This window comes from Ascaphus truei, chromosome 5, assembly GCF_040206685.1.
Source record: "Ascaphus truei isolate aAscTru1 chromosome 5, aAscTru1.hap1, whole genome shotgun sequence".
In the NCBI taxonomy this organism is placed as follows: domain Eukaryota; kingdom Metazoa; phylum Chordata; class Amphibia; order Anura; family Ascaphidae; genus Ascaphus; species Ascaphus truei.
The window spans coordinates 154915808-154987896 of NC_134487.1; the positions used below are offsets into that span (position 1 = coordinate 154915808).

The 72089-nt window shown below is 45.0% G+C and overlaps 1 protein-coding gene across 1 annotated transcript; it reads left to right on the plus strand.

Annotated features, from left to right (window-relative positions):
* Window positions 1-37388: 37388 nt before the first annotated feature.
* ZCCHC10 (zinc finger CCHC-type containing 10) lies at window positions 37389-51474 on the plus strand. Its single transcript, XM_075601087.1, has 4 exons — window positions 37389-37464; window positions 39399-39560; window positions 44143-44184; window positions 46161-51474. Exons 1-4 carry the CDS (start codon window positions 37424-37426, stop codon window positions 46450-46452), a joined length of 537 nt encoding a protein of 178 aa, XP_075457202.1. The 5' UTR covers window positions 37389-37423; the 3' UTR covers window positions 46453-51474.
* The last annotated feature ends 20615 nt before the right edge of the window (window positions 51475-72089 follow it).

A 72089-nucleotide genomic window follows, 5' to 3' on the forward strand; every position in this document is an offset into this window, starting at 1 on the left:
GCTAGGATTCAAAGTGAGAGAGAAAGGCAGAAGGGGGATGAGTAGAGGTAGGTGGGCGATAGATGACCGCCACATGGACAGGGAGAGGAGAGAAGATCTGGACAGTGTGAACCTCAAAGGAGGGAAAAGCAAGAGAGGGGGGAATAGGAAGAGTTCGGTAACGGCAGAGAGAGGAGAGCAGGAGCCCCACACCTCCACCCCTGCCACCAGGGCGCGGAATTGACCTATCTCCAACTATCCAGGACCACGGTGGGCACTAAATGCTGCCCCTTCCCTAGCTAACCACTATATGCGATCATATGAAACACGTTACATTCTTGCTAAACATCCTTATACACAATATATGTTTTTACTATGAACTGTTAACAATGACGAGCGCAACTCTTTTTTTAATTACTTAAATTCCTTGGATACACCAGTTAGGATTCACATGTAATTCTGATCCAACAAGTATTCACTTTTTGGATATTCTCCTAAAAAAACCTGACAGCTCCCTCCATACAGGTATTTATACTATGCTGCCTGATCGTAACTCACTGCTGACAGAATCTAGCCATCACCCTCCATCCCTAAAAATATTTTCAGTTCCTAAGGCCTGGGTCCCGCTGCATCCGGTGGCGCGCGCGGCTACGTGCGCGTCACTCACCAGGCATATGTTCCTTCCGAGTTGGCCCCAGTCCCTCCTCTCTGCAAGGCTCGCTGCGCACTGTGACGCGTCAGCCAGCAGGGGATACACGAGGATCGTGATCCCAAACGGCGACGGGTCACGTGGTGCGGCAGGGAGCCAATGAGATGGGGAGGAGGGGAGCTGTCTCGCGCTACGGGAGTTTGTGTGGTTCGAAATCTGCACTGTCCTCTGTGCAGCATGGGAACATCCCTCCTCCTCCCTGCCTCACCTCCCCTCTCCCCGGTGCCCGTTTCAGGCTGCGCGAGCTGGGGAGGTTGCGGCCAGCTCCGGCTGCTGAGCTCGTCTCCCGGGGAGGAGACGCAGCAGCAGCAGCATATTGGGGTGGGGGGGGAAGAAGCAACAAGGCAGAGGGGTTTCCATGTGTGTGCCTGTGTGTAATGGTCCCGCCCCCCATGTCATAACACCCCGCCCACCCGACCCGTTTTGGTCACGCTCCCCCGCTCCAGCTCCCTCTCCCTACAGACCGCATATAGCGGTCAAGTGCCTCTCCACGCGCCGCCTCTCTGCAGTGCGGGCGCGTGGGCTGAGGCAGCGGGGCCTTAGCCTAAGGGTAGTGAAACTATTCGTTGACCAGGTAGAAAGACTAGATGAACTGAAACTAATGACCTCTTAATTTTTAGAGAGAGGTTACCCTACTAAGGGCTGGGACCCGCTGCGCCCGGTGGCGTGGGCGGCCGCGTGAGCGTTCCCCACCAGCAGGGGAATCCTTCTGAGCCGGTCCCAGTCCCCCATCGCTGCTGGCTCACTACGCGCTGTGACGCGTCAGCCGCCAGGGGATGCAAGAAAATTGTAATCCCGAGCGGTGACGCGTCACGTGGTGCGCTGATGAGCCTATCAGCGGCGGGGGCAGGAGTGGGAGCTTTCAGACAGCTTCCTACACAAGGTAGGGGGGGTGTGTGTGTGTGTGTGTGTGTGTGTGTGTGTGTGTCAGCGTGTGTCAGCGTGTGTGAGGAGGGTGAGGGAAGAGGGAGGGAGCGGGAGCTGCTTACCTTACAGCAGCCTGCAGCAGCTCCCTCCTGCAGCCCGGGAGACCGAGCCCGAGCCCGTGGAGGGAGGGGGGGGAGTAGCGGGTCCCTCCGCTCAAACCACGCCCCCCCTTCCTACTCCCGCCCCCTCCCACTCCCGCCCCCCCTCCCACTAACGCCCCCCCCCACTAAAGCCTCCCCCCCCCACTCCCACCCACCCGCTCCGGCTCCCGGCTCCCTACAGACCGCATATCGCGGTCTGTGCCTGTCAGCGCGCCGCCTGTCTGCAGTGAGGAGAAACATGACAAAAGCTTTCAACCAGGACACACAGGCCCCTCTTAGCAAACACACCCCTGGGAAATGCCAGAATCAACTACCTTTTTCTACAAAATGTTCTGTAGTTACACAAGACTAATGACATTCAATCAACAAGCATACTATCTCATCTGACAAACTACACAGTAGTTTATTATGGACTATATAACTGTATGTTTTCCCATTGTTCACCTGTCTTTAAGAAATATATGCACGTTAGTTTGCTACAGCGCACACTAAGGTTATTAGCCAAATGTTTCTACGCTGTCTCCTAGCAAACACCAAATTTGGCTCCAGTCCTGGTAATATTTTTTTCTTTTTCTTCTGTTTCACGTTTGGTACACTAGGTAATTGAAAGGAAAAACACTCCAACGCACAGCCAAAAATAGAGTGGGTCCCAGGCAAGGATACTGATAAAATGTAATCTTTATTGGTCCATGTTATGACGCGACCACGGAAGTGACGTACGCGGAAATCAATTGTGAGACGCTACGAAGCTGTGTACTGACGGGGTCCTTCTGCATTCGGCGGTTCTCTCCAATGCCTGTTTTATTTATTGGAACATGTGAGTTTAACTGCTCTTGATACTTTTTATTGAATATATCTGGTCAAATAGTATGCACTATTGTGGCTTTTTCTTTTCCATGTCTACCATATTTACCCATTGAGGGATATCCTGAGACTTATTCATCACAAGGGCTCCAGTCAGAGAGAGAAGAATCTCTGACACGCATAAGATTACGAGAAGTTTTGTGAGTGCTATTACTTTTAGCTAACAGAGTGATATATACCAGTATCCACAATCTGCACTATATTTGCTTTATTTTTTTATTCACATATACTATTGAGCATACCTGCGCTCCTCCTCCCCCACGAGCAAAGAAATCTTACATCCTGGGACCTGGAACAGTCCTTTCTGAGGAAGTCGAGCAGCATTTAACACTTTGTATAATTATTTTGTATCACTGGTTGGTGAAGGAATTTTCTAAGTGTATTCACATCTTGTGGTTTATTTAATCTTAAAACACTGTTTTTCACATTTCACCTTTGGAAGCGCCCAGTCCATTCCCCCCTCCCCCTTTTATTTTTCACATTCTTACAGACTGGCCAATCCTTTGCTCATCCCCATAGTGGTAAATCAATTGGTATCAAGACTGCCATTAACTGTGAGTCGCGGTTCGTTGTCTATTTTATTAAATGTCCTTGCGGGCTTTATTATATAGACAAAACGAGCCGTATGTTCAAAGAACGCATGACTGTCCATAGGTCAACCATCAGAAAGGCACTATTGGATCAAAACACAGAGGATGATCTTAAACTCCTCCCGGTGGCGAGACATTTTAATCAACATCGACATAATCTTTCGTCACTCAAATGTATGCCGATTCTGCAAGCCAACACCTCTGCCCGTGGTGGGGATCGCAATAGGCTGCTGCTGCAATTGGAGGCAAAAACCATCTACGATTTGAAGACCATGGCACCATATGGCTTGGATGAGGACTTCAGACTGGGATGCTTTATCTAACTTTTTTTGCATTTCTACCTAATCCTCTGCTCTCCCCCATGCTCTGGCTCTACCTGATGCCATTTGCATCTGATATGTCACTGTGTCTCACTGTTCTTATCATTTCTCTGTCTGCATCTTTTGTCATTTGCCCTACCCTTCCTGCCCTTGCTGTTCCTGTTGTGTTTTCCTTTGTCTCCTATACCCCTGTATGTTGCTTGCTACCCTCTCCCTTCCCTCCCTTCCCACACTCCTTGCATCCCGTTGTGTTTTCACTGTTGAGATGCACTTTGTTTGGTGATTCACATTATTAGAGCTTTTTTTGCTGCCTGTGATTTGTCCACGCCACCTTCAGTCTGGGTGGAGTTACTGGGGACCACCCGGAGCCATGTCAGGCTCTTAGGCTGCAGCGCGGCTACACTGACAGCGCGACACATGCGCAATGGTTCTTTGTTTACTTGGGTGGTTTCCATGACTACAGGAAATGCTCCTGGTCTGTCGACGGCAGTGGGAGTCAGGGCGCAATTATGACATCATCCTCCCATCCAGACATAATTGCAGTCAGCTGTGCTGGATGGGTGGGGTAGGCTTTCAGCCTATCACACATGGTGGATAGTTTGGGTGTGGGTATATATTGGTGGTTTTGGTCACATTGGTTATGAGCACTCCCTTGAGAAAAGGTCCTGTTGTTAGGACCGAAACTTCGGTTGATTGTGCCTTTTACATACATCGTTTTGGACTTTACCATGAGTGCTGTCTCTTTTCTTGCTGCGTGGTCCTGGATCTCCTGGTCTGCCTGGTAAGGAACTCTGTTACACACACATATACATATATATATATATATATATATATATATATATATATATATATATATATATATATATATATATATATATATATATATATATATATATATATATAACAAACAACAGGGAGATAAGCTGCGCCTCTAAGGAACATATACAATAAAATATATGTGCTATAACGATATGATGTAAATGTCTTAATTACATAAGCAAAACATATATACACATATAATAATAATGTGGACCTATAATGATATCAGGCACACAAAAACATGAACAATAAAATATTATAATATAAAAAGCAAAAAAGGATAAACCAGTCCTCGAATAGTCCAATGAAAAGTATAGGTGCTGGTATGTAGGGTCTCCGGCAGCTCTCAGTATGGACCAACCATGTCCACAGGGTATCTAAAAAGAAAAAAAAAGAGGAGAGAGCGCACGCCCATAGCGTATAAAAGTTTTAATGAAGGGGGGAGGGGGAGAGAGGGGGGTAAAAAACGCACTTACAAAAAATGCATTAAAATCAAGCATATGTGATATACATAATCACCACCATCCGGTTTAGCTGAGACTCTTGGGGCACTCCTAAGCTCCGTTGATAAGGGGCAACGTCACTGCAGGTTCCAGGGCTGGTAGCACCATCCGGTCAAACTGCAGGCTTCAGGGGCCTCCGTTGGTAATGGAACACCGTCCCAGCAGATTCACAAAGCAGGTAAGCTATGAAAATGTCCAAGAAAGAGGTCCCGTGTAATGCTGCCTCTAGCACTCGTGCCTGGATCAATACGCTCCAGCGCTTGGTGTGGACTCCAATGTCTCTGCGTCTGACGTCACGACGCTCCCTGACGCGTTTCGTCAGTCACGGCTAACTTTCTCAAAGGGATGTCATAAGAAGGGGAGGTCCGGTATTATATATACAACCTCAGAGTGGTAATTAAAGAAAATCTCCTCCCCTACTCAGCTGCATTCGTTTTTCGTGCTGCTACACACATATATATGCACACTTATATTTACATAAAATACAGGTAATTAACCCTAAAAGGATCGGAGGAGAAAGCAAAATGTAACTCTAAATACCAGTCTACATCGTATTGCATATTGAATAGATGACACATAGTATACAAAACATATACATACAAGCTCATTAATAAAAGAAATCATTATATAAAAAAATATCATTATATAAAAAAAACCCATAAATGTATATTAGATTTATATTTCACATAGACTGGCATAACATAGTTCATCAATGCCAAATTCATCATGACAAAAGTCCTAAAGGGATAAAACCAGAGGGAAACATTCAGCCTACATGTAAATCACAACCTCTCAAATGAATATATATTAATGTGTGTATGGATTCTATTATGATATTCCATAAGGTGCATCAGTAAATAATACTTAACTTCACCTAATATATAGAGAGGGATGACCCACATATAGGCTAATACTACATAAAGTTACTGTAAAACAAAGGATCACAAGATATCATGCCATAAAATAGAAAGTGCAATAATATATATATATTCCCAATCACACATAGTCAAGTTCAAATTTTTTCCTCTAATGAGTGTGTGAATGACTTGAATATTGACAATAAGTCATATGATCCCGATAGGAGAATACTAATCATTTTAAAACCATCAGTCTGGAGTCTGTATGCCACAAACAAGGCCAGGTCCCGGGGAACTATTATGTGAGTGCTTGTTAGAATTAATTATATATTTTTAATTTTTTGAAATTTTTAATTTTTAATTTTTTAGTTTTTAAGGTAATAGGGACAGAAATGTATAAGTATCGTTCCCCATTATTTACTATCCAGGCCCTAAATGGCCATAATAAGGTGAGTGCCTATTTAAATCAATATTAAATATAATATAAGTGCTATACGATAATTATAAAAGTGTATGTGAAAATTAATATTAAAAATATTACCTATTATCATCTATTCAACCCTATAATGATCCTATTTTTAATTGGACCACCTAAATGTGCAAATGAAAATATTTCATAATTATATCCATTGTCCAGACGGGTGGAAGTGTGGGATAGGGGAGGGGGGGGGGGGGAGAAAGGGAAGGGGGGTGGGGCAAGGAAGGGGGGTGAATCTCAGGAGGAGATGCAGACAAGGGATGGAATGAGAAGCAGAGGAAGAGAACAGGAAGAGACATCCAAGGAATGATCAGACTAGAGTACTAACGTCTAAACACTCATTCAGTCCCCCAGGATTAAGGGTGCCCAATTGGTGAATCCAAAAGGTTTCCCGCCTACAGAGTGTCTTGAATCGGTCGCCCCCTAGAACACAAGGAGAAATGGTCTCTATTCCCATAATCTGCAAGGTCTTGGGATTTTGTTGATGAAATAGTTTAAAGTGTCGAGAGACACTATGGTTAGTGAGACCCTTAATGACATTTCTCCTGTGTTCCAGGAAGCGCGTACCCAATGTTCTCGTGGTGCGTCCAACATATTTTAGACTGCACCCACATTGTATAAGGTACACAACATAAGTGCTAAGACAGGTGATGGAGCTACTGATGGCATATGTGATGCCCCTACTCTGGGAACAGACATGAGTATTATTCAAAAGATGCCTGCATGTAATGCATCGACTGCGGCCACAGGGATGGTTTCCCAATGGTCCCTTATTTTTAGCAGTATCACAAATTGAGGAAGACTTGAGCCTAGTGGGAGCTAATATACTTTTTATACTTCTAGCCTTCCTATATGTAATAGTAGCTCTATCCGGCAGGATAGGTCCTAAATGGGGATCACACTTGAGAATGGACCAATGATCATTCAATATCCTATTAATGGATCTTGATGACTGGTTGTAGGTGGTAATAAACCTCGCATTCGATCTCTCCGTCCCTGTGTGTGTTGCTGGGATGTCATATCCTGAACGTTTTCCTTTTTGTAGTTTATTTTTAGATTTCTCAAGCAAAGTAGTTCTAGCAATGGAACTCACCTTGCTGAGAGAATCTGAGACCACGACAGGATCATATCCCTTAGAAAGAAACTTCTTCCCAAGTGTGACCGACTGGTTTTCAAAATCAACATCCCTTGTGCAGTTCCTCCGTATTCTGTGGAACTGCCCCAAGGGAATATTGTTGAGCCAGTGTTTGTGATGGTTGCTGGACGCATGGACGTAGCGAATAATTCCGACATGTGATGTTTTATCATTATACACCTGCATTGAACATACCAAGGGGTTAGAGGCTATTAAATACTGGTTGGACAAGGATCCACTTTTTCCGGAAAAACACAGGTTATTTATTTTAGAAAGTATCCATTTCATTCTTACGCACAATTATTTTTTATTTGAAGATGATTTTCACTTGCAAATCTGTGGAACGGCCATGGGTACGAGATTCGCTCCTAGCTATGCCAACCTCTTTATGGGGCACTGGGAGGAGTCCCATGTGTGGCAGAACATCTTGCTTGGAGCGGGTCTCGTATACTATGGCCGTTTCATAGATGATATTATTATAATTTGGGATGGAGAGGAGTCGGAATTATTCGACATCCTGAGCTCTTTCAGCAACAACTCGTTTGGACTCAAATTCACTTTTGATATCAATAATTTGTCCACTGTCTTTCTGGATCTGGCCCTGAGCATAGACACAGACTTGAATATTATCACCACCACACATTTCAAGTCTGTGTCTGTGAATAGCTACGTCCATGCGTCCAGCAACCATCACAAACACTGGCTCAACAATATTCCCTTGGGGCAGTTCCACAGAATACGGAGGAACTGCACAAGGGATGTTGATTTTGAAAACCAGTCGGTCACACTTGGGAAGAAGTTTCTTTCTAAGGGATATGATCCTGTCGTGGTCTCAGATTCTCTCAGCAAGGTGAGTTCCATTGCTAGAACTACTTTGCTTGAGAAATCTAAAAATAAACTACAAAAAGGAAAACGTTCAGGATATGACATCCCAGCAACACACACAGGGACGGAGAGATCGAATGCGAGGTTTATTACCACCTACAACCAGTCATCAAGATCCATTAATAGGATATTGAATGATCATTGGTCCATTCTCAAGTGTGATCCCCATTTAGGACCTATCCTGCCGGATAGAGCTACTATTACATATAGGAAGGCTAGAAGTATAAAAAGTATATTAGCTCCCACTAGGCTCAAGTCTTCCTCAATTTGTGATACTGCTAAAAATAAGGGACCATTGGGAAACCATCCCTGTGGCCGCAGTCGATGCATTACATGCAGGCATCTTTTGAATAATACTCATGTCTGTTCCCAGAGTAGGGGCATCACATATGCCATCAGTAGCTCCATCACCTGTCTTAGCACTTATGTTGTGTACCTTATACAATGTGGGTGCAGTCTAAAATATGTTGGACGCACCACGAGAACATTGGGTACGCGCTTCCTGGAACACAGGAGAAATGTCATTAAGGGTCTCACTAACCATAGTGTCTCTCGACACTTTAAACTATTTCATCAACAAAATCCCAAGACCTTGCAGATTATGGGAATAGAGACCATTTCTCCTTGTGTTCTAGGGGGCGACCGATTCAAGACACTCTGTAGGCGGGAAACCTTTTGGATTCACCAATTGGGCACCCTTAATCCTGGGGGACTGAATGAGTGTTTAGACGTTAGTACTCTAGTCTGATCATTCCTTGGATGTCTCTTCCTGTTCTCTTCCTCTGCTTCTCATTCCATCCCTTGTCTGCATCTCCTCCTGAGATTCACCCCCCTTCCTTGCCCCACCCCCCTTCCCTTTCTCCCCCCCCCCCCCTCCCCTATCCCACACTTCCACCCGTCTGGACAATGGATATAATTATGAAATATTTTCATTTGCACATTTAGGTGGTCCAATTAAAAATAGGATCATTATAGGGTTGAATAGATGATAATAGTGTTACGCCGATGCTCGCCACAAACCGGGACCGGACCGCGGGGCTGAGGTGGGGTTATATAATCACCGACCTGAGTCCACGCAGACTGATCCGGAGTGCGCAGTTCATAGTCGTACATCGCAGGGTCAGGATTGGAGAAGGCAGCATCGTCGTTAATGAAGCAGGAGTTCGGCAACAGGAAATCAGGAGTGCCCCGCTTCAGCTTAGGAGCGTGAGCGCGGGGATGGCTTCTGCGCGAGGAGCGGCCTCGGCCCATGACGCCGATCTCAGCAGGAGGAGACAGCAGGCTGGCCGAAGTTCACCGCAGGGCAGCGTCGGGAAGAACCAACGCTTCAGCGCAGAAGTCCAAGGCAGGTCACTGCAAGAGGATCGCAGCAAGCCGCAGGAAAGGAAGGGTAGCCACTGCTAGGAGGGAATGCAGCAGATACCGGTGCTGGCAACACGCTTCAGCACAGACGTCCCGGGTAGGCCACTGCAGGAGAATAGCAGCAGGCCAGTGCTGGCATCAACGCTTCAGCACAGACGTCCAGGGCAGGCCACTGCAAGGAGATAGCAGCAGGCCGCAGGAAAGGAAGGGTAGCCACTGCTAGGAGGGAATGCAGCAGTACCAGTGCTGGCATCAACGCTTCAGCACAGACGTCCGGCGTAGGCCACTACAGGAAAATAGCGGCAGGCCACAGGACAGGAAGGGTAGCTACTGCTAGGAGGGAATGCAGCAGTTACCAGTGCTGGCATCAACGCTTCAGCACAGACGTCCCAGGTAGGCCACTGCAGGAGAATAGCAGCAGGCCGCAGGACAGGAAGGGTAGCCACTGCTAGGAGGGAATGCAGCAGTTACCAGTGCTGGCATCAACGCTTCAGCACAGACGTCCAGGGTAGGCCACTGCAAGGAGATAGCAGCAGGCCAGTGCTGGCAACAACGCTTCAGCACAGACGTCCAGGACCAGACCTCTGGATACTCAGGAACTTGGAAGGTAAGAACGCTAGGAGAGAGGCCTGGGGTGGTTTGTGGCAGAGACAGTAACATAGAGGTAGGAATAGCTATGCTCGGCGCTGGTTCAGAGCCAACGCCTAGAATATAAAGGGCGGAGATCCAATCACAGGAGGAGGGTGTGTGAGAATTCCTCCAATGAAGTAGCACAGGGCAGAAGCTGCAATGAGAGGCAGCACCTGTGCCATATATTGCCAGAGGAAGCCTGCAACTGCACAGGTCTGCAAGGCAAAAGTCAAAGCCAGTAGTGGATTCCTTACAAATAGGTAATATTTTTAATATTAATTTTCACATACACTTTTATAATTATCGTATAGCACTTATATTATATTTAATATTGATTTAAATAGGCACTCACCTTATTATGGCCATTTAGGGCCTGGATAGTAAATAATGGGGAACGATACTTATACATTTCTGTCCCTATTACCTTAAAAACTAAAAAATTAAAAATTAAAAATTTCAAAAAATTAAAAATATATAATTAATTCTAACAAGCACTCACATAATAGTTCCCCGGGACCTGGCCTTGTTTGTGGCATACAGACTCCAGACTGATGGTTTTAAAATGATTAGTATTCTCCTATCGGGATCATATGACTTATTGTCAATATTCAAGTCATTCACACACTCATTAGAGGAAAAAATTTGAACTTGATTATGTGTGATTGGGAATATATATATATTATTGCACTTTCTATTTTATGGCATGATATCTTGTGATCCTTTGTTTTACAGTAACTTTATGTAGTATTAGCCTATATGTGGGTCATCCCTCTCTATATATTAGGTGAAGTTAAGTATTATTTACTGATGCACCTTATGGAATATCATAATAGAATCCATACACACATTAATATATATTCATTTGAGAGGTTGTGATTTACATGTAGGCTGAATGTTTCCCTCTGGTTTTATCCCTTTAGGACTTTTGTCATGATGAATTTGGCATTGATGAACTATGTTATGCCAGTCTATGTGAAATATAAATCTAATATACATTTATGGTTTTTTTTTATATAATGATTTTTTTTATATAATGATTTCTTTTATTAATGAGCTTGTATGTATATGTTTTGTATACTATGTGTCATCTATTCAATATGCAATACGATGTAGACTGGTATTTAGAGTTAAATTTTGCTTTCTCCTCCGATCCTTTTAGGGTTAATTACCTGTATTTTATGTAAATATAAGTGTGCATATATATGTGTGTAGCAGCACGAAAAACGAATGCAGCTGAGTAGGGGAGGAGATTTTCTTTAATTACCACTCTGAGGTTGTATATATAATACCGGACCTCCCCTTCTTATGACATCCCTTTGAGAAAGTTAGCCGTGACTGACGAAACGCGTCAGGGAGCGTCGTGACGTCAGACGCAGAGACATTGGAGTCCACACCAAGCGCTGGAGCGTATTGATCCAGGCACGAGTGCTAGAGGCAGCATTACACGGGACCTCTTTCTTGGACATTTTCATAGCTTACCTGCTTTGTGAATCTGCTGGGACGGTGTTCCATTACCAACGGAGGCCCCTGAAGCCTGCAGTTTGACCGGATGGTGCTACCAGCCCTGGAACCTGCAGTGACGTTGCCCCTTATCAACGGAGCTTAGGAGTGCCCCAAGAGTCTCAGCTAAACCGGATGGTGGTGATTATGTATATCACATATGCTTGATTTTAATGCATTTTTTGTAAGTGTGTTTTTTACCCCCCTCTCTCCCCCTCCCCCCTTCATTAAAACTTTTATACGCTATGGGCGTGCGCTCTCTCCTCTTTTTTTCTTTTTATATATATATATATATATATATATATATATATATATATATATATAATCCAAGGTTTATTCATGTCATGACAATTGTCCTAGATACATCACCAAATTCAATAGGTCTGCGTACAAAATTAAACATATATTGAATAATCATTGGGAGATTCTTAGGAATGATCTTGTCTTGGGACCCACCCTACCTGCATATATTCCGGTTACCTATAAAAAAGCTAAAAATATTAAAAATATGGTGGCCCCTAGTCGTTTGAGAACCATTAAGGATAGAGATTCTGTTTCTTCAGATCGTCTCTCTGGCAATTTTTCATGTGGACGTACTAGGTGTCTAACATGCAAACATCTTGCCACTGGTGAAAAATTCTGCTCTTTTTCCAATAGGGGAGAGTACGGTATAAAAAGCAGGATTAATTGTCTCTCCACCTATATAGTGTACCTTCTTTCATGTTCCTGCGGAACACAATACGTAGGGAGAACCATTCGATCTATGAGTACCAGATTTCTAGAACACAGACGTAACATCATCAATGGCAATCTGGCTCATAGTCTTTCTAAGCACTTTTCCATCTGTCATGATAAGGATCCTGCTTCGCTAACTATTAGGGGTATTGAACACATAACTGTGTCCCTCATTGGGGGTGATAGATTCAGGAGGCTATGTTTGCGGGAGACCTTCTTGATCTATACCCTTGACACTCTGTCAGAAAGGGGTTCAATGAACAGATAGATACTAGTACATTGGTATAATGTTCTGGGTGCCCCTGCTTTGATACGACTACATCAATTTATATCATGTTTCATTTTTTATCATGTTTTCATTTTTATCAACATGTATTTTATACATCATACACCATATATTTCCATATACATATATATTTTTTCCATATACATATATTTTTTATATATATACATTTTTTATTTCCATACTTTTTCACATTTTATTTATACATTATATCGTTTTTACTCACATACACTACATACAAATTATTTTTTTTATATACAATTGCACACATATTTTCATTTTTATGTTTATTTCACATTCATATTTTTGCACATTTAATACATCCCTTCCCACATCCTTTTATTCATTTTTAACATCAACATAGTTTTTATTGAGATCCATTATATATATATATATATATATATATATATATATATATATATATATATATATATATATATATATATATATATATATATATATTATATATATATATATATATATATATGTGAAAGGGAGGAGAGGTGAAACAAAAGGATAACAAAAAACATAATACATAAGACATGGTGAATAAGCCATGGTGCTGACAGACATAATTACATACAAAGTATATTATACAATATAAAATTCCAATGCTAAACACAATATATATATATATATATATATATATTTTGTGTTTAGCATTGGAATTTTATATTGTATCATTTTATATTGTAATATTTATTATACTGAGTTCGCCTATACGAACTTTTATAATTACTTTGTATGTAATTATGTCTGTCAGCACCATGGCTTATTCACCATGTTTTATGTATTATGTTTTTTGTTATCCTTTTGTTTCACCTCTCCTCCCTTTCACTTGCCCTTTAAGAGTTAATGATTATCATCTATATACAGGTGTTTTTAATGTGCTCAGTTATCAAGAGGGTATATATACCCATGGTATCATCATTAGTATAGCTTTATCCCCTGAGGAAGTTGCTTTATGCGAAGAAACACGTAGGGAAGTAGCTGGCACTGTCCTTTACTTATATTTACTTATATTTGTGCATTTGTGAGGAGTCTTGTCCTGCCCTGTTGCCGAGCCGTTTTCGTGTCTCATTCATCTTGGACTTTATCAAGGGAATCTGACCGCTGTGTCTATACCTTGTTACGTTGGAGGAAATATACTCTCGCGGGACTCCCATTCAGGGGGAGAACGGGTGCACGCGCATCCTTCAGGCATCCACGAGGGGAGAGTGTTGGACTCCCCATACAGCAGACATTCACGGAGGCTCGACCGGGTGATTGTCAAGACTTTATTCAATGCCTTTTATTTTAGTGCACATTGTAAGTGTCCTTGATTCACTTGCATGTTTATTTTAACCATTAAATTACAATATTATGCTATGGGAGCCGCGCTGTCTTCTTTTCGTTTATATATATATATATATATATATATATATATATATATATATATATATATATATATATATATATATAAACCATAATACTGAGTTAAGTTATGGTGAGTAAAAAAAGTGACAAAAACCCTCCACAGGAAAGCAAATATGCAAATATAACTGAGCATACAGTTATATATATACACACACATACACATTAGCAAACTGTATACAGAGAGTCTAAAATATCAAACAATACCTATTACTGTAGTATTTTTATGCATAAAAATATTAAAATATTGGCAAATGTGTTACTGTAATATAAAATTATTAATAATTAATTAATTAATTAATACTTGGCTGCATAATAAAGAAGGCATCAAATTCACATTCAAAGCTATTTACAGCCAATATAACAGTCAACCATAATAAAAATGTTATATTGAAACATATACAGTATTTAACATTAAAATACTGAAATATTGAAATATTACTTAGTTTCTTGTATATATAACTTGAAGAAAAGGAACAGATATACAGTAGGTCACGGAATAAGTCTAAAAACAAATGGATGGGTAGTCCGAATCATGAAAAAAGGGGTAATTGTGTATTCCCATACCAATTATATAAAAACGAGAAAAAAAAGTAAAATGAGAGAAATTAAAAGGGAGATATTTGAAAGATGTGCCACCATTATTCCATAACATTTTTCAAATCTATATCTATGTTCAAACCGTTGGGACAAAGGGATTTAAGTTTAAAAATCCATAGTATTTCTCTTTGCGATAAAGCTTTCACCCTCTCGCCCTCGTTTGAACATGATAGAATCTTGTGTATATCAGACACATGGGATTTCAATTATGGAACTTGTTAAACTATCTGGGGTTCAGTGGGTAGAACATCTTTTGAAATGTTGTCCTGTTTTAAATTGTTCCAATGTCTGCTCAAAATGTTCTTAATCCTAAATGTATTCTCTTCTAAAAGTGTAGCCCTTTTTCTGACACCTCCCAAAAGGACTACTGGTCACTGTACACAACCTGTGGCTCCAGGAGATCTGAGCCTCCGCTAGCTGGGAGCCTGGGGTAACTATTCTAGCGCAGCGCCTCCACTTACCCAGGATCCCTGTTATGCACGATTCCCCTGGGCAAGAAACATACCACCACAGTGCGTGCAACCAAGTTTTACTATGCAATCATACCTTATACTCTATATGACCTCACACATAACATATTCTTATACTATAATGTTAGTCTTGGCAGCAATACCTAACACCGTTATAACTGCTATGGTCCTTATACTATAGTGGCTCGGCCACACCTCTAGGGAATATTGTCCTGTACAATAGTGGCTCAGCCACGCTTTTATAGAGTATTGTCCTTGTATTGTATTACGTGGTATAGGCTCAGTCCTCTAGCCACTCGCTAGTGTCCCTAAAGAGTTTAGCCTAAGGCGGGATCAGCGCCTGATGACCGGTGTTGGCGCACTTGTTGTTACAATATACCTTTCGGTCACGGCGGTGACCAGTACCTCTTCACAAAGGATCCGATGCCTCCGACCCTTGACCTCCAGATGTCGCGGTGTCCAGCCGTCTGGTCCCAGATGACTGCAACCGGCCGCAACTCTGTGCTTTGTCCCTAACTAATGTATAGTAGGGTGACAAACACTTCCACTACAGGGCGTCCCTGCAGTACAGCAGCCTTCTGTGACTCAGGGGACGCTCCTATGGGCCTGAGGAGATAGCTGGCCTATGCAGGCGGGTCACGGACCCCCTGCACTCACACTACCTCCTTCAGCTCCGTCCAGATCTCCTCTGCCTAGCGTGGTCTCTCCCCCACGCTTCCCTTTCCTGCTCCCGTCATCCTAGCCTTCTGATTGGTTCTTTACATCAGGTGACTGCCCAGGAGCTCATGGGAGTTGTAGTTTCTCCACGGAGCCTCTCTGCCTTAATCTGCACAGACACACAGCTATTGCATCAGCCACTGCCTGTCTGACTCTGCTCTGGCACACTGCAACACTGTTGCAGACACTCCACAGGCCTCTCACTGAACAGAGTCAAACACCAACTGAACACACATATGAGGTTCCTACCACATCCTTACAAAAGGAACAGAGATATCTTGTCCTTTTGAAGTGAAACTTCTTTAGTGGCACCTAGGGAATTTTGATGGGGCAAATTTCGTTTAGGGTAAATAAAAAGCGTAACAGAAGTGACATCATTCCTTCTTAATGGTTGTGCATGCGCAGAAGCAGCCGCCGTGTACCGCACATGCGCAGAGGCGGCCATACACACACACCACTGTTATTAGACAAATTCCCAGTGAGTATAAATATAGAAGTGCAAATAGCAACATTTTTAGAAATGTACCAAATAAACAGGGTGTGTGTGCCAAACACACATGTTCTAAGTCAAACTTCTTTGGGTTTTGTCACAGAATTTGTTTTTTGATTTTTATGATTTACATTGAATGAAAGACTTTTGAGAGTCACAGCATTTAGATACATTACAGTCCAAAATATATGTATCTTACTTTAGTTATCATAAGTCAATTATGTCATGTATTCCAAGGGATAGTATGGAAATTTCAAAACAAAAAATAAATAAAATAAATTATACTCTCAAATCTCTTTCATTGAATTAAAAACATCACCATCACAAATACCATTTCTGTGACAAAACAGTGACAAAACACAAATAAGTTTCACTTACAATGCACGTGCTCAGTACACAACTGTTTTTTAGCCCTCACTTATTGTTTCAGGGCTAATGTCCTCTCAAGATTCCCTGCTTTATTCTTAGCTTCCACAATCTCTTCTCTAAACATAGTTCCTGTCTAAAAAGTGTTTCTCTAATATTAGTGACTGATCATTAAATGTATCCCTTGACGTACAGTTACGCCCAATCCCCCTTAATTGTCAGCACTGAATTTTAAAGATCCAATTATGAGTCCCTGCTGTTTTTCAGAACATAGTTATTACTATCAACCTTCTTAAAAAGGAGTATTAGCCTTATTTCCTTCAGTAAACAGGATGAAATCTAAGAAGTCTATTATATTTTTCTTGCAATTAGATGTGAAAGTAGATCTAATTGTTATTATTTAAGTATCTCAGAAAATGATAAAACATACTTTTATCTCCTTTCCAAATCAAAATAATGTCATCAATGTAGCGATGCCAGAGGACTAGGTTTTGTCTGTTGTTGTCCAAGGGTCTATCATTTGCACCAACTATATGACCCAATGCCTTGAAGTTGTTTATCAATGCTAATAAGTGTATAAGGAAATTATCAAAAAGACACCTTTTAACAAGAACATTTTACTTTAACACTGGAAATAATACCTACATTTAATAATGATGTTCTGCATATTAAATTGAGAAACCTCAATTTTTTACCTACATCAAGATAAGGACAATGTTATAGATACGTTCCATCATCTAATAGTGAATGACTGAGAAATTATCTAAAGGGAATTATACAAATAAAGACAGAATTTAACTCAGAGAGAATTTGTGGCTCTAGATGAGTTGAAGAAAAATTCGAATATTGAGATTAAGCCGACCGATAAGTGAGGGGGTACAGTGATAATGAGTATGGAGTTCTATTTAAAGAAGTGCAAAATGCATTTTGAGGATCCTAAAACATATTGTGTCCTTAAGAAAGATCGCACTTCAAACATTACTACCCATGGGGCTGGGGGAGGGGGACAGTAAAAGTTCCAGACTAGAAAGTTAATAGTTGAATACTATGGTTAGAATAATTATGAACAAATAGTGATTACAAAAGAATCAAATGAGGTGAACAGATTAATACAAGACAAAACATTTTTTTTGTATAATTGTGAAAAGTGTAACACTTGATTCCAGTCAGGTCCATCAGAATATAAAAATGGAAAGATGTTTCTTTTTTATGTATTGTGACGGAGTCACTGTACTTATGGACTAGAGAGCTAGTAGCTATGGGACTTTCCAGCGTATATGGAGTTAATTTCCCTTGGATAAGCTACCCTCAGGTGCAGCTAATCAGCCTGGTGTGAATGAACAAGGAAGTCTTTTAAAAACAGACACAGGAAGCTGCCATACTGAAAGTGATACAGAGAGAGTTTGGCTGTTTTCCCTCAGGGAAGGGGACAGAGGAGTTTCTCTGGGCTCAACGTGGGGCTGAGTTCCCCTAGAAAGGAAGGATGACAAGGCCGTGCTGAAACAGGGACGTCTGCTCCAAAAGGACTAAGATAACCAAAACCCTTATTATTGTATGCAGAGACTGTGTTACATTGTTGCATATGCCAGGGCATGTTTTAAGCTGGGAACCAGTATAGTTGGCCAACTGCCGCTAGAAAGGGCTGGAGTGAAGTCTAGTTAGTTTCCCTAACGGGAATAGGTGTTTATTTTTATTATTTGGTTTTCTTAAAAGGGACAGTGCACCTTGTGTTTATTTGTTTTGTTACTAATAAACCACTACAGTTAAAGTTTCATACCGTGTCTAGCGTCTTACTGACCCTGCCGCAAGGCCGTCCTGCCACAGTATCTAAAAGAAAAGCATTACTGTGATCATCTCTGTAATGTATAGTTTGCCTTTTTGTACCAACCGCATAAAACTTTCCCAATAAAAAATATATTTAAAAAGAAAGATCGCAATAAGGAATTCACTGGAATTAAAGGAATTTTAGATAAAAGTAAAAACTTAGAAATGATCAATAATGGAGAATATATTTTTTTATTTAGGAAATATCCAAAGATACCCATATTTAATTTCCACTGGGTAAACAAATAACCTTGGGTATCGAATCATTAACTCCTAATTTAATCGCTTATATTGGCCAGCTGCTGCACAATTATTTTATAAAGTTACAAACATACACTTAAAGATACAACGCTAGTTATAAATACTCGAAGGATTTGAAAGGGAAAAAGATTATATCTGGACAACCTGTGATGTGCCCTCCCTATACAGAAGTATAAATCACATGCAGGGATGAAAAGCAGTTGAACAAAAATGAATCAAAAGATAATAAAATGGAAATAGAATACATAATTTTTTTTATTGAACGTATCCAATTTATACTAGGTCACAACTATCATTTATTTCATGATACTTTCTTTATGGAGATCTCTATGCAAACATATTTATGGGAATAGAGTTTGTTTAGTGCAATCCTGGTCCTTTGGTGTCACGACATTTATTACATTTTTATTTGGAAAGATGAAAGTACTTTGAATGATTGTCTGAGATACTTAAATAATAACAATTTAAATCTATCTTTCACATCTAATTACAATAAAGAATCAATAGATGTCTTGGTTTTATTTTTGTTTTTATTTAATACATTTGATGTTTATTCTTTTAGTTATTAAAATTGATGTATTAGCCAGTCCATGGCTTTGTTTACATGTTTTTAGTGTATTAATGCAATTTGTATTAAGTGTTTAGGATTTTATTATCATGTATATAAAAGTATGCATTTCTAATAAGCTAGCGTCACAGCTGGTAATTGCTACTGATAGGTAGCATTTTAAGAGCTAATTACATCTTACATACATTTTGGCTGCACCTGATTTGTGCACTTTATCATTCTGATTGTTTTTGATTGATTTTCACTAGTGTCGCGTTATAAATTTGTGCCTTATTCATCCATTTAAAAGGAACAAGTGAAGTCTAAAAAAGGACAACATATATATGTTCCTTTTATAAGAGAACTAGCTGATATACCCGGCGTTGCCCGGGATGTAATGTTGTCGCTCCCCCTCTCTCTCTCCACACCCTTCCACTCTCTCCCCCCCTCTTCATAGCTCTGCACCCCCCCATTCAGAGATGCACTCCCCCCCCCCCGGTTCACATCTCCGCTCCCACCCCCCCCCCCCCAATTCAACACTTCATTTCCCGGTTTGAAGCTGGTGAAGGTAAGGCATTTGTGATGGGCATTTTGTCCTAGTAATGGGGGTGCACAGTGGGAGGTGGTAAGCGGGGTGCACAGCGGAGGTGGTGAGTCTGATGAATTGTTGACACAGTAATCGTGGTGCACAGTGGAGGCAGGGAGCGTGATTATAACTGGGCCATTGGATATAGCGGAGTGGGCGGGAAGGTGGGCATTTGTTCACAGTAAGTGTGGTGGAAAGCGGAGTCAGAAAGCGTGATAGCGGAGCGGGCGGGAAGTCGGGCATTTTGAGACAGTAAGCAATTGGGGAAATAACGGCCATTTTGTCATAGTAATGGGGGTGCACAGTGTAGGTGGTAAGCGGTGTGCACAGGGGAGGTGGTGAGCGTGATGAATTGTTGGAGGGGTTCAGCGGGGACATATGGGAGCGGACGGGAACGGGAATTTTGACACAGTAATCGTGGTGCACAGCGGAGGCGGTGAGCGTGCTTATTACTAGGCCATTGGACAGTAAGCGGGGATCGGGTGTATATAGAAGGGGTGGCGAGAGGATGATTGTTATTTGGTGATTTGTGAGGACTGCTGAGCGGAGGCGCGGTGGGGTGTAGTCGGTTATTGGATGCAAAACGGAGATGATGAGCATGATGTTGTCTGGCATATTTTTTAGGGGTAAGCGGGGACATAGAGGAGCGGCGGGAAGGTGGGGTGCAAAGCGGAGGCGTGATAGCGGAGCGGCCGGGAAGGCGGGCATTTTGAGACAATAAGCGGGGTATATAGCGGTGCCGGCGAGAGGGGGTGGGGTGTAGTCGGCCATTTGTCAGGCCTGCTGAGCGGAGGCACGGTGGGGTATGCACAGTGGAGGTCGTGATTTGTGAGGGGTGTACAGTGGTGGCGTGGACGGGTAAGAGGGTGGGTGGACAGCAGAGGTGGTTATATTGATGGTGTGTGATGTTGAAGGAGGTAGAGAGGTGGAGAGAGGGTTTGAAAGTGAGGTGTGTGATGATTGAGGCGGTGGAGAGGTAGTAAAGGGCGCAGGGAGAGAGAGGGTTGGAAAGTGGGTTAGACTTACCAAGGTCGGTGGGAGAGTCCGCAGGGGTGATCCCAGGGGGGTAGGGTGAGTCCGCAGGGAGAGAGTGTCAGAGGCTGTGCTGAGGGCTCAGTTTAGGCTTCAGAGTCTTGGGTGACAGTCTCAGGGGGTATGGTGAGTCTGCAGGGGTGAGAGTCTGTGGCAGTATGTGTGTGTCTGTGTGTGTGTGACAGTGGAGTATGTGTGTCCGTGATGTCAGCGTACCTCGTGGCCAATGAGAGGCATGGGGGGACGGACCATGGGCGGTCAGACCGACGGACCAATGAGATTAACCACATCTACTAAGAATCAAACACTTTTGAATTTTATATATATAGATACAATAGAGAGTCATTTACGGTTTAGAAAATTCTGAGCAGACATTGGAACATTTTAAAACATGACAATATTTTGAAAGATTTTCACCAACTAAACCATATATTGTTTTTACAAAAGCACCTAATTTAAAAATGAAATTTTCCCGAAGTGCACGAAGGAGTAATCATCACCCAATGGCAGAGAGTAATTGGTTGAATTCTAAGATCTAGGAGTTTTTAAAATGTGTTAAATGCAAGGTTTGTAAATTCGGACATACGAAAAAAGATGGTTTTGCATCAGAGGTAAGTCAGCAGAATAATGTATTGAAACAGACACAAAAATCCGACGTTTCGATCCCCAGAGGGATCTTCTTCCTGGGGGTGTGCAGACGGCACCTGATTGGACACGTTGTATTTGCTTACGACATTCTTAGTGTAAGATTATCTTATTGTAGCCAGGTCACCTGATGGCTACTATTCTGCCACTGTACTGGCAGTAAGCCGTGGTACAATCATGTTGCTAGTAGTCGATATGGGGTTTTCCCCCTCCAAGGAGCTGCACTTGAGTGACAGCGGGAGGTGGTGACAACTGGCCTGAGCATGACCAATCATGAGACAGACCTGGTGCCCTCCTCCTGGCTGTACTTAAGGGCAGTGTCGCCCCAAATTCGGGAGTGCCTCTACCTACTTGAGAGAGGCAGGTAACACAGCCAAGAGCCTGATTATAGGGCCTACTCTGGTCTTCTTCCCTCTGGGTGACAGCGAGTGTGTACCATACCTCTGCCCCTGATAGAGGGGCAGGGAAGAGCTGGGACTGCTGCAGGTTCCCTTGGCATGTAGTGAAGGTCCAGGGACTATCCTTCAGTGAGTAATGGACAGTTGTTGTATCAGGCAGAACCCTGCCGTGTACTGTGCTGCACAGAGAGAAACAATAAACCGTTCCTGTTATAATACCACGGGCCTGGTGTGTGATCTTACTGGGGGGAGAGGTAATCGGTTCTACCGTGGGAGATCATCTTCAGTTCCCTGGAGTCTACGGCAGATGGAGGCGCTGCACTGCTAAAGATATGTGGGTAATATACCCCAGAAACCTGATCCTGTCTCCCCACTACCATCGGCGGACGACTCAGCCCTCCTGTTTACCAGTAAGTATCATGCACCACACAAACCATGGCCAAATCTCTGACTGGATGTGGGAAGCACCGTTACATTATCAAGAGCCAATCCCAAACCAATTTGGAAAATTAAGCTAAATTGAACCACTCCAAATCGGGCAACATTATTCTACTGTTTTCTTTGACATTTATTGTTTGCCAAAGATGACTAGGGGAGAGAGGGGAGATGCACAAAATGTACCTTATTTTGGGTGAGATCTTGACAGAGACCTAAAATGTGAGAGTCCACTGGGCTGTTTTTTCACTCCATAAAAAGTTTATGAAACTTTTATTTAAAATGTTAATATCTCTGTTTAGCAATATAGGCAGCATTTACATGACATAAGAGATTCTTTTAAAATGGTATCCTCAACGCACGGGACACTGTGACTATAAAGAAAGCTAACCTTGATCCAGTTTCATACATGTAGATAGGGTGATAATCCAAATTCCAAAGCATTTATTAAAACATTACCCCCATACCCAAGCATAGTTGAAAACATCAAAATCCGGCGTGTGAGTTAGCTGGCATGTGTAGCTGTGTGATTGTTTGAGGATATCTAGATGTCTGCGTTGTTGGATGTCTGACTAGTAAAAAAAGATATCTTTCTCTGGGCTGTACCAGATGGATCAAAGCAAGAGAGCAACTTGACCTAGCAGTTTTTGCTGCAGTAATGGAGGACAGACTGCTGCACCCTGAGCTATGAGTCACAAGATCAGTTAGAGAATAGCAAGACATTAAAAATGTTATGGTGGGTAAAAATAAAAGTGATAAAAGCCCTCCACCTTTACAGCAAATAAAAATATCACTTGTGTGGGTACATTTGAATGTCTAAGACAGGGTTGCAGACATGTCTGATACATGCGAATGTACCCATAAGTGGTATTTTTATTTGCTGTACAGAGAATACCAACATGTAGAAAACAGATATATGAATTCTAAGCTAATTCTTTAGATGAACACTAGATGGTAGTAAAACATTAAAGACAAATAAGTACCTGTGACTACAGGATACTCCCCACCTGATATTTGTAAAATAGCACTATTTCTTATGATGGGTTAAATAAACAACATAACATATTACTGTATACACAAGTGGAACTGTCTCCATTACTCATGCATCCTTATCTTCATAAGACATAACTAGCACAGTCTCAGTGATGGGTCTGATTAATATTTTCACCGTCCCTTGTCTTGACACATTTACTTTGACCGTACAAACCTTCCCATCTCTCCTGGGCCTTTGGCCACTAGTTCCGCTCGACATGTTTGTCTTTGAATAGTACAAGATCATCTACTCAAATGTCCGATCTGTAGACTGCCATTTACAGCGACTTTGAACCGTTGGGAGAAACTCACGCCTTCACTAATCCCAAAACACATTGGCGAGGCTTTGCATTTCTCCATTGACATTTGTAGAGGTATTTAGGGTTAAAACTCTCCAGGTGGTGCTGAGGAAACGCAGTGGAGGATGATTCTCTTTGTTAAAGTTCAAGTGTGTGGAACCTGCAACTGTTCAAGAGCTTGTAGCGAATCTTTTCACATTTGCCATTTGTAGGGGATGCATGCAGGGATAACAGGAGACAGTTTGGGGAAGAATAAATGTAGGCTTTTATTTCGCCAAAATGTAATAAACAAAAACATAGGCTTTTCATCATTCCAGATGCAACAAAAACAGGGCAGCAAAATCAAAAAAGGGAAAGCCCCTTACCAGTATACCACCCCCAAAGTCTCAGCAGTACCTTAAAGCAGGTGGCCCTTCAGGTGGTATCGAGGTGTCTTGATGGGTCCAGCTTCTGGCAGGTTCCTTGGTCCTGTGTCCAGGAAAAGAGGTCTGGTCCCCTTCTGTTTTATTTTCAATGCCCAGTCCTTCGGTGCCCTCAAGACCTCTTTCCCCTTGTCAGCATCCTTGTGTACCGAGGAAAATATTTTTCCTGTGTCTCTCATGACACTCTTTCACAGAGCTCTCATTAGGCAGGTGGAGTCTAGTCAATTGCCTGGCTGCACTTAACCAGCTCCCTGCTGGATTTAGAGGACATTTCTTCAACAGGGATAAGTCCCTGTTACAGGTTGCAGTACATCTGCATAGTTTTTGTACATCTGCTAATTTTTGTTAACTATTTGTATACTAAGCAAATATATGTGTATAGAGAGACAGTATGGCGTCTCTCTTGTTCAGGATTTGAAACCTTTCCTATCTTCAAATTGTTAGCAATCATTGATTCAGGTGAAATAAACAATAATCCCTAGAAAAACTAGACAAGTAGTGTGAAAATTAGTGGTAAATGCAAAATGAGTGGAAAGCGCATAAAATGTACATACAAATGTTACAGCTACCAAATGTTTTGAAGGCTCAAGTGGAAGAAACCAGAAATATGTTGAAAGAACAGTAAACAACTGCTGGAATTTCTTTTTAATTAAAGGAGCAATCCATGCAATAGCCTACATGTATTGTTTGTTTAAATGTATCATTTCTGTGGTATTAGATAATACTGAATTTTATTTATTCAACTCTTAATGCCATTGTTGAGTTTTAATATAATGAGCATCCTTTGAGTCCTATAACAGGCTTTAACACGCTTCCCCAGCAGTGCAAGATATTTGCAACACTTTCCAGTTTTGATCATTTGTTGGCAATATTCCCAGCAGTTTGAGCTGCAAACTGTAATAATAGATAATATTACCTTAGTAATATAAGAATACATTGTAGCTGCTGAGATACTGTACACTGACTGAAGGATTGATTTGAAACTGAAAGGCAGCAATTTAGTGAACCCTGGGAAGCAGGATCTTTGCTGATCGATCACGGGAGAGCGAAACGATTGGCTGCTTAGGTAATTAGTTTTCCATAAAAGTAATCAAAATCTTTATATAATTTTAAAAAATTAAAAATGAGATTTTTTTTTAACGTCTCCTTAGTCATGTTTTATTTAACTATTTTTTTATTTTAAATGCAATGGGTTGCTGAGCCGTCTGGCAGCAAAAGGGTTAAAAGAATACCTATGGTTGGTGCTTTCAGTAGTCCTTTAATGCCTTTTTTGTATTCCTGACCTATATGTGGTTTTCTACAGATCTGTACAAACTGGGACGATTAGTAATATGCACATATATGACCGAGATGGCAACCTCTAAGGACCAACATCAGCAAGATTTGGACAAGATCATGAACCAAAAAAAGTAATATTAATGAAAAAGTATTCATTAAAAAAAATGTTTTATCAATGACGCTATTAAAGAGGATGAGATGCTTAATTGATGTTAATCATCAGTGAGACTGACTCCAAATTAGTGAGACACAAAAAATCAGTGAGAGTTGACAGATCTGCTGTTTGCACAAATACACAAATAAATACATACATACACTGGGTCCCCGACAGGGGGGGGGGGGGAGGGCAGCCGGCATTGGTGTCCCAGGCCCAGTGAGTCATGCTCCTTTCATTCGTCCTGGGCCACAAGAATTCTGTTGCGGCCCCTGTACATCCATACACACAAATACAGAAAAAAAAATACATAGTTCATCTATATTAGCGGTAGCCAACCTTTTCCCTTGGGCTTGCCTATACGTGGGCAGACATTTTTGGGCGGGCCACTACCCTACTTGACCCTCACTCAATTCCCCCATGCTCTAAGAATGTTGTTTTACCTTGAGAGGACCCCGCAGGCATGGAGAGAGCTGGCTGCCCGGGCCTATGGCAGGAGAGCTAAGGCTACGCTTATAGTGCCGGCGACGGCGACGTCAGGCTATGGTCGCTGGAAAAATCAAATTGAGATGACTGCCAGCGATCGCGACCAAGCCGTCGCGTCGCGCTTACTATAAGCGTTTTGTTTTGACGCAATGGAGCTGTCGCCGGCACTATAAGCGCAGCCTATGTCTGCGTCCACGCTGACGCTGAGTGCACTTGGCGCGTTTACTTCAGTAAATGGGAATCTGCACAGCCACGCTCACGCGGTGCGCTCGGGCACATACGCTCTCCCAAGCTCTGCTCTTGGGGATACAACGAAGTGACTTTGAAGCGTGCTCATCAGCAGTTAATGCACACAGAACACAGCCACAAACATTACACATAGAAATAGCCCCGATCCATGCCCCCACGCTCGCGCTTGCAAAATTAAGCAGGACAGACTGCGCTCATGCTTGGAGAGTTGGTGACGTCACCGCTCTAAACATGAGTGCACTCAGCGCTAGCCGCAGCCTAAGACTGGGGCCATGGTACCGCAGACCGTGCGGACGCAGCGAACAGACTGCCTTAAGGCAGTGATCGCGTCCATGCGGTGTGCGGCTGGAAGCGGGAGGGGGCGCGCGTTGCGCAAGAAATCAGTTCAATCTGATTTCTTGGCTCGACAGGCCGGTCACGTGAGCGGTTCGCCCAATGAGGGCGAACCAGCTCCGTAATGCCCCCCTGCACACCCCGTCCACCATGGCCAGGTAAGCGTCCGCTCACTGACCAGTCTCCGCACGCCTCTGCGCGGGCGAAGGCACCATGGCCTTAGTCTCCTGACTTGCGGGTGTCTAGCAGGTGGCTGGAGGATGGAGTTCCCATCAAGTGGCCCCGGAGGACACGGCTTGGACACACCCTGATATAATTGGAACATCAGTCCAAATAGATGAGATATTAAGTGAAATATACAGGAATGCAGGAACCACACTCAATATAGAAAATCAAACAGTGAGCATTTACTGATCAATACACACGCAATATTGTGTGTGGACATATATATATAAAATAAAGCAAGGAACAGCAGGCACTCCGTCAAAATAGTCTATATAGTGGGTGCAAATCCTGTAGAATATAATAGGCAATACGATACTGCGTTGAAATGAAATCAGAGGCAGCACTCCAATGGATAATCAAAAAATATATATTGTGAGTTACCAAGACACCATAACCGACGTTTCGGTCTGCAGACGGGACCTTTCTCAAGGTGATGCGACGCATCTGCGGACCGAAACGTCGGTTATGGTGTCTTGGTAACTCACAATATATATTTTTTGATTATCCATTGGAGTGCTGCCTCTGATTTCGTTTCAACGCGGTATCGTATTGCATATATATATATATGAAAAAATCATCTCAGTTGGCACACTGTAAACATAAGTAAGATGCTGATGCTAGCCCCATATGCACATGTAAAAAGTAGATTTTACCAGATTGGAGTCCGGAAAAAACGAGACAGCACACAGTCCAGTAGTTCCAATGAAGTTGTATTCAAAGTAACATGGCACCACCTCCAACGTTTCGGTCCACTCAACGTGACCTTCCTCAGGGACGTGCACGTCCCTGAGGAAGGTCACGTTGAGTGGACCGAAACGTTGGAGGTGGTGCCATGTTACTTTGAATACAACTTCATTGGAACTACTGGACTGTGTGCTGTCTCGTTTTTTCCGGACTCCAATCTGGTAAAATCTACTTTTTATATATATATATATATATATACAGTGGTCGACAAATCACCCAAAAATCTACTCGCCGAACAAAAAAAAAAGCTGTGTGTGCTGTGCACGCGCATAGTAAGTGAAACTTCTTTGACTTTTGTCACAGAAATTGTATTTGTGTTGGTGATGTTTTAATTAAAAATCAAAATCCAATTTCACTGACAAAACGCAAATAAATTTGACTTAGAATGCCCGTGCTCGGCACACATCCCCTGTATTAGTGCAAATAGCTAAGTGTGAATTCCTCGTGTGTGCGTGTGACTGAGTGTGTGCGTGTGACTGAGTGTGTGCGTGTGACTGAGTGTGTGCGAGTGACTGAGGGTGTGCGTGTGACTGAGAGTGTTCGTGTGACTGAGGGTGTGCGTGTGACTGAGAGTGTTCGTGTGACTGAGTGTACATGTGACTGTGACTGTGTGTGCGTGTGACTGTGAGTGTGACTGTGCGTGTGACTGAGAGTGTGCGTGTGACTGAGTGTGGATGTGACTGTGTGCGTGTGACTGTGCGTGTGACTGTGTGACTGTGTGCGTGTGACTGAGTGTGTGCGTGTGACTGAGTGCGTGCGTGTGACTGAGTGCGTGCGTGTGACTGAGTGCGTGCGTGTGACTGAGTGCGTGCGTGTGACTGAGTGCGTGCAAGCGTGTGACTGTGAGTGTGCGTGCGTGCGACTGTGTGCGCGTGACAGTGTGTGTGTCTGTGTGTGACACAGGGTGTGTGCGTGTGACAGTGTGTGTCTGAGTGCGCGTGTGTGTGACAAAGGGTGTGTTTGACTGTGTGTGACACAGGAGGTGAGTACGAGTATATATGAATGACGGATGGCAACGCTGGGCCCCTCCTGCATCTTGATCGGGTGCTCGGTGTAGCAGGAAGAACTCTCCCTGTGAAGTTGTCCTGGGATGACTCGGGCCCCCCCACTTCCCCAGGGTGGGGCGGCTCCTCGTCTTCCTCCTCGGCCCCCCTCAGCTCCTAGGTCTCCTCCACCTGCTCACCTCCCCTGCACGGGGGGTCCAGGGGGAGAAGCAGGATCCCTGCACGTCCGCCTCCCCCCAGATATCCAGCAGGGCGCGGGTCTCCATGTCAGACAGACATCCCGCCGGACAGGGGGTCGGTGACCGGCCCGGAGATCAGCTACAAGCAGGAGGCAGGCATGTGAAGCAGCGGCAGCGCAGGGAGGTCTCCAAGCCGTGGCGTCCGTAAGTGTCGCCATGACTACCGCATGCGCGGACGTGTGGGGGGGGGAATGGCGCCGCTGCCCGCCGCTTCTGCGCATGTGTGGCGTCCGGCAGCGTCGCCATGACTACTGCGCATGCGCGGCACAGGCCGCGCAGAGCTTGGCGGTGGCTGAATAGGTCCCCTTGCTGCCTGTACCCGAGTGAGATCAGCAGCGCATGCGCAGGGGGGCTCTGTGGAGTCTCCAGCCCGGCAGAGCGCGCGGCTGGGACAGAGAGCGGGTCTGGTCCCAGGAGCCGGTGCGGGTTGCCCCGGATGCCGCCCGTGCCCATCTCCACCTGAGGGAAATTGCGGCCATTAGGAGCGGCACCGGCGGCTATTGCCGCCGCCGCCGCCGCATATGTCGCGGCTGGGACAGAGAGCCCGGGGAGCCGCTGTACATTAGCAATGCACGTGGGGGGAATTGCGGCCATTAGGAGCGCCGCCGCCGCCGCCGCCGCCGCATCTGATTTGTGGAGCGGGTGTGATGTCAGTGTTGGGGTTGGGCTGAGCCAGAACACAGCCCGGCCTCAACTGCCAGCACTGACGTCACATCCGTTTCATTTCTGTCTCCACAATCCATTTTTGCCCCAGTTCGAATGAGGTGCCACTAAAGAAGTTTCACTTAAAAAATCTACCCCCGCCCCCAGACCCGCTTTTAAAAAAAATTAATACATTTCTAGTAAGAACAACATTCGTTTATTTATTGTATTACATTATACTACAATTAGTCCTTGTGTGTGTGTGTGTCCGTGTGTGTGTCCGTGTGTGTGCGCGTGTGTGTGTGTGTGTGTGTGTGTGTGTGTGTGTGTATGTGTGTGTGTGTGTGTGTGTAAATGTCGGATCTTGAAAAAAAAGCCAGATGTGAATGACCAGTTTCCTGCACCCCTTGACCAGTGTCTGGATGCCCCCGCTTCACAATATTTAAAGCAGCAATCCTGCCTGGGATCTTACCTGATCCGCAGTCCCTCAATGTCCAAGTACCCCCATTCCCGCAATGTTATACATTGGGGGGGAGGTGTTCCCTACCTGTCTTCTGTGTTACGGGGATTCCGATGTCTTCTGTGTGAAGCTCGAAAGTTAGATCTGGAAGAAAGCAGTATAGGTTATTTTGGTTAAGATATATAGCGTAAATAAGATATCCAGGTCCAGAGTGTGAGACAGTGAAAGTGTGGGTGAGAGAAAGAGAGAGACTGAGAGACAAAGACGCACACAGAGAGAGAGAGAGAGAGAGAGACAGAGAGAGACAGAGAGAGACAGCGAGCGCTACACAGAGAGAGAGAGATCGCGACACACAGAGAGAGAGAGCGACACACAGAGAGAGAGAGCGACACACAGAGAGAGAGAGAACGACACACAGAGAGAGAGAGAACGACACACACACAGAGAGAGAGAGAGAGCGACACACACAGAGAGAGAGAGCGACACACACACAGAGAGAGAGCGACACACACACACACAGAGAGAGAGCGACACACACACACAGAGAGAGAGCGACACACACAGAGAGCGAGAGACACACACAGAGAGCGAGAGAGCGACACACACAGAGAGAGAGAGTGACACACAGAGAGAGTGACACACAGAGAGAGAGAGAGAGAGAGACACACACAGAGAGAGACACACAGAGAGAGAGAGACACACACAGTGAGAGAGAGAGCGACACACACAGAGAGCGACACACACAGAGAGAGCGACACACACAGAGAGAGCGACACACACAGAGAGAGCGACACACACAGAGAGAGCGACACACAGAGAGAGAGCGACACACAGAGAGAGAGCGACACACAGAGAGAGAGCGACACACAGAGAGAGCGACACACAGAGAGAGCGACACACAGAGAGAGAGAGACACAGAGAGAGAGCGACACACAGAGAGAGCGACACACAGAGAGAGAGAGACACACAGAGAGAGCGACACACAGAGAGAGAGAGACACAGAGAGAGAGCGACACACAGAGAGAGAGAGAGAGCGACACAGAGAGAGAGAGCGACACAGAGAGAGAGAGAGCGACACAGAGAGAGAGACAAAAACAGAGAGAGAGACAAAAACAGAGAGAGAGAGACAAAAACAGAGAGAGAGAGACAAAGACAGAGAGATGGTGAGAGACAAAGACAGAGAGAGGGTGAGAGACAAATACAGAGAGAGGGTGAGAGACAAGGACAGAGAGAGGGTGAGGGATAGAGTGAGAGTGACAGAGAGAGTCAACCAGTCAGTCATCACAAACACACACACACTCTCTCTCACACACACACAATCTCTCTCACACACACTCTCACACTCTCTCTCTCAAACACACACTCTCTCTCTCACACACACACACACACACACTATCTCTCATACACACACACTCACACACACACACACTCTCTCTCTCACACACACACTCTCTCTCTCACACACACTCTCTCTCTCACACACACACTCACACACTCTCTCTCTCTCACACACACACACACACACACACACACACACACACTCTCTCTCACTCACACTCTCTCTCTCTCACACACACACACACTCTCTCACACACACACTCTCTCTCTCTCACACACACACTCTCTCTCTCTCACACACACACACTCTCTCTCTCACACACACACACTCTCTCTCTCTCACACACACACTCTCTCTCTCTCACACACACTCACGCTCTCTCTCACACACTCACTCTCTCTCTCACACAGACTCACACACTCACTCTCTCTCACACACACCTCCCTGTGCACTCGCTCTGCCTCTCCTGGGTCTCTCACCCCCGCCTCACTCCTCCGCTCCCACATTCCTCTCTGCTCAGGGCCTCTGACACCGCTCGTTACCTCCCAGAGTCCTCTCTGCTCCCCGGTGTCCGGGCTGACGGGTTTGTAGTCCACGGATCCGCGGCGGGGAGGCAGTACTGGCCTGGTCCCCGGGTGCGGCTCCATGTCCCGGTGCCTCGCGTGCTCTCGCTCGCTCTCTGAACCATCTGAGACAGCGGAGACGCGCACCGGCACGGAGAGAGTGACCAATCACCGCGCGAACCAGCGGCCAATCCGCGCAGAGCAGGGAGCACACCAATGACAGCTCGAAGAAGGGGAGACAGTGGAAAATCCGAGCAGTGGTGGGACCAGGGGGAGGGAACCCACCAATCACAACGCGGGGCACGGCGTGGGCATGCAATGCGAGGTGGCGATTGGCTGGGAGCGCAAAACTTGGCACACAACGCCGGCAGGCAATCAGCGGACGAGTACGTGTGCAGAGAGCAAGGCAGGGCCCGGAACTGAAAAAGGGAAGGAGCCACCGGATAACAAAGCGAAGAGCAGCAGACAATCAGTGGCGAGCAGGAGCCTCAACCACTCACAAAGGTGACCGCTTGTTAGGGGCGGGCTCATATAGAGCCTGGCCGCGCGCCCACAAAGCCTGGGAGCGCGCGCCAATCAGCAGTCAGGTAGGGGAGTTTTGTTTTGTTTTTTTCAGCGCGAGCAGGAAAAATTAAAAAAAAAACATGTGTGCTGCTTGGGCCAATAGGAGCTCGCCACGATGTTAAATCCACTCGCCCTGGGCGTGCAGATGTATAGAATTGTCGAACACTATATATATATATATATATATATACATGTAGAGGTATCAGTACCGTGTTAGCCGAGCTTCAATAATCAAAAAATAAATAGATGATACCGTTCTGTGGCTAACGAAATGCTTTTATTTGTGCGAGCTTTCGAGATACACTGATCTCTTCTTCCGGCGATGTTACAATGAATGAAGCAAGGATTACTTAAAAACAGTGATTCTTGGAATGTTATCTGTGCTGGTCCTTCCCCTGGTGTGGATGAGATTTATGGCTGGAGGTGTCAAAGGGTAACTGAAAGCAAGTGAAGAAAGAGTGTGTGTGTGTATCAGTGTGAATAAAAATGAATGGAGAGCCCACAGTATAAACAGTGCTCTACACAAGGTGTGTGTGGAGTGAGAGGGGATATAAATGGTGTGGGTGGGTGTGGAAATGTGAGAGTTTGTAGCACAACTAAAAGTGTGTGTGGATACTATGTGGTCCCTATTGGTGTATAGGGATGGAAAAATAAGGAGTATTAGTATGTGTGAGAGACAGCTGTGTGTGCATACATATAGCATAGTATGTACATACATGGCCTTTAGCGCTCATGGGAAGAGAGTTTGCTAGTGTCAGTAATGACTCATAAAATTTCGATCTCTGTTTAGGCCACTGCTAAGTGTCCCGAACAGTTGCATAAATTTGTATTCATGCAACCGTCTCTCTTTCGGGGTTTTAAGATTACCTTTGAGTATGGCAACCCTCAGATCGTTCATCTTATGGCCAGAGTCAGAGAAATGTTCGCCAACAGGACGGAACAAGAGACAGTCCTGTTGGCGAACACACAGCTGTCTCTCACACATACTAATACTCCTTATTTTTCCATCCCTCTACACCAATAGGGACCACATAGTATCCACACACACTTTTAGTTGTGCTACAAACTCTCACATTTCCACACCCACCCACACCATTTATATCCCCTCTCACTCCACACACACCTTGTGTAGAGCACTGTTTATACTGTGGGCTCTCCATTCATTTTTATTCACACTGATACACACACACACTCTTTCTTCACTTGCTTTCAGTTACCCTTTGACACCTCCAGCCATAAATCTAGTCCACACCGGGGGAAGGACCAGCACAGATAACATTCCAAGAGACACTGTTTTTAAGTAATCCTTGCTTCATTCATTGTAACATCGCCGGAAGAAGAGATCAGTGTATCTCGAAAGCTCGCACAAATAAAAGCATTTCGTTAGCCACAGAACGGTATCATCTATTTATTTTTTGATTATATATATATATATATAATATATATATAATATATATATATATATATATATATATATATATATATATATATATATATATATATATATATCAACCATGGATGTAGAGTCACTTTATACAAACATTCCCCACGAGGATGGGATTTCAGCCTGCAGATACTTTCTGGGACCGCAGGAGCCACTCACAGAGACAGTGACTAAATGCATCGAATTTATTCTGACCCATAACTACTTCACATTTGGAAATGACACATACCTCCAGACAACCGGGACCCCTATGGGTACTCGGATGGCGCCACAGTATGCCAATCTGTTCTGCGCAAAACTGGAAAGTGACTTTCTTTCCACTTGTCACTTGAAACCCCTTACATACCTTCGCTACATCGATGACATCCTCCTGATTTGGACCTCTGGCGAACAGGACCTCCTACAGTTCTTTGACAACTTCAATACGTTCCACCCGACCATCAACCTCAAACTCACCCATTCCCCAGATGAAGTACATTTCCTAGACACCACCATTACTATAAAGAACAACCAGCTACAGACTTCTGTATACCGCAAACCTACAGACGGAGCCAGCTATTTGAGGACAACAGCTTCCACCCGACACACACCAAACATGCAACCATCTACAGTCAAGCCATACGCTACAACCGGATATGCTCCGACACTGCAGACAGAGACCAGCGGATTAAAGCCTTGAGATCAGATTTTATAAACCGTGGATATAACCACAGAATTGTAGACCAGCAAATTCACAAAGTCACCAGAATACCAAGAAGTGATCTCCTTGAATACAAACAGAAGGAGACAAGCGACAGGGTTCCTTTGGTGGTCACATATAACCCACACCTAGGAGCCCTATGCAAGATCGCCAGGGAACTACAACCCATCCTCCAGGAAGATACAAGACTGCAACAGGTCTTCCCTGAAGCACCCTTATTATCATACAGACAACCTCATAATCTCAAGAATATTATGGTGAGGAGTAAAGTATTCAGCAGTACAACTGAATACGGGACGAAACCATGCCAGGTACCCAAGATGCAAAACGTGCGCAATGCTCTACACAGCGGAAACAATACAAATACCACACAGGAATCGGGAATACAAAATCAGAGAAAGGTTCACCTGTTCCTCCAGCAATGTCGTGTACCTCATCATGTGCATGAAATGTCCAGGTGGCTGCTACTACATAGGTGAGACGGGGCAGGGGCTAAACAAGAGAATGAACCTACATCGCCACAGCATCACACGCGGAACAAGAGACAGTCCTGTCGGCGAACATTTCTCTGACTCTGGCCATAAGATGAACGATCTGAGGGTTGCCATACTCAAAGGTAATCTTAAAACACCGAAAGAGAGACGGTTGCATGAATACAAATTTATGCAACTGTTCGGGACACTTAACGGTGGCCTAAACAGAGATCGAAATTTTATGAGTCATTACTGACACAAGTGAACTCTCTTCCCATGAGCGCTAAAGACCATGTCTGTACATACTGTGCTATATGTATGCACACACAGCTGTCTCTTACACATACCAATACTCCTTGTTTTTCCATCCCTATACACCAATAGGGACCACATAGTATCCACACACACTTTTAGTTATGCTACTATCTCTCACATTTCCACACCTACCCACACCATTTATATTAACTCCCACTCCACACACCCCTTTTGTAAAGCACTGTATACACTGTGGGCTCTCCATTCATTTATATTCACACAGATACACACACACTCTTACATCACTAACTTTCAGGAACCATTTAACACCTCTAGCCATAAATCTCATCCACACCGGGCGGGGGAAGGACCAGCACAGATAACATTCCAATAGACACTGTTTTTAAGTATACCCTTTGCTTGCTTCATTCATTGTAACATCGCCGGAAGAAGAGATCAGTGCATCTCGAAAGCTCGCACAAATAAAAGCATTTCGTTAGCCACAGAGTGGTATCATCTATTTATTTTTTGATTATTGAATTTCGGCTAACACGGTACTGATACCTCTACTTGTGTGTGTGTGTGTGTGTGTGTGTGTATATATATATATATGTAGCCCTTTTTCTGAACCCCTGAACAAAGGAACTACTGATGCTGTGTTTTACCTGTGGCTCTAGGAGCTCTAAGCCTCCGCTGATGGGGAGCCTGGGGTCTTATTCACTCTTAACATGATGCAGCGCCTCCACTTACCCAGGATCCCCATTTTAGAAGATATACCCTGAGTAAGAAAACATAACCAACGGTATTTGTGCAACAAGCAACCTTTTTACTATTATACTAACTAATACGATAATGCAGCATTCACATAACATGCGTAGGACCCTTACATTTTATAACCAAACATTACACACTGTGGCTCGGCCACACCTTTATAGGGTTAATGTCCTGTACACAGGTGGCTCTGCCACTCTCCCAAGGAGTATGTCCTGCAACTAATAATTATAGTGAATAGTTACTGGCACACTAGCGCCCCAGTTAGTTAGTGGAAGGCGGGATCAGCGCCTGGTGACCGGTGTAGGTGCACTTGCTGACTAATGATACCTCCCGGTCACTGCGGTGACCACACCACTTCACAAAGGGTCCGTAGTGTTGCTCCAGCCTTGCGCCGACACTCTGCTCTGCTGCGCGGTCTATTCTCCAGACCAAGATGGCGTCCGCAACTCTTGCAATTGAACCAGCAATAATGGGACGCTTCCCTAAACGCTACGGCCGTCCCTACAAAAGCGGCACCCTACAGTGACAGGGGTTATACTCCTGGGGGCTGGGGAATGTCTCTGTCCTAAGCGGAAGGGTCACTGACCCTCCGCTCGCACACACGAGGTTCCGCCACCTTCCTCCTTCTCCTCTCTCACTCGTGTGTCCGCCCACACGCTTCCTGTCTCTTTCCTATCCAGAGTCTCACACCCTATTGGTCCCCAGCCTCAGCTGACTCCTCCACAGTTCACAGTTCACAGTTCAACCCCCAAAGTCCCACCGGATTGGTTGCCGTTCGCGCACTTTCCTTGCGCATGCGCAACCTTGCACTATTCACCCAGTGACCTTACTTGCAAAGGAACAGTATGGCGCTTCCTGCATTAGTAACAGCGCGGAACCCACATATATATGTACACATTCCTAACACATCCTTACATATATATATATGTTCCTTTCAGGCAGATGTAGAAGGGAGAGAGAGACGTTTCTTCCCTTGATTTGCATTGATTTTAATGAAATTAAGTATGGGAGATTGCAGGACAATAGGTATACATTTTCAGTCGTCTCCATGAGTAATAGATATATTTATATATATATAAGCATTCTAAAATACTTTGTATTTTCCGCTTTTAATAAGAACAGGTTCACCGCACATGTTAGTGATACCTAAGTGAGTCTGTTGCCATCATCAATGATGGCCGCCGCACCTTCATCCTCACAACTGCTCTACGGTTGCATAACTTCCTGCAGAGTGAGCTCTCCCGGCATGCAGCGAGGCGGGGCAGCTTCCGGCCTTCACCAAGATGGCAACCCCCATGCACCGTGTGATTGCTCGCAGGCAGGCGTAAGTGATGCGGGGGAGACCGGGGGCCGGGAGATCCCGGGAAGTGGTGCCCGGGTTGAGTGACACATGATGTAGGGTGGGGACGAAAGCATGGGTGCACAGTGAGGTATACCCATCCCTATATACACAGAGGATGGGGGTTGTTGCATCAGATACAAATATATATGTGTGTTGTAACACCTAAAGATTTAATTTGTTTTGATATTGCCCTGCAGTCTGACAGGTGCGCTCTTTTCTGGATCTGAGTTGATACTCTGTCAGTTTACAAGTAATTTGTGAGGGTTTCTGGAAAATTGTAGTTTAAAATCACTTTCTGTTTATACATCTACTTAACTGGCAATCCCTCTTAGTACCAAAGAGTACGCATGGCAGTGTCATGTTTAAGGGGTTACATCGGGGTCATTGCCTCGTAATGTATTTTGTAAATTGGTTTGCAAAGATTGTGTCCTGAAATATGGGAGGGGGTCTGATTACCTCTGGCACCTCCTTTTTTTTCTGTCACTCTTCAAAAATATAACCTCACAAAACCATACCAAGCTAGTCTTTCATGAAGAATACAGAAAATATAATTTTAATTGACTACTCAGTGAGACTTTTTTAAGCACAGTGGGGCATATGTATTAATGCAATAGTGGGACAAAAACATTGCACCAGATGTATCAAAGTAACAATCCAATTGATTTTTAGTGGGAGTTTTGTCTGTGGTGTAGTCCCCTGCTAGAACTGCATCACTTTTTTTCTAGATGCAGCAAATGAAAATACACATTTATGTACTGGTGAAGAGGATGCTGCATTCCTTGTATGTGTTAAGCTGGAAAAGACACTTGTGGTTGTGTGCCTGTGTTTAATTATACATATAGGAACTCATATCCTCTTTGTCTTCGTGCTGTTTTTACATCTGTTTTATTTAATTGCTGTTAGAAAGCAACTTACGTTTGCTTAATATATGTAAATATCAGTTACATTTTTTAATTCCTATGGTGAAATTGAAAAAAAAAAGTCTGTTCATCTACAAATTACTGTACTTGGTGATGTTTTGCAATGGGCAGCAGTACACTGTCTGATAGTCCTTTTCTGATATCTTATTTTTTATATTTTAAATCCATTTTCATTAAAAAGACTTTCAAACCGTATATTTGCAATTCAATTTAGAAAAGTAGTGGTACTCCAGGGTGATAAATACAAAAAGTCCCTCTCTGCCAATACCATCAGTGTTGCCAACATCACTCCATATTAGAGATTTTTTTTTATCTAGTCAGTTTATTTTTGTACCAAGGGCATGGTTCTTAATAGGCCTACATTATTATGTAAATTAACATGAGGTTATGCTGGCAAGGCAGTTGGCATTCGCCTTTGTCAGCATGGGTTATATGAAACCATCAAACTGATGTTGTAGTCATTTTAAAAACAGTCTTACTATAAAACAGCAGTGTTTAGCTACAGGTTACATTTAAGGCACAGTTCTATTTGTATTGTAAACTAGATCCCAGTTAGTATTGTGAAGTAATTTTTCAGTTTGTTTGTAAACATGCTAAAACAGCAATCCATGCTGCTCACACAAGTGGGTTTTTTAACAACATATTACAGATATGTACAAATCTGCATTTGAGTAGATTTTCTGAAAACAAGCATGAGATATTAAAATGGTTCACACCAACAGTAGTAAATAGCAATTAGATCCATAAAATACATTTTAATTTGCAAGCATTTTCTTACGGGTTGCAAATGGTATAAACCTTTTATATATTTAAAATAATAATAATAATTTAGAAAAAAAAGGGGGGTCGGGGGGTCCAGGGGCCTTTTTATGAATATTTGTGGTTTTGTTTTTTTAAATAAAAATAGTGAGAAGTTATAAGGACAAGATGGAGTACAAATTGATTAGGGTTAATTTAAGTGTGTGTTTTGTGAATTAATGTTGATTGCTTTTACAGTGAAGCAAATAAGCAGAATGTACGTTGCCAGAAGTGCCTGGAGTTTGGTCATTGGAGTTATGAATGTACTGGGAAAAGAAAATATCTCTACAGACCATCAAGGACATGTGAGTTAAAGAGAACATTAAAAGAAAAGGAAGCCAGGTTATTGTTAGGTCAAAGGTACGTTTAAACAATCCAGTGGTTAACAAAATGTATTTGTGTGTATTTTCTAATATGCTTGTTGATTTCCTGAGTCATTATTACATTCCACTTAAAATCACTATTGATATTTTTTTTTTACAGAACAGGGAGTCCTTTGGGGCTGAATCATGCTAGTTGTTGCTCCAGGGACCCCAGCATCAGTCCCGAGATACTTGCAAGTTTAGTTAGTGGTGTTCCCTCAGTTATTTAAATGGCTGTCCCATAAGAAGCCACAACATTACCAAGGGCATGGTTCTTAATAGACCTACATTATTATGTAAATTAACATGAGGTTAATTCCCCCCGATCACCACCTCCCCCCCACCCTCTTCCCCCCCCCCCTACCACCCCACCCCCCCATATATATATATTTATTTATTTATTATATCTCTACAAAACAAAAGCACAAACTGCCATAGTGAAGTATGTACCAACATTTTTTACTCACAAAAATAGATGTACCCTCACATAGGGAAAAGAATAAAGAGCTTCTAGAACCAGTATAACGCGCCCATCTTGTCTGTCGACGTTCTCCAATTATGTTAATGCTGTCAGCGTCTTTTACCCGTGTAGCCTTGGTGTCTGCAGACCACCAGGCAGCTCTACCACGGAAGTGGAAATAACGGCTTTACAGACAGTTGTACTTTGCTGGGAGGACTGGAGATTCTCAGCGGGCACTTCTCTGGTCTCTCAATGATCAGCACAGCACCACTCCTATGTGTTTTGTGGCGGTATCCACTTTGTCAGGGAGTAGTGATGCAGTGGTTATACCTGCACTTTATATGGCAGAAGAAGTTCTCATTGGTTAATTGAAACAGTAGGAAAAAGCAGGCACCAGTAACTCAGGAAACAAAAAATAAAGGATATCCAAGGGAGCGTGTGCCCATTAAAAATGAATTTAATGGAAACTACAAAAAAACAGCTGCATTACGGGGTACAGAGCCCCCCACCAACGCGTTTCAAGCGCAAGCTCTTTTTCAAGGTGAGTAGTCACCTTGAAAAAGAGCTTGCGTTGGTAGGGGCTCTGTACCCCGTAATGCAGCTGTTTTTTTGTAGTTTCCATTAAATTCATTTTTAATGGGCACACGCTCCCTTGGATATCCTTTATTTTTTGTTTCCTGAGTTACTGGTGCCTGCTTTTTCCTACTGTTTCTCTTGCCAGCACCCCAGAAAAAACGGAAGCACGCCCCCTGCTGTGGATGAAGACTGGACAGTCTTAAGGACATATACAACTCAGAGTGAGTCATTTATATCACCTGCTTATTATCTATTCCGATACAATATATGTTGGGTCACTTTATTGTGAGGTCTCTTACTACATTGCTCGTGGGGGACCCTTGTCCACTAGTCGGATTATAATGGAGTAGTGATTGTTCTACATGTTATGGGTTAATATCCCTTACTCATTCATCAGGGGGTTTATACTGCAGGACTCTTCAATCAAGTATTTGAACTTTATTGTGGTTTCTTTTAAGTACCATATTGAGGCTTTTTTTCTGAGCACCACACATTTTGCTTTTCATTGGTTAATTGAAATGCATACATATGTATATGTACTCATTAATCAAAATGTAATGTCCATAATTTTGTTCTGTTTTTTTTTAACATATTATTTTTGATGTGTTTCAAAAAATTAAATTCCTAAAATATAAGTCTTTTAATTAAATGTCAATTGTAATGAAATGTAGTATTTATTTTATGCATAATTATATTTATTTTGCTTTGCGTATAATTTATTATAATTATATTTTTAGCATATTGAAGTCCTGCATTTTACTCTCCGTGCATATAACTACATGTATTATAGAGTAAGGACATCAAGTATATAACATTTTCATAGTTTAGTTTTTATGTATATTCATATATATGTAACAGTAGATGGTTTTAAGGCCCATAATATTTACTTCAATGTATGTCCTATACATTTAAAATGTTAAACTCTTCAATAAATGTTTTAAAAAAAATTAAATTCTGCCATATAAAGTGCAGGTATAAACACTGCATCACTACTCCCTGACACAGTGGATACCGCCACGAAACGCGTAGGAGTGGTGCTGTGCTGATCATTGAGTGACCAGAGAAGTGCCCGCTGAGACTCTCCAGGCCTCCCAGCAAACTACTGTCTGTAAAGCCGTCATTGCCACTTCCAAAGAACAGCAGCCGGGTGGTCTGCAGACACCGAGGCTACACGGGTAAAAGACGCTGACAGCATTAACATAATTGGAGAACGTCGGCAGAGAAGACAAGCGTGTTAGGCCGTGGTTATACCAAAAGTGGCCGTTGGCGCTGCGCAGCTCAAAAACAAATAGCAACAAGACAATTAAAATGTATATACCTAGCGTGACACGTGTGCAGACTAGAACTGCAGGGCGGCAGACAGGAGAACAGACCAGGGAAATTGGTTTCTTCAGGCGACGGCTGCGTCACGTGAGCGGTTCAGCCAATGAGGACGGACCCCTCGCTGCCACGCCTACGTCTCCTCCGGCTGCCAACTGCCTGCAGTGTACATGCCACTACCGGATCGCATAGCTGATGTCACCAGGTCGTGCACGCCCAGCTGGAGCTGGAATGATCGTAACCGTATACTGGTTCTATAAGCTCTTTATTGTTTTCCCTCTATAAGGGTTACATGTGTTATATACAAGGACCACATTTTTTTATTTTATTTTTTTTGTGTAGACTTCACTGTTGCAGTTTGCGCTTTTGTTTTGTACATATCATCCAAATGCTGGGTAGATCCTTTTTTTTTTCTGGAGCTGCGCCATAAGGTTTTTTTATAATCCCTTGTTTCTCTTGTTCCCTCCCCCTGTTCCCCCTTCCTCTCCTCTCCTACACTTCCCTCATTTTGCATTGCAATCACAAATTGCAGGTGTAATTCTTTCAGTCAGTGTTGCACTCTTGTTGAACTTTATTGGATTATATGTGAACTATTTTAGACACATATATATATATATATATATATATATATATATATATATATATCTCCTCTATTTCACTACTGAAAGTACAGTTATTATTGGTACATATATGTATGCATGTTGATATATATGTGGATGTAATTTACAAAATTGTTTTGAGCTCAACATTGTATATATCTCTACAACATATTCAATTTCACATTCCAGTGTTAACTGGGTATTCACATTAGTCACTCTTTAGCTATTACACATACCACTAAAGCACAATATTTCACATATGTCTCTATTATCTCCTGAGGCCCCCATGTAAAGAAATGTTTTTTTTATTTTTAAAGAAACGATCATTATCTGTAAAACAAGTATCTACAAATGCATTACATCTGTACATGGCCATTTACACATCACATCTTGGTGATATGCTTTGTTGCGAGCAGCAGCAGATTCTCTGATAACCAACATTTATTATAAATCCCCTATTCATTAAAAAGAATTGAACTGTAAGTTTGCAATTAAAGAAAGTTAGTGGTGTTCCAGGGTGGCAAATAAAAAAATGGAGTGGTAATTAATACCTCTCTGTACCATCAGTGTTGCCAACTTCACTCCATATTATCTTGAGCTATTTATCCTGTAATTTTATTTATTTTTGTACCAGGGGCAATTTTAGTTCTTAACTGTCCTAAATTACTATGTAAAATAGGGAGTGATCACATGAAGTCAGGCTGGCCATGCACTTGGCACTCTGCTTTGGCAGCACAGGCGTTGTATGAAGTGCTGGCTTAGTAAGACATAATATAAGACAGCAATGTTTATCAGTGGTTTCCAACCTTTTTTTGGTGACGGAACCCTATGGGAAAGTCTGAGGAACCGAGCCCTCTCTAAGGCTGGGGCCATGGTGCCTTCGCCCGCGCTGATGTGTGCGGAGGCTGTGGGAAAGCGGGTGCTTCCCCTGGCCGTGGGGGGCAGGGTTCCTAGGGGCATCACGGAGCTGGTTCGCCCTCATTGGGTGAACCGCTCACGTGACCTGTCTGTCGCACTGAGAAATCAGTTTAACTGATTTTTCACGCAACGCGCGCCCCCTCCTGCTTCCGCGCGGACGCACCCGCACACCGCATGGATGCAAACAATGCCTTAAGGCAATCTGTTCACTCAGCCCGCACGGTCTGCGGCACCATGGCCCCAGCCTAATGGTGCATCTGAGATCAAATGCATTGTAAATTCTTCTGTATTTGATGCAATTTTCAAATGACCAGGAAATTGCTGGCAACTCTTTAGAGAATGCACAGGAAACCCAATGGTTCCTTGGAACCCCTGTTGAAAAACACTGATCTACCGGCTAAATTTAAGGCACAGCCATTTGTATTGTACCCTAGACACCAGTTAGTATTGTTAAGTAATGTTTCAGTTGGTTTGTAAACATGCTAAAACAGCAATCCATGCTGCTCACACCAATGTTTGTTTTAACAACATATCACAGATACCTTTTTGTAACAACGCTAGATTTCTAAGCACAGAGTTCATATTGTTGGTCTGTAACTCTCATGTTGATGTACAGTATCATAGGGTTTTAAATGCTCTAATCTAATGATCATGCAGTCCGTGTCCTTGTGAATTGAACTGTCTTTCTATTCTTGTGCTTGTTGTAGCAGTGGCAACAATGTCGCAGAAACAAAGATGAAGAAGAAAAGGTCAGTTACTTCCCATTACCAGCTCAGAGCAATCTGTAAACTGTGTATTAACGCCTTCATGTTGAAGGACTGCAGCGCAGTGTCAGTAACCGTGCCAGATGAATCTGCAGTGAACTGAATAGCTTCATTTCTTGCGCTCGGTAGAAGTTAAAGATGGTTTCAAACATAGCCATGCTCATTATTGCTGTACACAGTATCTTGTTTGTTTTTAGGGAAGGAGTCAAAGTATAAACAGAATCAACATCTCTGCAGTGTTACCAATGGTGTAGATAGACATGCGCGGGCCACCGGGCAAAAAGGATTTCAGGGCCCCTTTAATATTAATGTTGACTGCAATTTTTTTTTCTCCCTCCCCATCCTCTCCCTGATCCTCCCTCTCCCTCCTCGTCTCCCCCCCACGATCACCACTTCCTCTCCTCCCTACACATCATCACCTCTCCCCCCCCGTCCCTTCCCCCTCATGGCTACCTGTGGGTGGTCCGGCGTTAAACAGAGGATAAGACAGCAGAGTTATCAGCAGCTGCAAGGCAGAGCAGGAGAGGACCGTGCTCTAGTGGTCTGTCCCGGAAGTCTTATTTTTTTTACTTCTGGTGTCTGCTGCTAGAGTGCACTCCTCCCCTGCTCTGCCTGTGTAACAAATAGGAAAAAATGGGACATACACACCAAAACTAGTGCTAAAGTACTGCTGACATGATGAAGTCTTGAAATCTTTGGATATATGTAACAGAGGAAACTGCATTTGTTATAAATAACCATGTCTCAAAAAAAATAAAGCGGACAAGTAAAAAGGCTGGGGGAAGGGGGAGAGGTATTGAATAAGGAGGAGAACAGAGTTACCAAGGTGCCCAATGTGAATTAGCAACCTGGCGCACACTAAACCTCCCTGGTCCCGTAGCCCCCACGATACCTTCTGTCACGCCGAGACCTGTGTGCACGAGAATTTTCGTAGTGAAGGCACCCACGGGAACGAGGTTAGCAGTAAGTCCGTGTGCAGGCAAGACGTGCTCCAGCCGGGGGTAAGTAAAGCAGGAAAACAATCAGATGGCAGTGCACAGCGATAAAGTGCCAAAAGCAACTAATATAGAAAAAAGCTAGTTTAATAAGAAAAAACGGACAATTACATAACCAAGCGCAATCTGACGCGTTTCGTCCTGCTAGGGACTTTGTCAAAGAGTACTCTTTGGCAAAGTCCCTAGTGGGATGAAATGCGTCAGCGCGCTCGGTTATGTAATTTTCAGTTCTTTCTTATTAAATTAGCTTTTTTCTATTAGTTGCATTTGGCACTTTTTTATCGGCTGTGCACCGCCACCCGATTGTTTTCCTGCCTGTGTAACAGCTGCTGATTCCTCTGCCGGCTTATCCTCTGTTTGACACCAGGGCCTGCCGCCACCACATAATTAACGCTAATGCAGTGTACAACTTAGTTCAAAGGTCTCAAAGTCCTCTTAGGATTTTAAAACCAGTGTCGTCAGAAAAGTAGCTAATGTGACCACCTACATCAGATGTGTTCCTCACGAGGTGACATTGCAAGATTCTGTTCTTGATTTCCTTCTGAACTTAGAAGAACAAATACACAATAAAACATACTATTTTCACATGGATCAACCTGGACCTGATTGATTTTACCATCTCCCCCTGGCTGTCTGAAGAGAGCGATGGACTGCCGAAGGGGAGGAGGGTGGGGGTTAGGTAGAGGAGAGTTGGCCCCCCAAGAGTACGGGTGCTCGGGCTATAGCTACGCCCCGTAGTTACTTGGCGTGGGAGTTGTATTTCTGCTCCTGACATAACACCGTGCTATTAAAGACTCAGGTCCGCAAGGTCAGTTTGGAGGTACAGCTTGTAGCGAGGGGAGTTTGTTTTATGAGGAAGGTGGTTGTTTAACTATTTTTCTATGTAATTGCCCTAGGATGTATGTTTTATCAGCCCTGTATATACAGAAAGCCTGTTATAGACAAACAATGTGCATCCCTTTACAGGTCTAAGAGTGTCACCAGCTCCAGTAGCAGTAGCAGCGATAGCAGCAGCAGTGGCAGTTCAGATAGCGACTCTTCATCAGACAGTGAAGATTCCTCCAGCTCTTCCTCATCTTCGGAGGACAGCGACAAAAGCTCTTCCAGCTCCTCCTCCTCCTCCCCATCCTCGCAGAGTTCATCCTCCTCCTCTGAGTCCGACTCTGACACGAGCGTTAGCAGCAGCAGCGGTAGCGGCAGCAGTGATGAAGATAGCAGCTCAGAAGATGAGCCACTGAGAAAGAAGAGGAAGAAATAAACGTGGCGGAGGGACTTGTATCTCTAAGCTTTCACAAGGCCTACACTTTAGGATATTTTCATCCTTTATAGGAAAAGCAATGGGGAGCCTATGTTGCAAAGACATCTGGTTTAGAAGATACCTAATGCAGTGTACAACTTAATTCAAAGGTCTCAAAGTCCTCTTAGGATTTTAAAACCAGTTTTTAGGGTATCGTCAGAAAAGTAGCTAATGTGACCACCTAAATCAGATGTGTTCCTCACTGGAGGTGACATTGAAACATTCTGTTCTTGATTTCCTTCTGAACTTAGAAGACCAAATGCACCATAAAACTTACTATTTTCACACGGATCAACCTGGACCTGATTGATTTTTCTTTACAGTACTCCCATCTTTTTGCCACCTGTTACGGAGGCTAATGTCATCTGTATATAGGTTGTCTGTATAGACTATGAAATGGCTACACTTTAGTCCAACCTTTTCTGTCCTTCCAGATTTTTCAGTGTGTGAACTAAGGATTAACCTTCTCATTGCTGGAAAATCCTTAGAAAAACATTTGGTCAGAAGTAGTTGGAGATAATGTATTGGGGAATATTTTCTTTGTGGAATAAGTTGCAGAGGGATTTAATAAAATGTTAAAACAGTGTGTTATGAAATCCTACTACAGGTTAGATTTGTAACCTTTCTTGTAATATTTTCATGGGAGAAAGAAGCGCCCACACTTTTACTTGTGGCTTTAAGGTGGGTTTGTTCTTTGTGCAATTGAATGGAACACAAGCACTACAGTATTTTAGTGCAGTTTGCCAAGTGCCATGTCTTTCCACACAACTGTGACAACACCCGATGTTGCAGGTTCTTTCAGTACTAAAAGGTTATTGTCACCTCGTACTGTGCTCTAAGTTTTGGCTTGGTAAAAATGTGTGCCATTTTTTCCCCCTGTAAGGACTGTGCTGCCTTAAAACGTCTGTTGTGTTAAATGACTTGGTACGAACTGTCCCCAAATGCATTGTAAACATTGCACCGGTACTAGCTGCTCATGTTTTTGATTTAGTTTACTTGTGTCAACAGGTAAAAACATCCACAGCGTCCATTCAGCTGCTAAGACTTTGCATTAAGAGGGAGCTTTTTTCTATCACCCCAGAGTTGCATTACAATGGAGCATGCTCCTCCTGCCAGTATGTAAAGGAATTAGTAGGTCTACAGTCTTTATTTGGCTTATTAAGACTAGCCTTTCCATACATTTTGTTATAGACACAAATGGAGGTATGAAGACACTATGGGCCAGTGTATAAAGTGTCACAATGGACCTTATTGCCAGAACTCATCAATGCATTTTGCAAATGTGGTTGTAAGTGTAAATTTATCATAACAATTAATACTTTTTTTCTTTTTTTTCCCCTCTCCTGTGTGAGGTTTTTGGGGGATGGGAGGAACACTTACCAGATGCACATACTGTAGTGAGATGTATAAACTTCTGCATCTGTTACTTTTCTCCTATTGTGTGTCAAATTCCTTTGCCACGTTTGACTTGGTTTAAACTTCTGTAACGAACGGTCCTTGTCAAATGTAAGACACTTGTTTAACAAATATAGTACACTTAACAATTTATTACAGTGCCTCTAGTTACACTTAATTATCTTTACACATAGCCACCATAAAACTTTAATGTTCATGTTTATCGGAAATCAAAACTCCCCTGAAACGCCAAATATTTACTGGGGCAATGTTGGAATTTGCCATATAAAAGCAAAGCACAGTGGTAGCAAATTCTACCAGCCAACATAATAAATGGTGTACAGTATTGGAGTATTTTTCAGTTCATATGTTTAATAAACCTGCCATTAGACCAAGCCTAACCTGAAGAGGCAGATTGTACACTGTAAATATTAACCGTATCTTTCTGTCTCTCAATCTTAAGAAAGGGAAATGTATGACTTAATGCATTTTGAAGTCCTTTTGTCCCCCTAATAATCTGAGCCCCTAAGGGGCGAGAATGTAAATCTGGAAGAGGAGTCGTTCTTCAAAACTTATTCCAGACTCCGTATTTTTAGACAATCTCACCTAATACTTTCAGCATTTTTAAACGTCACAACGTAGAAGAGTTTATCCTGTTTAAGAGATAAATGGTTAATTAGAGTGCATTGCAAGCTTTGCTTGGACCATGGTTTGCAACAATTCGCTTCTAGGAAGCTGTGTTTAGCTTTCCATCCAACATATTAAATAGGAAACAAACTACACTTAAAGCACCGTTACAGATCCGTACTATGGAGAGGACTGGCATTTGTTTATTTTTTTTTCAGTGAACTAATTTCTTTGTCATTTGAGTTTGGGAATTAAGGAATATCCCATTCCATAATATTGACCGTACTCAATAGTGTGGCAGCACCAGTTTGGCACAAATGTACGGAAAGTCCCATTGACTTAACGCCAATTCAGCAGAATGTTACCTTCTCCTCCTATGTGTCCCTTGTGTCTGAGTTATTTTAACCTCTATCCCATAATGCAAGGCGCAGCCACAGCAAGTTTTCATTTTATATTCTGTTTTCATTGGAAGAGACAATTCTGAAGGCCTTGTGTGATGGACAGAGCCAATAATAATTGCCTGGCAAAGCTGTTTGCTGGAGTTTCAACTTTTGTGCAGTGTTTTTTTTTTTTTTTAATCAACAATTGCGTGTTCCTTGAATATAAAATATATTTAACTAAATAAAGACGAACAGTTTTCAAACATAGTATAAATTCAGTCATTTAAAAACTAAAATAACTAGGCCAATGTGAAATGAATGAACAGTGGAGAAAATGTTTGTATCGGCATTAAGTGTGCAGCATTTAAAATATATAGATATATGGTATTTCTAAAGCACAGTTTCGTGTAAGAGAATAAAATTGTGTAGCTTTCTGTACCTTCCAAAATATGACTTAATGTGCCTATAAATGTTCTCATTTGACAAAATCTTTACTTCGTGGCAGTCGACATCATTCGTAAGAGCCATGGTGCAGCCATCTTTGTTTTGTGATATAATTTGAGATTGGAACAGGATTGAAATTCCTAACCAATTATTTATTTTTTATTTTTTTCTTCTTCTAGAACAACACAAACTTGCCGTCTCCATCTCCTGACATTTTAGATCAGGCAAGAGAGAAATAAAGACAGGTTTGTGCAGTTCCAGGAAAAGCAAAAGCCAGAGAAATTAGTCATAACTTCCCATACACTTTAGCCTCTCTGTTATTTCTGGTTGCCACCGATAACATTATAAATCAAAAATGGCTTACTCTTGAAGAGACATGAGTATCTCAATCATTTTTATTTTACTGTGTAAAGCTCCTGTAGGGTTATGTACTTACTTTTCTTTACGTTTTAAAACAATATATTAAAAAAAAAAAAAGCCTGTCTGGTCAAGTATGTCATGATTTAGTGTTTTATCTATTGTTCTTGGGGGTTATTCATTAGAGATATTGCAAATGGGGGCAATATCCCAGTTTAATGATTATAAACCCCATTATCTTTTAGAAACAAAAAAAGTTATCCACAGTAGCAATGTTTTTGGAGAAGTTAGAATGCAAAAGAATGAAACATTGGGTTCTAATGGAGTAACTCGGTGAACTATAGCTTGTTGTTTTCTCAAAGTACAACTGTAGACTATTTTGACCTTGGCTTACTTAGCAGGAGAGGCATTAGGTGGCCTGTGTTTCAAAACAAATGATTATGGTGAAGGATAATTCTCCGTCTTGCTCATGTTGGCCCATATGCTCTGAAAGGTGCTACTCTTTATCACACCTTAACTCTCGCTGAAATGAATGCAAGTTGAGACATTCTAAAGCTTGGTACTTGTGCACATGACAGATAAAGTGCTGTCCCAGTGCTGGAGGTTTTAAAAGGTGTTAGTGCTTTGTGTTACAAATTGTTGGCAGTGCCACTATTTATCCACTTCCACATAGACACACACACAAAATATTTTTGGACTTGCGTATACAAATCAGCCTTGTGGGAGAGATGCACAGGCTCACCAAGAGTTGTGTGACTTCAAACTGGACCCTTGTCCAAAATGGGCAGATGGTAAAATCGGCAACTTCGGTGTAAATAGAATAAGCTCTATGCCATTATACAGCCAGAATGTCCATGACACAGACATATCTAGTTCCACCCCTCACCCAATACCGAGTCCTCATAAGTCAATTCTTATCGGATACTTGTCTCCACTTAAGACAATTTGCCTGTAGAATCCAGCTTCCTCAGATTAGGTTAAGATTGTAAAAAATACCAAAATATTTGGTTGCCGTGGAAAATGAAAGTAAATATGCTTAAAAACTAATTATTTGTGTGACTTTTTGTAGAAAGGCACAATTCATGTATATGTAACCTATCAAACACATCTCACTGCCATTTCTAATACACATTGGTCTTGGGATGCGCTTATAATGCCGGCAACGCGACCGATGACGTAACCCGGCGCCATTGCGATAGTTGTAATTCAAGTTTAGGCGACGTTGCTGGCTACAAGGCTTGTGACATCATAAAAGGGGAAGGCAGAGGGATGGAGAAGCTCTCTGAATGCCCACAAGAAGAGGCCGTCGCCGAAAAAATTATATAACAGTGACTACCAGATTTTTGGTAGCACTGTCGCTAGGTCGCATGCACTATAAGCGCCGACAACAATGCATTTGTTTTGACGCGGCGGTGCCGGCACTATAAGCGCAGCCAGTGTACTTTTAAGGACTTCACAAACCTGAAACAGCAGAATCAGTTTACAAGGCACATTGCAAAACTGAGAGAAGAACCCTGTAGTGATTACAGATTTGTAGGAATTAGAGCTGAGACATAAGCTTATATTTTGTAAGTAGTGCTATTCCGGGACATGAACCATGCCCAGAGAACACTTTACCACTCCAGTGAAGAGGCTGAAAGATGCCTTCTGACCCAAGCATAATTAACAAGGGCCAATAAATGGGGTTTTAAGTGTCCCTGAAAAAGAAAAGCTGGCTTCACCACATATTGAATAGGGGCCACTGATGGGAAACAATGTATCTTCCAAAAAAAACTGGACAATTTTGCATGTTTGTGGTCATAATAATAAAAAAAATGTCCATGCTAAAAAGATCATTTGTTATCAGCATTCAATGGTATCCTAATGATTCTGTTCATGCAGCAACTTCCAGCCACATTTCTGTCCTTCCATGAATGCAATAGGACCGACATAGCCACTGCCCAAATGCACGAAATATAAGTTAGCCCTATGATATTAAATTGAGATGTAACATCTTTAAAATACTCTAAAAAGGTCATTATGTTTCTTTATATAAATGCTGTCATTTAAACAGACCAAAAAAAATCTGTTTGAAGGCTGCTTTAATGTAGACATTTTTTTTTAAAGGAGGGTGGTAGTTTAGATTTCCAATAAGTGCTACAAATATTTACTTTTTAGGGCAGCCGTTACTATTGATATTTTTAATGGATGTACAGTTTTTATCCCTTTTTGATGGAGCTTCAAGATATTGTTTAATAGCAATTATTTAAACTTATGATAACTCCCCTATCCCATATAGTAAGACGTAGGGTAATACAGGGATGCGCAAAACTGGGGGACGTGCAGCGATTACAGAGGCCCCGCGTGCTTTCCCAAGACATTTAAATCCAATACCGGGGAGTGTGCGAGGCCTCTGTAACTTCCCTTACCTGTTCTCCGGCAGCTTCCAGCGACCTGTCGCCATGGTTGTGTGGCATCAAATGATGCCACAGGGTCACATTCTGTCAGAAGACACCAGAGAGAAGGGGGGGGGGGGGCAGACTGAAAAGTTTGTGCACCCCTGGGGTAATGCACAACTGGCACAATGACACCAACTTTTATCAACACATTTATATTTCTGGGTACTTGATTGAAAGAACAAGTTGCAAAATAAATTGCGATTTATTTCCTTAATAGACAAACAGACGACATCTGCAGAATACACTTGAATACAACACTTACGGGAATCAGGGAATGAAAGAAATTGTCCTTTGAAACAAAATAAATTGTCCTCTGCTTGCAAGCGCAAGAAATGCAGCTTTGGTTTTAAAAGTCCTGTGGTTATGTGGTTATTAACCCCTTCACTCCTGGACTGGTTGCTGCTGTACTGGAACAAAGTCTTGCATCTTTACATCATGGATTAAAATTCAAGAATCACACTGGGAATAATTGGGAAGCCACAGTTATAGACTGTCCAAAGCTATCTTTAACATGTGGATCCAATCCCTTCGTGGGAACAAAAAAAACCACGAATAGCCAAGTGACCCACAATTCATAAGACCGGTCAAAGAGGCTGTCCGGTGGGCAGGGCGCATGGGTCAGGTTGACGCCCAGGCCACTTAGCATACCTGGGCTACACCCATAACTTGGGGCCACTCTGTCTGGTCTCTGACTCGAAGGTGTCACTAGCCTGACATCTGCTGTGCATCAGTATACCAGTATTGTATACATTATGGGTCTCTGGGTCTTTTCATAATTGACACTCTTTTAGACAGGGGGGCTCTAAATCTGTGAGAGTAATCCTAACCCTTTGAGGCTCTGCCATAACTATAGCCCTTTGAGGCTTGGTCATAAAAATACCGAAGCTCATTCACCCATATCACAGCTGGATGTCCAAGTAATTCCTGCTTGGACTTACAAAAAAATACCTCCTGCCTTACATTTAAGATCTGCCATCATGTGTCGGTTAGAGGGTATGACAAGCAATGCATCTTGTCTTTTACCCTCGCAGACAGGGAATGGCCTGCAAATGGGGAATAAAAATGGCGGGGACAGGGCAACAACAGTAATGCATGGCAAATCAGGTATTAACCCTTTCCTCTCCGTCACACCTCTCCCACTCAAGATGCAGGGACTGCCCTGACCACCCCGTCCGGTGGCTGGGCTGACGTGCCAGCTCTTGAAGTTAGTAAGTCCTGAGGGCTGTCCTGGCGTGAAAGGCCATCAGCATTACCATGCTCACTTCCCTTCTTGTACTGGATGGTGTAGTTCCACTCCTGTAAGGCAAGATTCCAGCGCAAAAGTTTAGCATTTTCCCCCGACACCCTCTGTAACAAACTCAAAGGATTGTGGTCAGTTATTACTGTGAAATGTCTGCCATACAAATAAGGCTGTAACTTCTTTAGAGCCCACACTATGGCCAGACACTCCTCAATGGTGGCATATGCCACCTCCCTGGGCAGCAGTTTGCGGCTTAGATATACTACTGGGTGCTCGTCGCCCGCCTCCCCCACTTGGCTGAGTACAGCCCCAATGCCAAAGTCTGAGGCATCAGTCTGCACCAGGAACTTTTTTGCATAGTCTGGAGCAGCAAGTATAGGAGCGCTGGCTAGTGCAGTCTTTAATGCCTGAAACGAGACCTCACAGGCAGGAAACCAGACTACCAGCACAGACTGTCGCTTCTGGGTCAAGTCAGGGGTTTGGCAATGGCGCTAAACTGAGGGACAAACTTTCTGTAGTAGCCTGCGGTGTCTAGGAAAGCCATGACTTGCTTCTTGGTTTTGGGAACGGGCCACTGCACTATAGCTTCCACCTTAGCTGGTTCTGGCTTAAGATGCCCACCACCCACTCTGTGCCCTAGGTACAATACCTCTGCCATCCCTACTAAGCACTTGGTGGGTTTCAACGTGAGTCCCGCTTCCCTAATCCTGGCTAGCACCGCAGCTACATGCATTAAGTGTGAGTCCCACGAATTACTAAAGACAGCAATGTCGTCCAGGTATGCCCTTGCAAACCCTTGCATACCCTCCAGCAAGCGATTGACCAGGTGTTGAAAGGTAGCCGGTGCATTTTTCATCCCAAATGGCATCACTAGAAATTCATAGAGGCCACTTGGGGTAATAAATGCAGACTTCTCTCTAGCCTCCTGGGTCAAAGGGATCTGCCAGTACCCTTTACTGAGATCCATAGTCGTCAGATACCTTGCCCCCGCGAGTTCATCTAACAACTCATCCATGCGGGGCATGGGGTAGGCATCTGACACCGTGCCCGCATTGAGCTGCCGGTAGTCCACACAGAACCGGGTGGTTCCGTCCTTCTTAGGCACCACGACCACCGGACAAGCCCAAGGGCTCTGGGATGGTACAATTACCCCTAATGCCAGCATCTCTTCTACCTCCCTCTCTATACTGCCCTTCACCTCTGCTGACACTCTATAAGCGTGCTTATGCAGAGGTCTCCGATCCCCTGTCAGCACTGGGTGTTCTGCAATGTGTGTCTTTCCTGGCTTGTCTGAAAACAGAGTCCTATACTTCTCTAGCATAGCCCTGGCATCTGCTCTCTGCCTGACAGTCAGCTGAGCCCCTATCTCCACCTGCTCTATGGTACCTCCCTGCCTAGCCTCCCCCAGGAGATCAGGCAGAGCATTGCTTGCCGGATCCCCCATCGGTGGGCTGCAAATGGCCAGCACCGACGCCACACTCGGTGCTATGTACTCCTTCAGCATGTTGATGTGATAAGTCTTATTTCTCCCTGTCTCAGCATCTACCTGTACAACATAGTTGCACTCATTCATCTTTCGCAGTACCGGATATGGTCCCGACCAGGCAGCCATTAATTTGTTCTCCCGAATGGGCTTGAGAACAAGTACCTGCTGTCCTGGGTTGAACTCTCTGCTATGGGCATTCTGATCATACCAAGTCTTCTGCTTGGTCTGAGCAGCCCTAAGGTTGTCCTGTGCCAACCCCATGAGCATCTCTAACTGGTCTCTGAGATCTATCACATACTGAAGCACAGACGCATCAGTAGTGGTAGTCTCCCCTTCCCATCCCTCACGGAATAGGTCCAGAGGTCCTTGCGACCATATAGCAGCTCAAAGGGAGAGAAGCCTGTGGATTCTTGCGGTACATCTCGGTATGCAAACAGCAAGTGCTGCAGGTGAATCTCCCAGTCTTTTCCCTCTGCCTCTATAAATGTTCGCAGCATCTGCTTCAGGGTACCATTGAACCTCTCACATAGTCCGTTGGTTTGGGGGTGGTAAGGGGTAGTGCGCTGGTGCTTCACCCCGCACGCCTCCCAGAGACACTGGAGCAATTCACTCATGAACTGCAACCCCTGATCGGTTAGGATCTCACTAGGGAAACCTACCTTAGAAAAAATGGCTAACAGAGCTTTAGCTACTGCCCTAGCATCAATACTGGCAAGCGCTACCGCCTCAGAGTACCGGGAGGCAAAATCCACCACCGTGAGAATGTAGCGCTTTCCTGACCAGCTGGGAACCATGAGGGGTCCCACGAGGTCCATAGCTACCCGCTGAAAGGGTTCCCCTATTACCGGTAACGGGTTCAGGGGTGCCTTCACACGGTCACCCATCTTACCCATCGCTGGCAGGCATCACAGGATCGGCAGAACTCTGCCGCCTCACTGGATGCCCCCGGCCAGTAGTAACGCTGCAACAGCCGGGCTTGCGTCCTAGCGACCCCCTGATGCCCCGCTAGTGGAATGGAGTGGGCTACCCACAAAAACTGCTGCCTATATTCCCGGGGTACCACTAGCTGTCTCTTCCCCGTCCATACCTCATCTAACCCGGTGGCCCCTTGCTCTCTTGAAGTAATCAGACCCCTTGCTTGGCTTAGACTCGGATGCCCAGAGTCTCATGCCCTCCAAGCTGGGATCAGATCGCACCGCATCCCTAAACTGGGCACCTAACTCTGGCCACCCCCCGGTCACATCTGAGTCAGGGGGACAGGGTACAGGGAACAGTAAGTCAGTGTCAGATAGCAACTGAGTCTGGCTTACCTGTCTGGTCTCTGCAGAGACTACTGGAACTGTAGGTCCCAAATGCAGGGGGACAGGGGCTGGTTCTGCTGCGATCCTTGCTGACTGGCTCCTGGTGATCGCTGCAACAGGTGCCAGCTCAGTGGTAAACACACAGGTAACGTGACCTAGGTCGTTACCCAGCAAGACCTCAACATCTAACCCAGGCAAAACCCCCACCTCCCTCATGCCACGTCCGGCACCCCAGTCCAAAAAGACCCGGGCAACCTGGAGTGACCGCGGTCCTCCGTCTGGCATGGTCACTTGCATCCCGGTGCCGGGAGCAAATCCTCTGGCCGCACCATATCAGGTTGAACCAGAGTCATGGTGGCACCGGAGTCTAGCAAGCCGTCCGCCTGCTGGTCTCCAATGGTGACCTTCCGCAGATGCTTCTGCCGGACATAGTTGGGCTGCATCCTGACTGGAGCAACCTAATGTCCCCCGCTCTCCGCTGCTGGTCCTGAGGTGGTAAGTGCAGTCCCTCCACTGGGCATCACTCTGTGGGCTGGTTCCACGGCTGTTTCTTGGCTCCTCTGTGTGTGCCAGTTGCACACGGGCGACCGGCCTTGCAGCTGGTGAGCGTTGCTCCTGATGGGGTCCCTTGGACCGATCCTGGTCCGGACAATCTGGCCTGAGATGTCCAACTTTATTGCATGAATAACACCGCCTCTCATGCTTGAACTCTGCAGCCTTGGGTGCACTGTTTGCTGCCGCAGGCTGGTCTGTCCATGGAGGGGTAGTCTTAGCGCCCTGGGCCGCACGGCCCACTCCTTTGGGTGCTACAGGGTCCTTCATTGCAACTCGGCTGGCCACATACTCATCTGCCATTCTCGCTGCATCCTCATAGGTCTGAGGTTTATGGTCATAGACCCACCCCCTCACATCTGTGGGAAGCTGCTGCAGCAGCTGCTCTTGAAAGAATAAGTCCAGCAGGGAATGGAATGTTGTAACCCCATTCCCCTCCACCCACTGAGTCCCGTGCAAAGCCATCCTACTGGCATAGGTGCTGTATGACTCTCTGGGGAGTACTACCCCTGTCCGGAACTTGCCCTTGTAAGATTCTGGGGTCAGGGAATACTGGGTTAGCAGCTTGCTTTTCACATGACCGTAGTCATCGGCATCCACGTGTGGAATACCCATCACAGTCCGTTTGGCTTTGCCAGATAACAGTGATCACAATCTGACCACCCAGTCCCTTCTTGGAATTCGGAACCGGGAACACTGCATCTCGAAGTCATTCAGGAACGCATCGAGGTCATCTGTGCCATCCACGAACTTGCTGAAGCTGTGATGATCCGCCCGGGAAAGACCTTGTTCCCCGTTTGCAAGGTAGGAGTTGTAGGTTCTTCCGAGCACTGCTGTCAGGAGCTGTACCCGCTCTGCAGTGCTAACACCCGTTCCCCATGTAGCCAGAAGTGCAGTAAGCCCAGGGACGGCACACTCGGCAGCCGCAGCTGCTACCTCATCCGCAACCTCTGGCGCCAAGCCACCAGAACCGGGGGAGTCACTAGCACTCTCCTCATGTCCTTGCAGCCCCGGAGCTGGAGGGACCTCCTGCACTCCGGGCTGAATAGCGTCAGCCAACACAGCAGCTACGGGGACTTGCCCCTCTGGTAGGACCCTGCAGTCCTCATGATGCTCCAAATCCTCCTCCAGTTGTGTCTTCGACCGCCCATCTGTCGGTAAGCCATACCCCGCACATCTCTCCACGACTTTCTCTCTGGTCCATGACCTGAACCTTCCTGAGCGATCGCTCATGGTGCCTTCAGGGTATGGGTGAAGGGAACAGTGAAGTCTCTCGTGCGCTTTAGAAGTGTGTGTCAGTTGCTACTTGTCTGAGGAGCTCGCAAGCTACAAGGTCCTCACTATATTACAGAGCCCGCAGGAAACTGCAATATAGGTTCAATCAGTATCCCACCAGCTGCCACCAGTTTTTTAAAAGCTTGTCACGATGACACCAACTTTTATCAACACATTTATATTTCTGGGTACTTGATTGAACAGAACAAGTTGCAAAATAAATTGTGATTTATTTCCTTAATAGACAAACACACGACATCTGCAGAATACACTTAAAAACAACGCTTACGGGAATCAGGGAATGAAAGAAATTGTCCTCTGCTTGCAAGCGCAAGAAATGCAGCTTTGGTTTAAAAGTCCTGTGGTTATGTGGTTATTAACCCCTTCACTCCTTGACTGGTTGCTGCTGTACTGGAACAAAGTCTTGCATCTTTACATCATGGATTAAAATTCAAGAATCACACTGGGAATAATTGGGAAGCCACAGTTATAGACTGTCCAAAGCTATCATTAACATGTGGATCCAATCCCCTCGTGGGAACAAAAAAAAACACGAATAGCCAAGTGACCCACAATTCATAAGACCGGTCAAAAGGTCTGTCCGGTGGGCAGGGCGCATGGGTCAGGTTGACTCTCAGGCCACTTAGCATACCTGGGCTACACCCATAACTTGGGGCCACTGTGTCTGGTCTCTGACTCGAAAATGTTACTAGCCTGACATCTGCTGTGCATCAGTATGTATTGTATGTCTTTATTTATATAGCGCCATTAGTGTACATAGCGGTTCACAGTAGTAATACATGTGGTAATTAAATAAATAACAGATCATGGGAATAAGTGCTTTAGACATAAAAGTAACATTTCGGAAGAGGAGTCCCTGCCCCGAGGAACTTACAGTCTAATTAGTAGGTAGAACGTACAGAGACAGTAGGAGGGAGTTCTGGTAAGTGCGTCTGCAGGGGGCCAAGCTTTATGTATCGTGGTCAGAATATCCACAGTGCTATTCATATGCTTCTTTAAGCAAGTGGGTCTTAAAGGTGGATAGAGAGGGTGCTAGTCGGGTACTGAGGGGAAGGGCATTCCAGAGGTGTGGGGCAGTCAGTGAAAAAGGTTGAAGGCGGGAGAGGGCTTTAGATACAAAGGGGGTAGAAAGAAGACATCCTTGAGAAGAACGCAAGAGTCTGGATGGTGCATACCGAGAAATTAGGGATGAGATGTAAGGAGGGGCAGAAGAATGTAAAGCTTTAAAAGTGAGGAGAAGAATGGAGTGTGAGATGCGGGATTTGATCGGAAGCCAGGAGAGGGATTTCAGGAGGGGAGATGCTGAGACAGATCTAGGAAAGAGTAGAGTGATTCTGGCAGCAGCGTTTAGGATAGATTGTAGGGGAGACAGGTGAGAGGCAGGAAGGCCAGACAGCAGGAGGTTACAGTAATCAAGACGGGAGAGAATGAGGGCCTGAGTCAGAGTTTTAGCAGTCGAACAACAGAGGAAAGGGCGTATCTTAGTTATATTGCGGAGGAAAAAGCGACAAGTTTTAGAAATGTTTTGAATGTGAGGGGCGAATGTGAGAGAGGAGTCGAGTGTGACCCCTAGGCAGCGTGCTTGGGCTACTGGGTGAATGATTGTAGTTCCAACAGTAATGTGGAAGGAGGTAGTAGGGCCAGGTTTGGGAGGAAGTATGAGGAGCCCTGTTTTAGCCATGTTGAGTTTAAGGCGGCGGAGGGCCATCCAGGATGATATAGCAGAGAGACATTCAGAAACTTTGGTTTGTACAGCAGGTGTAAGGTCAGGTGTTGAAAAGTATATTTGTGTGTCGTCGGCATAGAGGTGATAATTAAACCCAAAAGATGTTATTAGGTCACCTAGAGAGAGTGTGTACAGAGAAAAGAGAAGAGGTCCCAGGACAGAGCCCTGGGGTACCCCCACAGAGAGATCATTAGAGGAGGAGGAGGTGTTAGCAGAAGAGACACTAAAAGTACGATGGGAGAGGTAGGATGAGATCCAGGATAGAGCTTTGTTCCGAATACCTAGAGTATGGAGAATGTGGAGGAGAAGAGGGTGGTCCACTGTGTCAAATGCTGCAGAGAGGTCGAGTAATATGAGCAGAGTGTAATGACCTCTGTCTTTGGCAGCATGGAGGTCGTCAGTTATTTTAGTGAGGGCTGTTTCGGTGGAGTGAGCAGTGCGGAAGCCAGATTGTAGAGGGTCTAGGAGAGAATAGGTGTTGAGAAAATGGAGCAAGCGAGAGAATACAAGACGTTCAAGGAGTTTAGAGGCAAAAGGCAGGAGGGAGACAGGTCGATAGTTAGAAAGACAGGTAGGGTCAAGCTTGCTGTTTTTGAGTAATAATGGTATGACTGTTGCATGTTTGAAGGAGGATGGAAAGGTTCCAGAGCAGAGGGAGGAGTTAAAAATGTGTGTAAGCGTAGGGATTATAGTAGGAGCTAGAGGTTTTAGGAGATGGGAGGGAATGGGGTCAAGAGGGCAAGTGGTAGAGGTAGAAGAGGCGATCAACAGCGACACATCCTCCTCTGAGACAGTGGAAAAAGAGTCAAGGAAGGCAGGAGGAGAGTTAGGAAGAGGTGTAGGATGGGGGGAAGAAACAGAGGGGGTGTTCTGCCGTATGGATTCCACCTTTTCCAGTATTGTATACATTATGGGTCTCTGGTCTTTTCATAATTGACACTCTTTTAGACAGGGGGACTCTAAATCTGTGAGAGTAACCCTAACCCTTTGAGGCTTGGTCATAAAAATACCGAAGCTCATTCACCCATATCACAGCTGGATGTGCAAGTAATTCCTGCTTGGACTTACAAAAAAATACCTCCTGCCTTACATTTAAGATCTGCCATCATGTGTCGGTTAGAGTGTATGGCAAGCAATGCATCTTGTCTTTTACCCTCGCAGACAGGGAATGGCCTGCAAATGGGGAATAAAAATGGCGGGGACAGGGCAACAACAGTAATGCATGGCAAATCAGGTATTAACCCTTTCCTCCCCGTCACAACAACTACCAATGCATTAACTTTAATTGACTTGCATGGAAGTTACTGCATCAATAACTATGTCACTATCCTTCAACCTATATTGAATAAGGGTCTAAAAGTGTAGCAGCAGTGACCTGGTTAATTCCAGCTTGAGAAAAGGCTGGATTAATTAACCAGGTCCCAGCTGCCTCGTTAAGAGGCTTTAAGAACCCAGCGCTCCCACTGTTGTGATTCCTGTTGAACCAGAGAATCACATTTTGAAACTATAGGTGCTAATAAAACAAAAGCGGTTATCTTTTTAGTTACATTTTCTGACTTTTGGAGTAGCAAATCCTCTCTCTTAATGACCCCAGCCCTGTCAATGGCACTTCTACATCATACCCCCTTTCTGTAACCCTCATCCCCATACATTTTAGGGTTAATGGTATTTCCTCTTTTATCACTAGTGGTTCTAATCACTCAGAACATTTGTGAATAGGGTAGGTTTAGCTTTAGAGGGACTGTGTGATGACTTGATGCCAGACGGAGTATTTCTATCAGTTTCCTTTTGGTACAAACGTGTACCGAGGTTCCCCCTCTGTCTTATACATCATCATATCAAGAAAACATATTTGTGTTTTACTAAAGGACAGAATGAATCTAGTCATGTATTCTATACTGTTCAATCTGTCAATGAAGTCGATAAGTGATGCTTCGGTGCCCTGTCATACCATAAAGATGTTATCTATGTAGAGTTTGTATGTGGAAATTTTATTGGCACATGTATCTTCAGACAAGATATGGAGTTGCTCATAATAATCCATAAATAGGTTAACATATAATCTGGCCATATTTGACCCCATCGTAGTTCCCCTTAGTTGTAAATAGAATATCTTCTCAAACTTGAAATCATTTTTCTTCAAAATTATATCAACCGGTAACATAATGAATAGTAGCAATAAATATTGTACATCGGCACCAGAAAAGAAGATGCTTTGAAGTAACAAATCCTTATTATTAGTTGGTAGAAACATCAACTTCTATTTTTCCTTTCTCAAAGCCAACTTATAGTATTTTTGGGGGGAGTATACACATTACTGTATATAGAAGTGACTGAAAATATGTGCTCTGAAATGCTTACAATTCACTTATTTTGTATTTCAGACGTATGTAAATTACAAGGAGAATACACTGGGATTTTAACTAGTATCTCCAACTTCACAAATGGGCATTACTAGTAGTAGCCATCTCCCCATTATATGAGCCCAAATAATCAAGCTTAATGTTGGCTCAGTTCTGGTATAGTTCACTGTTTTAATCAATTTTCAGAAACATAATAAAATCCCAAAAATTAAGACTGCATTCAATAGTATTTTTGTCACGCCTGTATGCCACAGACCTGGCAAGACCCCAGTACTGAGGTGGGAAGGGTATTACCACACACCCACAGCAGTGGGGGCAAGCCCGGAGTGTGGTATGGCGTTGCTGGGCCTGTTGAAAGATAGTTAGTGATACTTGCAACGCCTTGGTGGTATAACGTAAGAATAGTGGTGTCCGTGCGCCAGAGTCCAGGGATCCAGAAGTCAGAGTAGTCGAGTTCGTAAGCCAAGTCCAGGGGTTACAGAAATCAGCAAGGTAGAGTTCAAAAGCGAGGTTCAAGGGTAACAGAGAGCAGAGTAGTCCAGGACGAGCAGAGGTCAAACCAGGGAAATCCAGAGATAAGCAGGCGCACGAACAGGCTGGAACACAGAGAGAGCAAAGCATAGGACTGCACACACAGGGATAACAGAAGCTATGCAGAGCAATGATAGAGAGGACAGACAGGGGTTATAAAGGAGGGAACACCAATAGGAGAGAGAGGAGGAGCAGAGGGTGAAGTGGGAGACAGCAGGGATAGGTGAGGAGGAGAAGAGGAGGAGACAGGGGAACCAGTCAGAGAGATCGCCTGCAGGGCAAGGGAGGAGGAGTCAGGAGACTGAAAACCCCTAGAAGAGGAGCGTGTGCGCCCGCCTTCTGTAATCTGAGAGTGCGTGCGCACAGGCTGCGTCACGAGGCGCGCGGAGTGCCGCGCCGCAGGAACACCTGCGGAGGGGAATGGAGGAACGGAGGGAACAGAGGGAACAGCCACCGGAGGTAAGGGAATGGGAGCAGACACCGAGGGGACTAGAGAGTGGGGAACGTCGCAGCATGGGCTTGGGGACCGCGCGGGTGCGCGAGTCTTGCGGGGCGCGCGCCGTGGTAAAGGAACGGCATCAGAGGCTGCCGGAGGTGGACAGGAGTGGGTACAAGAAGGGAGGCTGGCAGGGGAAGGGACAGAGAGGGTGACATCAGGGATACAAGAAGGGGAAGGAATCCCCTGAACCATCACAGTATCCCCCCCTTGAGGATCGATCTCCGAGCGATCCAGCCACGGTTTTTGAGGAAATTTTTGGTGAAATTGTTGGAGTAGTTTCGGGGCATGTATATGACGTGCTGGTACCCACGAACGCTCCTCCGGACCATAGCCCTTCCAGTGGACGAGGAACTGGAGCTTGTTTTTAGACTAGCATGAATCAATGAGGGATTGTACCTCGTACTCTTGTTGTCCTAGGGTGGACACTGGGTTGGGTTTACGGGAAGGGTCCGGAAAATGCGAGCTGTGCACAAAGGGTTTAAGCAGGGAGACATGAAAGACGGAAGGAATCCTCATGGTGGGGGGGTAGATCAAGACGATAAGCGACTGGGTTGATTTTCTCTATAATTTTGAATGGGCCCAGAAATCTTGGTGACAGTTTAGGCGATGGAGTTTTGTGCCTGATATTCCTTGAGGACAACCACACTCTGTCACCCGGCTTGAAAGAAGGCCCAGGTTGGCGATGACGATCCGCCTTGGTCTTTTGTTTGGCAACAGCAGATTGTAGGGATTTGAGGATCCTTTTCCAAGAGTTCTGTAGGGTCGTAACATGAGAGTCGGCTGCAGGAATGCCGGATGGGGGAGACGAGAGAAGAAGACTACTGGGGTGGAAGCCGAAATTAATGAAAAAGGGAGACTCCTGGGTAGACTCATTCTTGAGAGAGTTGATTGCAAATTCGGCCCATGGCAATAAATCCACTCAGTTGTCCTGTGAGTCAGATACGAAACATCTGAGATATTGCTCTAGGGTTTGATTCATCCTTTCGGTCTGACCATTGGTCTGAGGATGGTATCCAGAGGAGAAAAAGAGGAAAATTCCGAGTCTCTGGGAAAACGCCCGCCAGAACTTAGAGATGAATTGAGATCCTCTATCCAAGACAATAGAAATGGGGACACCATGTAATCTGAAAATTTCCTGGGAAAACACATCGGCCAGAGTAGCAGAATTAGGAAGGCCCTTGAATAAAGTGTGAATGTTTAGAGAATCTGTCTACTACGACCAGAATGGTGTTCATTTCTTTGGAATTGGGCAGTTCGACAATGAAATCCATCGTGATGTGTTTCCAGGGCTGTTCCGGAATGGGAAGAGGCAAGAGGAGGCCAGAAGGTTTGTGGTGGAGCGTCATACTCTGGGCACATACAGGACAGGCACTAGTAAAGTTGAGAACGTCTTTGTTCATCTTCGGCCACCAAAATGTCCGTTTAATGAGATCCGCTGTCCTTTTCAAGCCTGGATGACCGGCAAACCTAGAGGAATGACCCCAAAGTAGAATCTTGTGGCAAAAGCGTGGAGCTGCGTATAAGCGCCCTTCTGGTACCCTGAACCTGCTGGGAATGTGAGCCGGAGCTTTGTTGATTTCGTCCAACACATCAAAATTGTTAGCGGAGATTATACATTTGGCAGGAAGGATAGGTTCCATGTTTTTCATTAGCTTCGGTTTCCGTGACGAACTGGCGAGAGAGAGCGTCTGCTTTGATATTTTTGGTACCAGGAATGTATGAAATGGTATAGTTAAAGCGGGAGAAGAAGAGAGACCACCGCACTTGGCGGGATCCCAGACGTCGGGCTCCCTCGATATACAGCAAATTTTTGTGATCGGTGAGGATAGCAACAGGTTTCTTGGTACCTTCTAAAAGATGCCTCCATTCTTGGAGAGCCAATTTAATGGCCAAAAGTTCACGGTTACCAACATCATAATTCCTTTCGGCAGATGAAAATTTCCGCGAAAAAAAACCACAGGGATGGAGTTTTTCTTGGGGAGAAGACCTCTGGGAGAGAACAGCACCAGCTCCCATGTCTGAAGCGTCGACTTCCAAAGTGAAGGGGAGAGAGGTATCCGGATGACGTAAGATGGGTGCGGACACAAAAGCTTTCTTAAGCACCTCAAAAGCAAGAATAGCCTCCGGAGACCAGGAGGTGGTATCGGCGCCCTTCTTGGTCAAAGCAGTGATGGGAAGAGCAATCGGAAAAAAAAATTTGATGAATTTCCTGTAATAGTTGGCAAAGCCAAGAAAACGCTGCACAGCCTTGAGTGAATTAGACAGCGGCCAGTCGAGAACATCTTTTAGTTTTTCTGGATCCATAGAGAAACCTTGACCGGAGATAATGTAGCCTAGGAAGGCAGTAGAGGTCTGGTGGAACAAACATTTCTCCATCTTGGCATATAGGCGGTTAGAATGGAGCCTAGACAGCACCAGTTTGGTATGTTGAATGTGATCCTCCAGGTTTTTAGAGAAAATGAGAATGTCATCCAGATATACTATGAGAAATGTTCCCAACACATCTCGGAAGATGTCGTTCATGAACTCTTGAAAGACAGCAGGAGCATTGCATAAACCAAAGGGCATAACTAGATAATCATAATGTCCTGATCGTGTATTAAATGCTGTTTTCCACTCGTCCCCCTCCCTTATGCGAATGAGATTATAGGCCCCTCTTAAATCAAGCTTGGAGAAGATAGAGGCCCCCTGGAGATGGTCGAACAGTTCAGAGATTAAAGGAAGGGGATACCGATTCTTTACCGTGATCTTATTGAGTCCACGAAAGTCAATGCATGGCCTAAGTGATCCATCCTTCTTCTTCATGAAGAAGAAGCCTGCCCCGGCAGGGGAGGTAGAGTTGCGGATGAATCCTTTTTCCAAATTTTCTTGAATGTAGGACGTCATGGCCTCAGTTTCAGGAACGGACAAAGGATACGATTTCGACTTCGGAAGGATGGTCCCAGGAATCAAATCAATAGGACAATCGTACGGACGATGTGGAAGTAGAACCTCAGCTTGTACCTTGTTGAACACATCCAAGTACTCATGATACACGGTTGGTAGGATCGAAAGGTTAGAAGGAACGGAATCCAGGCCGGCAAGTACCGCAACAGGAGAAGCCGCAGGAGCAGAGTCAGGGGAGGAAGGCCACTGGATGGTCAGGGTACTGGGCCAATCAATGCGCGGATTGTGGAGTTGAAGCCAAGGCAATCCTAAAATAAGTTGAACAGTAGGAGATTGAAAAATATCGAAAATTATTACCTCTTTATGACCGTTGGCCAAGGTCAGTGTGAGAGGAATAGACTCCCAGATGATAAATGCTGGCTGGAGCGGTCGGCCGTCGATGGCCTCGAGACCAATAGGTGTTTTTCTCCTGACCATAGGAATTTGATTCTCAGAGGCGAAGGTTTGGTCCAGGAAGTTACCACCAGATCCAGAGTCAATGAAAGCTTTTACCTGCAGGGAAAGGTCAGGACCCTCCAGAAGCAAAAACTTCTTTGGGGGGTTTTCAGGGAGAGAGGGGCAAGGAGAGACAGTACCCAGTAGAAGCCCCTCTACATTTACTGGGTATTCCCGTTTCCCGGCTTCAGGGGACAATTCTGGAGACGATGTTCCGAAGAAGCACAGTAGAAGCAGAGTTTATTCAGACGGCGTCGCGTTCTCTCCGCGGCCCGAAGTTGTTGGCTACCGATTTGCATCGGCTCCGGAGCCTCCAGTGCCAGGAGAGGTGACGTGGATGACCTGTGAGAACAACAGAGGAGGGAAGAGAGCGAGAACAGTGTATCTCGTGCCGTCGCTCCTGGGTTGTTAGGAATGTGAGCACACAGCACCTCAGGCGGAGCTCACGGCTCTCTCCTTACACTGCTCAGACCCTTCCACTACAACCACGCAAGCCCCCTTCAGCTTCAGCACTTACCCCTCGGCATGGTGGGACGCTCCACGAGGTACTTCCTCCACGCTCTGCGCCGCAGCCGTCGGCGTGGAATCGCCGCCCCGCGCGCACGTGCGCACCCCACGTTGCTTCCTCTCATGCGCACGTCGGACTTACAGTGCACACACAAAAGCCCTTGAACTTATCCTAACTCAGGCTCCGCCCCCACACACCACACGGTTACAATCTGGCTCTTATTGAGTGTCACCTGAGCTCTAAGAACAGCATCCAATGCACTGAAGCTCCCTGGGCTCCTCCAGGCACTCCCCCTCTCCTGGTTGACTGTTCCAGCTTTATATACCCTCTCTGTTCTGTGCTTCCTCGCTCGTCATAGTTTGTGTATGGGCGTTTCACAGTGCTTGTTCTTTGATTCTCTCGGTTTTGACGCGGCTTGGCAGACTACCCTCTTTGGCTCTCGACTTCGGATTGTTCCTGTTTACGTACCTTCTGGCTCCCTTCGACCACAGCACTCATCTCGATCCTTCCATACGTCTCCTACCCCTGATCTCGGCAACGGCAACGACCATTCTTCTGGGAAAACGGTACCGGCAAGTATTCACGCAATACACCCCATCTGGCCTGGCACCATCTAATACCACAACCCGGACACGTCCCTCGCTCTGTCGGTGTGTGTATTCATACCTGCCACCTCAGTTCTAGGGACAGGTCTGGTCTGCGGGCTACTCCAGCGTAACATTATGACGAGCCCACAAGACGCAGACCATTCCGAACTGAGGCAAGCAATCTCTACGCTGCTACAGCAAAACCAGGCCATGGCCGATCAGATTGTGGCCCTAACACGCCAAATGGCCAAACTTTCGGCTCTGGTACCGGAAGCACCTGTTCCTCTTTCTCCTCCACAGGCTGCAGAACCAGTCAGACCCAGCAGTCAGGACGTGAAGATACCGCCTCCCAAGCCGTATGCCGGCAACCCGCAGGAGTGCAGAGGTTTCCTTAACTAGTGTGAGGTTAAATTTGAAATGGCACCCCTTCAGTACGACACCGGCCGGAAGAAGGTAGCCTACGTGTACAACCTACTGATGGGCAGCGCGCTGGCATGGGCCTCGCCAGTCTGGGAGTTGCGCCCGGACCTGACACTAGACTACCTAGCCTTCAAGGGTGAGTTATGACAAGTCTTTGATTCCCCTGCACGCCGGGAGATGGCGTCTGTTTCCCTCCTCCAGATAACTCAGGGACGAAGATCGGTGACACAGTATGCGGTGGAATTTCACACGCTTGCCGCTGAGACGAACTGGGGACAAGAGCCGCTCGTCTCCGTCTTCTGGCAAGGTCTTTCGGAGTCCATCAAGGACGAGCTTGCTCGGCAACCCAGGCCAGACCAATTGGAGGCGCTCATCGACTTGGCCATACGCATTGATCAACGCATCCAGGTACAACGCTCGGAGCGTCAGCATGCCCAGCCACTAACCTTCCAAGCACCCTTCCCCAACTCTCCTCTGGTTCCTAGACCGCCTCCTTCGCAGCAGCTGGCACTGGAGCCTCCCGAGCCAATGCAATTAGGGGTGCAACAGATCCGGAATCCACTACGACAACACCGCTACGCCGGCGGACTCTGTTTCTACTGTGGATCCCCTGAACATCTGGTCCTTGCATGCCCTTTGCGTCCGGGAAATGGGAACACTCAGTGAGTATGGAGGGGCTCTCACTGGGTGTTATCTATTCTCGTCCCCTCCCCAAGGAGGCACTCCCTAAGAAACTTACGATTCCTATTTCTCTCGCAGGCGCTGAGTTTCGCACATCTACTGCTGCCTTTATCGACTCCGGTGCTGGAGGAAACTTTGTAGACCTCAATTTCTCCAAACAGAACCAGATACCTTTGGTGAAGAAGGCACAACCTATTGCCTTGGTTGGTATTGACGGACGTTCGCTGTCTCCAGCCTTTATCTCACTACAGACCTCTCCTCCTATCTACCTACTCCCACAGCGAGACCCTGGTCCTTGACGCCATCCAGGCCCCAGGTACGCCGGTAACCCTTGGCCTACCTTGGTTGCAGAAGAACAACCCTCCAATTGACTGAGTCTCACCTATCCCCATCACCTGGAAACCGAGGTCAGGGAAGTCTCCCAAACTCTTGGCTAACACAATGACTCAGGACTCCATTCTTCCCCCTGTGTACCACCCTTTCCGCGAGGTCTTTAACAAGGTCTGCTCAGAACAATTGCCTCCTCATCGGTCCTACGATTGCCCCATCGATTTGGTCCCAGGATACACCTTGCCCAAGTCCAAGACTTACCCATTGTCGATACCTGAGTCTCAAGCCATGGAAGACTACATAAAGGAGAATCTTGAGAAAGGATTCATACGGCCCTCCAGTTCCCCCGGCGGGAGCAGGGTTCTTCTTCGTGAAGAAAAAGGATGGTACTCTAAGGCCATGTATTGATTACCGGGGCTTGAACGGTATCACCATCAAGAACCGCTATCCTCTTCCCTTGATCACGGAACTCTTCGATAAACTGCGTGGGGCTAAGATATTTTCCAAATTGGATCTCCGTGGGGCTTACAACTTGGTACGCATCAGGCAGGGCAACGAGTGGAAGACGGCCTTCAACACCCCTTCAGCTTCAGCACTTACCCCTCGGCATGGTGGGACGCTCCACGAGGTACTTCCTCCACGCTCTGCGCTGCAGCCGTCGGCGTGGAATCACCGCCCCGCGCGCACGTGCGCACCCCACGTTGCTTCCTCTCATGCGCACGTCGGACTTACAGTGCACACACAAAAGCCCTTGAACTTATCCCCACTCAGGCTCCGCCCCCAAACACCGCACGATTACAATCTGGCTCTTGTTGAGTGTCACCTGAGCTCTAAGAACAGCATCCAATGCACTGAAGCTCCATGGGCTCCTCCAGGCACTCCCCCTCTCCTGGTTGGCTGTTCCAGCTTTATATACCCTCTCTGTTCTGTGCTTCCTCGCTCGTCATAGTTTGTGTATGGGTGTTTCACAGTGCTTGTTCTTTGATTCTCTCGGTTTTGACGCGGCTTGGCAGACTACCCCCTTTGGCTCTCGACTTCGGATTGTTCCTGTTTACGTACCTTCTGGCTCCTTTCGACCACAGCACTCATATCGATCCTTCCATACGTCTCCTACCCCTGATCTCGGCAACGGCAACGACCATTCTTCTGGGAAAACGGTACCGGCAAGTATTCACGCAATACACCCCATCTGGCCTGGCACCATCTAATACCACAACCCGGACACGTCCCTCGCTCTGTCGGTGTGTGTATTCATACCTGCCACCTCAGTTCTAGGGACAGGTCTGGTCTGTGGGCTACTCCAGCGTAACATGGGTACACTGGTCCATGCGTACGCTCAGGGTAATCAACTCCTCCAGGGAAGAAGGCCGGGCTTCAGTAGCAAGATCATCCTTCAAGGTGTCTGAGAGTCCGTGCCAGTATGCGGCGGTGAGTGCCTCATCATTCCATTGGGTCTCTGCGGCAAGAGTACGGAACTCGATTGCGTACTTGGCAGCAGATCTTCGGGCCTGTGAAATGTGGAAGAGAGAGAATGCGGCTGTCTCGCGCCGTGCAGGAGTATCAAAAACATGCTGAAATTTGCACCTGAACAGAGGATAATCTTGTGTTAGTTCGCTCTTACGTTCCCAGAGGGGAGAGGCCCAAGCGAGGGCGTCACCGGTAAGCAAGGCGTAGATATAGGCCAATTTAGAACGACCAGTGGGAAACAGGGAGGGGGACATCTCAAATTGCACCTCGCATTGGTTGAGGAAACCGCGGCAGGGGAGGGGTTTCCCATCATAACGATTAGGTGATGGAATATGGGGTCCAGAGCTGGCATAGGTCGTGGCAACCAGGGGTGCTGGAGCCATAGGAGTCTCCTGAAGGGAGAGTTTAGCCAATTGCTGGGAGACTGTGGACAGCTGATTGCTCACAAATTGTAAGGCCTCAAGTGAAACACCTGTACCCACCTCAAGGGGGTCTGCATTTGTTGGGCTCTGCATAATGTCACGCCTGTATGCCCGCAGACCTGGCAAGACCCCAGTACTGAGGTGGGAAGGGTATTACCACACACCCACAGCAGTGGGGGCAAGCCCGGAGTGTGGTATGGCGTTGCTGGGCCTGTTGAAAGATAGTTAGTGATACTTGCAACGCCTTGGTGGTATAATGTAAGAATAGTGGTGTCCGTGCGCCAGAGTCCAGGGATCCAGAAGTCAGAGTAGTCGAGTTCGGAAGCCAAGTTCAGGGGTTACAGAGGTCAGCAAGGTAGAGTTCAAAAGCAAGGTTCAAGGGTAACAGAGAGCAGAGTAGTCCAGGACGAGCAGAGGTCAAACCAGGGAAATCCAGAGATAAGCAGGCGCACGAACAGGCTGGAACACAGAGAGAGCAAAGCATAGGACTGCACACACAGGGATAACAGAAGCTATGCAGAGCAATGATAGAGAGGACAGACAGGGGTTATAAAGGAGGGAACACCAATAGGAGAGAGAGGAGGAGCAGAGGGTGAAGTGGGAGACAGCAGGGATAGGTGAGGAGGAGAAGAGGAGGAGACAGGGGAACCAGTCAGAGAGATCGCCTGCAGGGCAAGGGAGGAGGAGTCAGGAGACTGAAAACCCCTAGAAGAGGAGCGTGTGCGCGCGCGCCTTCTGTAATCTGAGAGTGCGCGCGCACAGGCTGCGTCACGAGGCACGCGGAGCACCGTGCCGTGGGAACACCTGCGGAGGGGAATGGAGGAACAGAGGGAACAGCCACCGGAGGTGAGGGAATGGGAGCAGACACCAAGGGGACTAGAGAGTGGGGACGTCGCAGCAGGGGCTTGGGGACCACGCGGGTGCGCAAGTCTTGTGGGGCGCGCGCCATGGTAAAGGAACGGCGTCAGAGGCTGCCGTAGGGGGACAGGAGTGGGTACAAGAAGGGAGGCTGGCAGGGGAAGGGACAGAGAGGGTGACATCAGGGATACAAGAAGGGGAAGGAATCCCCTGAACTGTCACAATTTTGAAACGAGCAATACTGTACTTCAAGATTATAATAATAAAATCTGTTTTGGGACTCCTGAGAATTCTGATTAAGCAGCTATA

Excerpts from the sequence above, each read along its gene's own strand:
- ZCCHC10 (XM_075601087.1), top strand. The coding sequence starts at position 37,424 with ATGGCAACCCCCATGCACCGTGTGATTGCTCGCAGGCAGGC. Across the intron at positions 37,465-39,398 it reads GTGATTGCTCGCAGGCAGGC|TGAAGCAAATAAGCAGAATG; the intron begins GTAAGTGATGCG and ends TTGCTTTTACAG. Across the intron at positions 44,185-46,160 it reads ACAAAGATGAAGAAGAAAAG|GTCTAAGAGTGTCACCAGCT; the intron begins GTCAGTTACTTC and ends ATCCCTTTACAG.